At 41.8% G+C, this 72,089-nt stretch overlaps 1 protein-coding gene across 3 annotated transcripts; it reads right to left on the bottom strand.

Annotated features, from left to right (window-relative positions):
• Positions 1–14,102: 14,102 nt before the first annotated feature.
• Positions 14,103–63,450, bottom strand: WARS2 (tryptophanyl tRNA synthetase 2, mitochondrial). 3 transcript variants are annotated; one of them, XM_042810188.1, is made up of 7 exons: positions 46,527–46,725; positions 44,709–44,897; positions 42,474–42,731; positions 24,552–24,632; positions 22,769–22,854; positions 20,247–20,365; positions 14,103–18,321 (listed from the first exon to the last, which is right to left on the bottom strand). In XM_042810188.1, exons 3-7 carry the CDS (start codon positions 42,720–42,722, stop codon positions 17,873–17,875), a joined length of 984 nt encoding a protein of 327 aa, XP_042666122.1. In that variant the 5' UTR covers positions 42,723–42,731; positions 44,709–44,897; positions 46,527–46,725; the 3' UTR covers positions 14,103–17,872. The 3 variants fall into 3 exon arrangements, with proteins under 3 accessions (XP_042666122.1, XP_042666121.1, XP_042666123.1); XM_042810187.1 differs by lacking the exons at positions 44,709–44,897; positions 46,527–46,725 and adding an exon at positions 63,331–63,450; XM_042810189.1 differs by lacking the exon at positions 44,709–44,897.
• Positions 63,451–72,089: the final 8,639 nt, after the last annotated feature.

The raw sequence follows: 72,089 nt of genomic DNA, 5'->3' as shown, positions 1-72,089 counted from the left end.
TGTACATCTCGTTGCCCCCACTCCCTGTTCTCGCTTTGTAAAAACTTCATCTACTCCTGAACGGCCGCAGCATAACTCCCGTGGCGGCTCCGTTCCGCACCGCTCTGCCGCCTCCAGAGGCACCGGGCAGCCTCTACTCTGCGCACTGAGATTTCTTCGCTCGCAGCTCCACACCGAGGCTGCGGGAGGCGACATCCGTGTCACCGTGTCCCCACAGGGCAGCGGCATGGCACCGAGCTCCTCGCGGTCCAGAAGGCGGGTGGAGCTCTGCGGGTCCGTTCCCAACCGCGCAGCTCCAGAGATGCGCCAAGTTCCGAGCATCCCGAACGCAGCTCCCCGGGGAGGAGCTAGGAATATCCCCACAGGGAGATGATGGATTGAGACGGGGGGGAGGGGAGGGGGGAGGAAGAGCTGCAACGACTGACCCGAGGCGATACTGTAGAGATGGATAGGAAAACCAAGAATAAGACCAGAGGGAAAATCCTCCGAGCCGAAACTCGGCGAGGCTAGGGGCGCGCATCATGCTGGACACGACACTTTCGGCTTTCGAACAGCGGAGCGCCGGCACCGCTGTCCCTGGGGGCTTCTCCCTGCTCCTTGGTGTTTCATTTCCCTCCTTAAGAATAGGGCTGCTCCGAGACTACCCTCGAGAGGGAAAGTGGCCGAGGAGTCCCCAGCCCCTCCCAGGGATCCTTCCCTGACCGCGGAGAACCCGGGTAGCGCAGGAGACGGTCACAAGGATGGGGAATGCACTGGAGACATCGAGAGGCCGGGTCCTGAAGCTGCAGTGCCATTCCAGCCCGACATGCGCGCCCCTCACCGCGGCATCGCGCTCCGCGGGTGGGCGCGGGGCAAGGATCGACCCCGCACGCTCTGTGAGCCGTGAGCCCTGGGCAGGGACATTGCCCCGGTGAACAAACGCGGATGTTACGCTGGCCCCGAGCAGATGTTCTCGCATCCACTGCCTGCCCCATCCCGGCTATCTCGGCACTCTCTGCTCGCCATCCCTCCACTCCCCAGAGTGATCTCATCCCCTGCATGGTTGCCATTACTCGCCGAGTTACCCAACCAGTTTAAAAAAAAAAAAAAAAATTAAAAATATAAATTGCTGGTTTGGAAGATCAAAGTGAAGATTTGTGGTGCATCTGGAGACTGGAGAAAAAAAACGGAGCGGCAGCAATTGCACGACTTCAAAGTGCTTTTAACAATGATTTTTTTTCCTTCCTCTCCTCCCCGATCTCTCAAGCATTAGATAAAGACAATGGGCCCCGGGGCGGCTTTCCAAGAGGATAACCTGCCCGAGGGTCGCAAGCACCGCAGGCAGCCGGGAAACACCTTGCGTAGCTCTCTTCTTCCTATCCCATGGAGAACATAAGAAAGCCGAATTCTGCTCGCCCCAGAACGGCGTCTGCGAGCCGTGTTATAGCGTGCAGGGCAAAGACGAAGTCTTTATTCTTTTACGGAGGCTGCTAAAAGCCCACACACGCCCCGTGTAATGCAATGGCCGAGCGTAACCCAAGAACCTCTGGGGAAGGAGGTTTTTCCAGCAGGGAGGTTTTCTCCAGCGGGCGCCCCCGGCAAGAAGGGATAAGGAGGACGGAGTTGAAGACAGCGGGAAATGTTCCCTCCTTCGGTTACGAGGGAACCTCGAGGAGAATGGTCCGAAACAAAGTTGGGAAAATGGGGAAGGGAGGATGAGCAAACAGCGAACTGCTTATGGCTGCTCTGCTCCTCACCCCGTTCTCCCCTTTGGGCGGACAGCCGGGGGCCAAGGAGAGAGAACCCAGGAGGTGCAGCGGCCTCGAACCAGCGCTGCTGACCCAGCTTCTGCCCTGCCCTCGGCCCTTTGCCCCCATGGAGCTACAGAGCCGAGCTTTTGGGATAGGAGCAGGAGGGGAGAAACCCATCCGGAGCGGGCTGCCCGCGAGGAGGAAAAGGCGATGAGTGTCGGGAGGGGAAACCTTCTGAAAAAAAGCTTTTAGGGTTCATGGCAAAGCCGGAGAAGGGATCCACTGCAGGCCGCCTAGCAGCACTGGCGGCACTCCTCTCCCTGCTGTCAGACGCGGAGCTGCCTCGGCCTTACGCGCCGACTCCGCAGAAGGCCCGACCCGCCCCTGGCAGCGGGGCACGGACGGGTCACGGCCCGCTCTGCTCCCTCCCCGACCAGCTTTTATCGCGTCTCCGTCTCCTCGGCTTTCCGCTTGTTGTTTTTTTTTTCCTTTCTCTTTTCAATCGTTAAGCGCGCGGCTCAGTCTAGCCGCTGTTAAGGTTTATTCCCCTTCGCTACAGCACAGGCTGCACGGCCTCCCGTCTCCTCTCCAGGTTTCAGGTTCCAGGGCCGCAGGACCCTCCCGAAGGCCGCTCCCGTTTCACTCCGGCACCGCAGAGCAGCAACGCGCTGCCCGAGCCGGGCGCGGTGACGCTGCGCTCTCGTCCCGCAGCTCCGCAAAAGGGCACAGAAAACAGCCCGGAGCGAACCTTCGGGCGGGAAGCTCTGAGCCATCCTCCCCCGGTTTCGTGGTTCTCCCCACTGCAGAACATCTTTATCTTAGCACAGAGCCGTTTCCCCAAAAGCGTCTGCTTACAGACAAGACCGGGCCGGGTGTGCGAGCTCTCCACCTCTCGCCGTAACACAAGGGAATACTCGTTGTTCCCGTTTACAACAGAGCAGTGAAAGGGGAAACACCGGTGGGAACGCGAACCATTGCCTAGCTCAGCTCATATTTATTCCCGAAGGAAAGCAGCCGCAGCGCGGTGACCCGTTCATTCACGTGCCGTACAAGGACTGGAGGTTATCTCCTCCCGCACCTCTCACTCACGCATCTCCCGGTTACGCTGCGTGGAGACTCGGGGGCTTTATCCGGTCCATGTCCACGTGTACGCATATAAACACAAATGCATTTCCCTTAGAAAAGCCCTTTCCGACTGCTGCGATCAAATTTGATTTGAGGGCCTCAGCAGCTCGGGCGGGAGACGGCTCTTTGGACGTGCCGTTTCTCAAACGAGAACTACTACTGAGGGGAAAAAAGACAACAAAATAAAATGGTAAAGCGGCAAAGGGTGTACCTGAGCAAGCATTCACCGGCTGAATGTAGGTTTCCTCTCCCAGAAAGCCCAACCCGAAGGACAGACAGACGGACACACAGACAAGGAGGCGGGCGGGGAGGGAGTCACAGCGATTTTGCAAGCGAGAAAACGCGTTTGAGCTCAGCCCGGAGAGGGGTGGCACAGTGCAGGGGGTGCAGTTCGCTCGGATTTGTTTATTTGGATGGAAGCACTCCGCACGTTCGCCGGGGTTGCTTCGCACCAGAGCTTGTCCTTCCAGCGGTAATGCTGCTGCTGGGAGGCTGCGTGTAAAGCCCCACCGCCCGGACTGGAGGCTCGGCCGCGGCTCCGGGGCCGCCCGTACTCACCCCTGTGTAGCGCTCGCGGGAACGACGGGGACAGCGCTGCGGGGCCGCTCCGCACAGCGCCAGGCGGGGAGGGCGTCCCGAGCGCACCGCACACGGAGAGCTCTCCCACGCCATACACCCACGGGGAAACACGAGGGTGCGAGGGGGCCGAGCTCTGTTCCTGCCGGGGCAACAGCGGGGACACCGTCGCTCCTTTTGGGGACGCTCCCAGTGCGGGTTTGCGGTGCCTTCCCTTTTTATTCATTTCTACTTATTAATCACTTAGCAGAGTGTTAGTTTTTATCATTTATTTACCCGTCCGCCTATCTACTTATTTGCATATTTGTGTTCACACGGGGTCTTAACTCTAATTCTTGGTCTTTTCACCATAGCCATCCGTCGCTCAGTGCTTCGCCTGCTTTCTCTGAGAGCAACGAATCAATCCCAAAGATGGTACTGTTTCCTCGGGATCCTCTTTAAAACGTATTTCCCCAAGATTTTGTTTAATCCCTCTGCCCAAACAGATCTCCCAAACCGCCCCACAAACACTACAATGTGGAAGGAGTCAAATTCTTATGAATACGCCTTTCCCAACTCGCAAGAATTAGGGGAGAAAAAACTAAACCATATGTGTACAACGCCACATTCCGTATGCACTATGAGATAAAGAGCTTTGCGGCATTGGTTCCATGGAAGTCATTAAAAAGAAAGCCCAGAGAGATTATATCTGCGTATGCGAGGAAAGGGCTTGCTTAGAACAATTATTTCGGGCACAGCAACACTTCAACGCCCGAAAATAAAAGAATAAAAGGCAGAGAGGGCATCCGGATGGCGGTGACGGGCTTTGGGGGTTCCGCTTCCCGAAGCCTGCCATCTCGCTAATTGTTTTTCTGTTTTCTTTTTCTCCCTTATACTGGTTTTTGTCTGCGAGCGCTCGGCAATTCCCGGCTTTATTCCTCACCGCTGTACAACCTGTCCGCCTCAGCCGGAGCGGGACGGAGGCTCCCCGCCGCCGTGGAGGTGCCGATGGAGGCTCAGAGGCCGCTGCCCACCCGCGAGTGGGGCCCGGAGAGCTCCGGAGCAGCTTTCAAGGCCGGGAGCAGAAGGGGCTGTCCGAAACCAGCAGCTTCTCTTTGGTTTTGAAGGAACATACATTGGTTAGCTTTGTTTCAGCACAGCTTTTTGCATAATTTTTAGCTGTTCAGCCATGAACGAATAGAGCCGAGGTGGCCGGTTGTCAGAGCCCGTCCTGCATCAGGAGTAGATGTTGCTTCTACTCACACAGCCACAGTGCTGTCGCGGTCGTTATCAGGGTCAGGTGTATTTGGTTCCATTGGTCCTATTGTATGCCCTCTCTCTAACACGGAATAACACAAACTTCTCCCTTTCCCCCTAAGTCAGGTAGGTGATGACTCGGGCCGCCTATTTGTCTTGTTTGGGAAGCAGGAGGACTTCATGAAAAACTCTCGATGGGCAGAAATGACCGTGTCTGAGCAATCCCCTTCCGGCCACTAAAATCCTCCCCATTCCCCAGCTTGCGTTATGGAAAGTGCTGGGGAATAGTGCTAGGGAGGGGATGGATCCAAAGGGCTGGTCCCGGCAGTGAGGCTGGATTAGGGGTTGCTCCTTTTTCTGCCCGTTAGGATGCCGGCACCTCGGGCTCTTCCACGCATACTCCAGCATCCTTCTGGAGGGATGCAGGGAGAGGACGTGGGCTTGCAAATGCGAAGCGCGACCTGAGTTCCGGGCCGTTCTCTGTTAGTTCTCGGCTCCTGACAGGGCTTCTGAGCGTTTAGGGATGGTTGAGCGCTGGGGATGCGGAGACACCGCCCTTGAACAGCGCCGGGAAGAGGAGCCGAAGGAAGAACTGGAGCTGCCCTCCGCCGCCCCTGTCCGAGCGCGCCCCGAGCCCCGCGGCCGCCCCCTGCCGCCCTGCGGCGCGATGCCGGCCGAGCGCAGCGCTCGCTGTTGGGTTTGGGACTTGCGGCAGCAGCAGCAGCCTGGCGGATATCCACCGATGGAGCAAAAGCTCCATTTAGATCAAATCGAAAATTAAAAAAAAAAAAAAAAAAAAAAAAAGTCCCTAAATCCAACCCCAAGCTGTTTACTATTCAGGAAATTTGGTAATTATTTTTCCCCTCCCTGTAGTGGCATTACCCTTCTTTTGATATTAGATCCTCGCTAGAGGCCCTCACTTTTGGGTTGCAGACAGGAGACAAAGATTAAGGAGTCGCGGCAGAGGTTGTAGTGTAAGTTGCTTTGAGGATATTTTCAGGCTTTTTTTTTTCTTTTTTTTTTTTTTTTTTTTTTTTTTTTTTTTTTTTTTTTGAGACAGAATCAAAAATACCATGCCAGAGTGGGATAGTCTGCAGGTTTCCATGAAGCAGACAACTTTGATGCTTTTGTTGGATGCATTATTTATTGCTTCGGATTGAACTGTCTGCCCTCCAGCACTCTCTCTGTGTTCATCCATGCCCCTAGCAATGCTAACCGTGCATTTCAGGAAGAAGTGCTATCGCTCAAAGCTACGTCCACTTTCAGCTGGAAAGCTCAGAATGCTCAGCAAACAGTAGTTTAGCCTTCCTGCACCTCTGCTAGGAAGGTATGCCTCATATTCCTCATTTTACAGCAAAGAAAACGGAGGCAAAGCAAACTAAACAATTTGCTCCAGGGCATCAAAGAAACAGAAGGTAAAATGCAGTTTTAAATTTTATTTGCTCACACAGAGAGCAAAACTCTTTCTGTAGAAATAATACTAAAGGATCTGAATACCGGAAGGCAGACAACAAGGATCCAGTCATGCTGAAAATGACAGACTGCTATACACATTTAGTTGCTTTCTATGAAACTGCAGAAAAACATTCTACGAAGTTGACAGAAAATTTAATTTTCAGCTGCTGATATTCAGCTGCAGATACATTACACATTTTCCTAAGATGAAGAGAGCTGAGACAACTCCCCCAAACCTTCCAGTATCCATTAAATCTTCTCAGGCCACCCAGTGATCTCTCCTGACAACACACTCATCATCCACTGAAGCATCCTCACAAACCACAAAGATGACATTCACACTTCAGCTCATCCATCTCCTCAAAGCCAAAGTGGAGAGCAGAGTGAAGCCCTATGAGTCAGGGTTTTGCTGGCTGAAAGATGTGAAATAGTGGAGTTTCTACTCCAAGGGAACCTACCAGCATGTGGTATGGGTGAGCAACGTGGATTAAAAGAGCTCAGCACTTCAGTTTTGTTTTTATTCTCTACAGGTATACTGTACATCTGAATGCTGTTTTAACAATATCACGCATCTGCAGTAAGGTCCTTAGAAATGAAAACTCTGCAAAAGCAGATTTCATCTCTAGGGGAGTCAGTATAACGTGCTTCCCCGTGTGATTCAGCAACAAACCCAAATCCAAGATCTCCAGCATATAGAAAAGAGCTATTTCTGCAATTTTGGGGGTTGGCAAGCAGTTATGTCAGCATCAGGAGGCAGTTGAGGGCAGCTGGAGAATGGGTGCCATACTCATGCCATACTCAAACACTCATAGGTTACTCATGTCCCACCACCCTAAACAGAATATTGCTGCTTTTCCTCATGTTGCTGTGGGAACATCTGCCAGACAGGCTGTGAAAGAATGAATGTGGGCAGAGGAAGCCCCAGTCCCTGCTCCAGAAGGTCTTTCTTGGTACAAGAACCACTTATTGAGGTCTTTGTTATTCACTCATCAAACACCATGAAGAGAATCTTGGCATACATTTGAACAACTGTTTCTGGTCACAATATTTCCCATCAGTCCCACAACATTCAACACACAGAATCTTTCTTTGGTCAGTGAAGCGTATGTTTTAGGGAAGAAAATGTGAACATAAACAGGATGAATGCAGTCAGTGACCACCTGAATCAGAAATTCTGGGTACCACCGGACAGTAACATTGTTTTCTAAATTTCATCTGTATTTAGCTTAGCAGTATGTTTCTGCAAATGCTAGGGCATCAAGAAAGGAATTTTCACCAAAACCATGAAAGAGGATGTATATTCCATGCTTTTATCAGGAATTTCATTAGCACTTTTTCATGTGGACAGATGACAATAAAACCACATTAAGACTGGAGACATTTAGGTCTGTGCGCAAGTGACACCATCAATGCAGGAACTCCAGCTGCACTTAGTGCCACCTAAAGTTCCCACCTGGTCTGTACACATCTTGTTCCAGAATTATTTAGGGCAGTAAGAGAGATCTGGTGCCATCTTGCTGTGCAGCAAGCTGCTGCTTCCCACCCACGAGGGTGAATCCGTTGACTCTTCAGATTAGAGTCACAAAGGCTTTACATTACATCAAGAAAGCAGATGGTTTACTTCACCACCAACACACAGCCTTGTGACTTCTCATGTCAGCCATATGAACAAGGCTATGACCATACTCCCATATCCAGGCTTTTACAAGCATGCTGTTACTACCAAACATTTAATAACTTTTAAGGACTCCAGCACTGGAACTCTTGTCCTGACATTTTGTCTTGCAGATTGACCAAATATAGCACATCTGGAACTGATTGAGCCTTCTGGTGTGGCGTAGATTTGCTGTTCCTGCCTCACAGCCATGTTGGGGTGCTGTGAGCACAATAGCACAACAGACATTAAGCTCAGGGCTTAGCTTCACATTCACAGGCACTATGAGACCACTCATGTAGTGGATAATCTCATCTTCATGTCATGGTGTTCTGCAACAGCAGTTTACCACAGTAGCAAAATCTACCCAGATGCTAAACCATTTCTTAGAAACTAGCACATGGGACCATCCCTCAGAGTGGGTTGGAATTTCATCTTATGAAAAATAATTGTTGAAACCGAAGCTGCTTAAAAGCAAATGATCCTTAGATTGTCCATTTGCATAGCAATAGGGAAGTGTCTCAGGTAGAATGACTTTTCACTGTTACTAAACATAATACCTATTTTTCTGTCAAATCTTCTGCAAATAGCCATTAGCACAACAACAACAAGAAGCCAACCAACAAAAAACAGCAACAAAAACAAAAACAAAAAACAAACAAACAAAAAAAACCACAACAGAAACCAAACAGAAAAGATGGTGGCAAGAAGCACCAAATCTTTCCTGTCAAGAAAGGGAATCTTCCATTATTTCGGATGCCATTTGGCCACCATAGGACTGTGGAATAGAGAACTTGTTTGGAAAGTCAGTGTTAAAACAGAAGTCTTGTATCAAAACCTACAGAGTCGACAAAATGAAACTAAACAGAAAAGTTTTAATTAGATGGATGAATGTCACATAAGACTGCAACTTTTCTGCCGCACTTCCACTGAAACTTGCTATAGTAAACCTCTATGATGTATATTCTGAAATAATGAGAGGTGTTGCCTGAGTCCTTCCGAGGCTTTCAACTGCATGAGAAAATGGCATTCGGCTCACAGGTATTGTCAAATCATTTGAAGGAAATTAAAGGTGCAGATCAAAGTTTGGAGAGGGAAACATGAATCTCATTTTCAAGAAAAGGAGAAATGAAGACCTCGGGTTGTGATCCTCACATTGTGCTTGGAAAGATTATGGAGCAAATCCTTCTGCAAGTTATATTAAGGCACATGAGAGACAAAGACATGATCTGTGACAGCCAGCACAGCTTCACCAAGGGCACATAGTGTTTCACCAACCTCGTGGCTTTCCATGACAGCATTGGTGGACAAGGGAAGGGCAACTGAAGTTTTCTAAAGGTTTCTGCAAAACCTTTGATATGGTCCCACACCACATCCTTATCTCAAAATTGAAGAGACGTGGATTTGAAAGCTGGACTGTTTGTGGATAAAGAATTGGATGTTGCAGCCACTGGACTGTGACCAGTGGTTCTGTGTCCAAGTGGAGGCAGGTGAGTGACAGGTAGGTTTCATCTTGCTATCAATACTCTCCAGCATCTTCATCAGTGACACAGTGGGATTGAGTACACCCTCAGTAGGTTTGCTGATGACACCAAGCTGATACAGTAGAAGGAAGAAGGCAGTTGACCCAGTAGAAGGAAGGGATGCCATCCAGAGGGACCTCAACAAGCTTGAAAAGTGGGCCCACGTGAACCTACTGAGATTCAACAAGGCCAAGTACAAGATGTCGCTCTTGGGCCAGGGCAATCCCAGATATGTGTACAGACTGAGAGCAAAACACGTGGAGAGCAGCCCTGTGGAAAGGACTTGTGGGTCCTGGCGGAACAAAAGCTTGTTGTGAGCTAGCAGTGTGTTCTTGCATCCTGGAAGATCAACTATATCCTGGGCTGCTTGAAAAGAGGGACGCCAGCAGGGAGAGGAAGGTGATTGTCTCCCTGTCCTCTGCCCTTGTGAGGCCTTGCCTGCAGTACACTGCATCCAGACCTGGAGCGTCCAGCACGAGAAAGATGTGGAGCTGTTGGAGTGGGTCCAGAGAAGGCCCACGGAGATGATCAGAGGGCTGGAGCACCTGTCCTGTGAGGAAAGGCTGTTGGAGATGGGTTTGTTCAGCTTGCAGAAGAGAAGGCTCTGGGGAGGCCTCATTGCAGCCTTCCAGTACTTGAGGGCTTTTTGTTTGTTTGTTTGCTTGTTTTTTTTCAACTGGGTCTGATAGTAACAGGAGAAATGGAATAGCTTTATACTAAAAGAGAGGAGATTTTGGTTAGGTATTAGGAAGAAACTCTTTACCCAGGTGGCAGTGAGGCACTGGCACAGGCTGCCGCATCCCTGGAGGTGTTCAAGGCCTTGCTGAAAATGGCCCGGGGCAGCCTGATCTGGTGGGTGGCAGCCCTTGCTATGGCAGAGGTTTGAAACAAAATTATCTTTCAGGTCCTTTCCAAGCCAAGTCATTTTATTATTCTGTAATTCTATGATTATATGATTCTGTGTAATTACATAAACCAGTAAAGCAGGTAGAGGGCTATTGCTTTCTCAGGATGAAAATTTCTTAAGAGAAAACCTTTTCCACTTGACTCCTTATGGTACTCTCTCTGTGAAGCAATTGGTTGTAAACTAACAGGTAGCCAGCATCACCAGCATCTAGTTACTCAAACGTGAAGATATAAATGCTGTGGAAGGTCCATCTGTCATTCTTCATGGAAAGCTAGGCAATTTGGAAAGTATTCATTAGAATCAATCTCCTTTGGGAGATCTTGAGAATCCAGAACACAGTGTTTGAAAACAAAGCATATTTCAGGCCAATCTTTAATAGTTAGAAACAAACTGCAGGATACTATACAATTTGCATAAATTCCAGTTATCTGAAGCATGTATGTATGAAGATATCAGAGTTAAAGCCAGAATTAATTGTGAGGCTAATCCTCCTCACGAGTCTCCACTGAGGAAGATTGAATCTGAAATTTGCAGTAAACTCTATGCCTTAATTTGGAAGCACAGAACTGTGACTCATATACAACATCTTCTTGCCAGTCATAAGAGGATTTCCTTGGAAGCACTGATGGCAAAGACTCAAGTGTATAAATATTTCAGCTAGATCTTAATAAACAGCTATTTGTTGTGGAGTTGGTGCTAACCTCTAGGTGTAAGTGAACATCTTCATTTACCTAGAGATGCTATGTCCATCTGTTGTGATACTTCTGATCCCAATCACTATCATATGTACTTCTCATGCAATGAACACTCAAAAATGTGAGAAGAAGAGATTTGGGTACAATGACCACACAATACGACTACATATATTCAAGGAAAATCACTGAAGAATGGGAAGCTAAACTAAGAGCAACACAGATAGCACAGGGTATAAACATACCTCTTCCACTTTCAACTCTTCTTTCTTCCATCAGGAAAGATACAATTTGATTTTTTCCAAACAACCAATTGGGGATAATGCCTTATCTTGACTTCCACAGCCCCACAAGGACTGTCTGCACCAGCAAGGTGACTGGGAACAGAAATGTCCTTTTGTAGGAACTCCCATTATCCCTACTCACTGCACCTCAGCAGACACTATACAGGGGCTTCAAGGAACATGAACTGGATGAACTTGAACATGAAAATGCATTCCAGGAGTGTCCCTACTGATCACTAGTTGTAATTAAGCAGTAAATCCATGGGACAAGACTAGAATTAGTGTGAAGCAAGTCCCTTACAGAATACATAGCATCAGGCCTTCTAGAACAGCCATTTTCTCTGAAGAGCTGTTTTAATTCATCTGCACTGCTTTACTAAACTAAACACTGTCTGTCACAGAACACCATCTAGAATGCGTGCTTACAAGAATGTTCTGAAGAGAAAAGAGGGAAGTAGAGCAAAGAGATCATAGTAGCTTGGTATCAAACAACTTTTACTGATAGTAGCAAGAAGACACTGCTTTATTCTCAGCTTCTTCCTGACAAACTCCTTTAGAGTGCTCAAGGAATGCAAAGAGGTAGCCAGGCTAGGTCCAGCCAAATGCCAAGATGGTTAACTTCCCAGAGAAGGCATGCTCTCAGAAAACTGAAATAAGCATCAAACACCTACATTATAGCTGTCTTCTCTCAGGGGACTGTAATGATCATGACTGTTAGCAGTACAGGGATTACAGCACTGGGCAGATGTAGCTTTTGTTTTGAGAATTCCTGCACAGGAGCTACTAAAATAAAGAGGCTAAGCCAACAATCTGTAGGTGAGCATATTCATTCGTTTTATAGAAGTCTGACTTTTCTGAAGAAAGAACAGGCATATTTCCTTACTCCAAGAAGATAAGACAGACAAGCCATATTTATTTGACGGACATGGGAAGGAGAAGAAAAAAAGCCCACACAATCTATTCTTAAATTAATGAGGAAACTGTGAATTAGATTGAAACATTGCTAAATATCCTAGATAGAAAGACCTTACACCCAACAAAAGGGCCTTTCTGAAACTTTTATTCCTGCTCCATTTCTGTAATGTTCAGAAAAACTTTAACAGTTTTATAGAAGTGCAATAGTTCAGAACAGTTCAGGCGTCAAGCCAGAATTGCTTGTTCGTGTCTCACACGCACACACACCCTTTAAAATTGTACTGAAGACATATGAATACTCCCACTTCCTTTTTACTGCAAATGAGATGTGCTGAATGCCAGTCCTAGGTGATATGTGATTTGAGTAGCATATGCATGAAAAGAAAGTGAAACTACAATTTGTCTTTTGGATACATGTTCTGATCTCTGCTACTGGGGAAAAAAAAGAAAAAAAGAAAAAAAGAAAAAAAAGAAAAAAAAAAGTAGAAATCAGATCCATTATTGTTAAAGATTCTCTGCATCTCAAGCATCTCCATTCACAAGCACAGTACCAGTTTCTCTTAAGAAATCAACTGTGGGTGAGGCCTTTGTCCAAATCCAAGCGTCAAAGCAGGAGGGAGTATCTGTTTTTCATACTACAGGCTTTGACTCGCAACCTAAAGAAGTCAGAGGTTGAGAATTATTGTGAAAGAAAAATCATTATAGAGATTTACTTTAACTGAAGCATTCTTTTAGTCTACCAAATCTAATTTACCAAATGTAGCTAAACTTGTGTGAGCTGGGCTAATGGCTAATTATCTGTACACCATGTACACAACATCTTTAATACTTTTATTAATAAGACTTTTTTTTTTTTTTTTTTTTTTTTTTTAAACAACATAAAAAGAAACAAAGCTACTCTCTGTTACTTATTTTAATTTACTTCTGTCATCTTCTTGTTTTCCTTTGTGTGCCAAGATTGGGTCTCAAAACAGGGATAAAGTGAATGTGAAAGTAAAGTAGCACAAGTCCTCTGGTCAGTCAGGTTAAGGATGTAATACAAATAGCAGTGAGTTAAACAAATCCAGTAAGCTTTAATCTTGACATTAATCAATAATATTAATCATGAGGTGTGTCTTATTTTTTGCCTTGTTTCCTATGCAGACTGATATATTTTTTTAATATGTTATGAAACACTGACTGAAGTCTAATGAAATACCTACATAACCACAGCAATGTGTCTCCTTTGTAGTCTGCTACAGTTACTTTGAAACCAAGGACTGTTTTGAATACATTCGTTATTTCTAGAGGACGTGTCAATATTGCACTTGGTTTCCCCTCATTCTCACCACCCACTTTCCTCCTCTTGCACTGACTGACTCTAGAAACTCCACCATTACCAAATATTTGCCTTGTGGTTCTCTTTCTTCAGATCCTTAATGAGCAAATACAGTGCAGATTCCCAGATGCTCAGACCACTACTTCTTGCTTTGCAAAATGAACTATTTCTGAATTATGTCACTCTGCTAATAAGTAAATTAAAAACCAAACAGCTTTATTTATTAAAATTTGCATTACATAGAAACTCCCAAATTTTTCAACTCAGTCGTATAAGACTGCAGTTCTCCATGACAAGTGTCACAGGCATATAATGGTTATGAGCTCACAAAGTATGAAACTCTGGAAGTTTAAACATGGCATCATTTAATATGCTAGCACAGGATAAGTAAGGCTTTCATTACATTTTATCATAGAATCATAGAGTATCCTGAGTTGGAAGAGATCCTCAAAGATCATCAAGTCCAACTCTTGGCTCCAAGGGACCACTCAAAATTCAATTCCAGTGCCTGAAAGCATTGTCCAAATATTCCTTGAACTCTGTCAGCTTGGTGCTGTGCCCACTGGGCAGGCTGTTCCATGCCCAGTGCCCTGTGGTGCAGACCCTAACCCTGACCCCCAGCTGCCCTCCCCTGACAGCTCCATGCCGTTCCCTCGGGCCCTGTCGCTGTCACACAGCAGAGCTCAGCGCTGCCCCTCCGCTCCCTGTGAGGAGCTGCAGCCGCCATCAGGCCTCCCCTCAGCTCCTCTGCTCTGCGCTGAACAAACCACATTTGTAGCCTTCCTTTGGATGCTTTCTAATAATTTTATGTCCTTCTTACGTTGGGTAACCAAAGCTGCACTCAGTGCTTGAGGTGAGACCACACAGCACAGGCTGGGACAATCACTTCCCCTGCCCGGCTGGCAGTGCTGGGCCTGATGCACCGCAGGGCACAGCTGGCCCTTCAGGCTGCCAGGGCACACTGCTGGCTCAGATTCAACTTGCTATCAACCAGAACCCACAGATCTCTTTCTGTGAGGCTGCTCTTCAGCATGTCATCACCCCATCTGCACATACAGACATATTTGCTCATCTCAGGTGCAGAATCCACCACTTGCTCTAGTTAAGCTTCACATGGTTGGTGATTGCATAGCCCTCCAATTTGTCAGCATCTCTCTGCAAGGCCTCTACCATCAAGGGAGTCAGTAGGTTCTCCTTATTTATCACTGTTTGCAAATTCACTTAGCATAGCTTCAAGTCCTGTATCCAAGTCATTTCTGAAAACACTGAAGAGAACCGGCCCTCAAGTGGAGCCTATGGACCCTCACCAGCCTGATGTAACTCTACTTACTATAACCCCCTGAGTCCCAACTGTCAGCCACTTGTTCAGCCATCCTATTATGCATTTGTCTATAAGTATTCTGGACATTTTCCTCAGAAGGATGCTGTGAGAAACAGTATCAAAAGCTTTGCTGAAATTGAGAAAGATCGACTGGCTTCCCTTGTTCAGCTAAGTAGGTAAACTAGTCCTAAGAAGACTTTTTTCCTTGTGAATGTAACTAATAACTACACTGACTTCCAGGTAATTTTCAGTAACTCCCAGAATAATCTTCCTTACTATTTTGCATTGAAGTGAGAGTGAAAGATCTATAATTACCAGGGTCTTTCTTGTCCTTCTGGAAAACTGTAACAACATTTGTTACCTTCCAGACTGGATCTCATTAGATGCCCAACATCACTGAAAAACAGTTGAGAGAGATGTCAAGATGATATTAACTAGCTCTTTGAATACCCTGGGATGAACCCCATCAGGCCCAGTAGACATATAATACATCCAGCTGGAGCAGCAAACCTGGCATAACATTAGAGCTGGTTGGGAGTTTATCATTACCACAGTCATAGTCCTTCAACTCACGTCTCTAGTCAGGACCCATCATCAGTGTTAAAGACAGATACGAAGAAGGCATTAAATGTCTCTGTATTGACTATCTATGTCCCTATTTATGAAGTGACCATCCTCACCAAGTAACTAATCAGTGTTATCTCTGGTCCACCTTTTGCTGAAAACATATGTAAAAAAAGTCCTTTTTGTTGTCCCCCACAGTACTATTTTTGTTCCCCACAGTACTGGCCAACTTCAACCCTAAATAAGCTTTTGCTGTACAAATTTTCTCTCAACAGTGGTGAATAGCACCTCTGTAGTACCCTGATGTCACCTGACCTTGTTTCCAGTGACAAAGTGTTTCAGGGATTTATGGACCTGTTTGTATCAACTGTGTGGTACTCTCAGGTAACACCTAAAAAATCGACATCACCCATTAGCACAAGGGTGGCTGATCTAGGAATATCCCTTCATTCTTTACATAATAATTAATTTGTGTTGTTGTCCAGACTACCACAATATCTACTTGCCTGCTTGTCCCGTAATACTTAGCCAGAGGGTCTCAATCATATCATTGCCAATTGTGAGCTTGATACAACCAAGCTATTCCATTACATACAGTGCCACACACTGCCTCTCCTGCCCTGCCTGTCCCTCACGAAAAGCCTATAACTGTTCAACATGATACATCAGTCACAGGACTCTTCTCACCAAGTCTTGCTTACACCAACAATGTTCTAAGTCTGGAACAAAGCCAGGGCTTCTAGTTCCTCCTGCTTATTCCTCATGCTGTATGCATTAACACAGAAAAATTTCAAATGTGCTTTAGTGTACCCAGCACCTTGTGCAGAAGACTGAAGGATCTCACTAGCACATGATTCTTCAAACTCTGGTATGTCATCTCACAGCTTATCACTGGCAAGCCTCGTTTAATCTCTTTTCATCTTCAAGTCCAGTTAAAAGTTCTTTCAGTAAGCCCAGAAAAAAAAACAAACAAACATTTTCCCTCTCTGAGAAAGGTGCATCCTGTCATGTGCCAGCAGGCCTGGTGTTGCACTGACCACACTGTGATAAAAAAATCCTAAATTTTGCCAGTGACACCAGCCTAAGAGCCATGTATTGATAAGCTCTGCCTGGATACTTCTTCTGATATCATTCTAAGCATCTGGAAGGATAAAGAAAAACACTATCAGCACTCCCAAACCTTTAACCAATTGTCCCAAGAATCTACAGACCCTTTTGATTGCCCATGATGACTCTCCTGGTCTCATCACAGCTTCATCGTTGCTTATATCAAAAAACAATAATTATCTGGGGGCTGCACTAGGTTAGGACGTTTTCTTTTAACATCTTTAATACAGGCCCCAGAGGGGCAGCAGACTTCCCCATCAAGTAGGTCTAGTCATTGTACTGGGACCTCTTTTCCCAGTCACCAATGACATAACAACTTTTTTTTCTTACGGAGGTGGCTGTAACGCAGGCAGTAGGCTGACTTGCCCATGGCAACTTCTCTGACATGTAAGGACAATCAACCACATGATTTTTTGATTGCCTTTCAAGTTACTATTGCAGACACCCAGGAAGGTGAGGTTTAGCAGTGAGATTTCACAAAGATCTATTTAATTCCATTTTGATAAATTATTTTACTATAGTCCTGGCTATGACCTGAGCATAATTTTTAAATAATTAATTTTGTAAATTATATAGAAAGTTCTCTCACAGATCAGCATAGGATCTCTTTCACACATCTTTTCTCCCTGAACCTTTCCTAAAGCAATCCTAGACTTGATGCTGAACTGAAAATTTCAGGGCTCCCTGCTAAACCAAAAAGAAGGTGGAAAAGGATGAGTTGAAGCCTGTGTGAAGCCTGACAAAGAACTTCAGAATTGATCAGGCAGTGCTTGCAGAAGTGAAATTCACATTTGCTCTGCATTCTTTGGAGAGACTATCAAAGAGGCCATCTAGCTTCAGCAGCCACAGTGAGTTCTACTGTATGGATATCAGTATCTGACTAACTCACCTCACACAAACTAGATGTAGATACAAAATTACACTGAGTTTGAAGACAGGACAAGGGAAAAGCAGTAAGTTCTCTCTTCATCACCGAAGCCCCCGTCATTCTGATTTGTAACTCTGTGCTGTCTGGTTATCCAAGAGCAGACCACTATGGTATCAAGGCTGAATAACCATGACTTATCCAGCTCTAACAAAATCACATAAACAGCTAAGGGTGTTCTTGAGAAGATTACAACTCCTTCAACTGGATTAAAACCATCTTGCCTATACCTCAGCCTCTTGTAGTGGTTGGAGGAAAAACCCAAATCCCCCTCTGAGTAACCTTGTATCCTGCTTTTGTATAATTTCTTTGTAACTGTGATTGCCTGCACCCTCGTCCTCTGATCATCCTGACAAGTTCAGAGCTGGTCCCACTGGAAGGAACTGGTTTCATACATGTTTTTGATGTAAACAGCTTAGCTATTCTACTTGGATTTTTTAGAGGAAAAAAAAAAAAGTTATTCTTTCAAACTGTTTGTTTCAAACAAAATAGCTGTCCCGGGAGCAAATGACTGAAGTCCTTGCAACTGCTTGCCAGTTTCTACTGAAATCCCACCAGTCTTCTTACTTCTTGATAGATGGGGGTAGCCAGTTCTTTGGCTTTCTCTGCTCCAGCCTCTAAAATCTTTATCAGATAGGTTTTGTCTTCCTGGAGTTTCTTGATTTCATTCCTGATAGGTGTAAATTTTTGAATAACTGACTCTGCTACCACCATTTTGTAGTGAGCAGTGTCAAGACCAGCAGCTTGGTGCAGCACTTCTTCTATGCTAAGTCCAGTTACCGCAGAGTGAATGGACACCAGGTTGGAGACACCGGGGCGACTGGATGGGTCATAAGTCACCTCAGAGGTAAAGTCAGTCACGGCCTTTCGGAATTTCAGCACTACCTCCTCAGGGCTGTCTGCTATGTTAATAGTAGCTAACTTCTGTGGGTCTGACTTAGACATCTTCACTGTTGGATCTCTGAGGGATTTTATTTTCTTTGTTGGACCTTAAAAAGAAAAAGAAGTATTAATTATGCACATGTATAGACAATTGTTTATAATGACAATTGCTAAGGTTTGGTAGCAAAATGACAGACCTTTCTGTCACTGCTTAAAAAGGAGTTGTAAGCACAGTTATCAACCCTCCTATTTGCCTTCCCTATCTTTGTAAGTAATTTTTCTCCTCCCCTAATTAAATCAAAACTTACTTCATTTTTTCCTCTGCTCTACATGGAAACTTCTGTGAGGACACAGGAATTAGTTATCTTGAGAGCATGGAATGAACATTAATGAAAGACTCCCTAACAGTAGGGAAACAGGTTAAATTAATTGATAAAAAGAAGTCTAGAGGAGGTAATTACCTTATTTTAGGTAGGAAGCTTTATCACCCAAAATTTCTTGTCAATTCTCCCAAATATCAATAAACACACTAGTTTTCCCAAACCAAACAATAATCAGCTTCATTACAGGGAAGGCACAGTATAGATAAAACAAGTGTAGGGATTGTACAAATTCCTAAGATACACAAAATTAAATAATGACATTAAGGGAACATTAAAAAGTCTTTTATTTAACAGAATCAGCCTAAACTGTTTCAATCTTTCACTAAGAAACATGATTCCTGAGGTACACAGAAGTACCTCTGAAAGTACTTACACTAAATGTTTTTTGACATCTAATAAATTCAACTAAATTCACCACATACTCTTCACTGACTGATCATGTATCTACTTAAAGAATAATTCAGATGACCCTAGAAGAGGATCTGTTCTGATGCACCTTTTGGAGGAGTCTATCACTTCCCTGTAAATTTGAAGTAGCCCAGGCAATGTAGCTGTCTATAGCTAGTGAGTCTGAATAGCTTCCTAACCACTCCATTTATCCAGGACAGTTCTTTGGTTAGTACATACTTGCTCACTTATGCTTCTCATGAGGAAAGTGAAAAGTTCTTCCTACAGTTTGAGCTTTTTATTTTCTGGTAAACAGCCTCACCAGTAGCACAGACTACATTCATCTCCTCTTTACATTATTTACTATTTAGCTGTTCATTAGAAACTGCAGAGCTTGCAAAACTCAGTATTTTATAAGCCCCACTCTGGGTCTAACTGGATCTAACACCATTTTTGTCACAGAGGCTTGAAAACTGAGAAAGGTTTATTACTGTCTGTCTTTTCTAAGGTGAGTGCTCCTTGCCCTTTCGGGGCCGAAGGTCTCTGCTGTGCATTCCTCTACATTACTTACAACAAAGATGCAATGCTTCTTCCTTGCCCAATTTTTCACGTTTCTTAACAAACACACCATTTGTGCTATCTGACTCTCCACCACCCCCTGGCCTATGACCTTGTAGCTCAAAAATCGCTGAGAAGATTTTACTTATAAGTCTCGCTGAGTCTAAGGTAAAAAACTGAAAGCCTGAGGTCTGTAAGAGAGCCCTAGTGAAATACACAAGTATGAATTTAACACAATTAAAAGATTTTCATGCACCGCAGCAATAAATCAACATGCTGTTTAGTATGCTTAATATAAATTACTACTCAGACAGTGCAGAATTCTGCTTGCTGGAGGTCTTTTGACTTGCTCCTTACACCCCTCCTGAACTAGCAACGTAGAAGAGAGTCCCTCCCTAAAAGCTCTAGAACTTGAACAGCAGGGCTGACTGACAGATCAGAGCATAACTGTCCCCCTAGACTAGAATAATAGATGCTGCATACATGTCTCCACCAGGAATTTGTAATGCCTTATGTCCATTTTGGGAGTACAATTTCACAGTCTCTTGTTTCTTGTCACTTTTTCATTTTCTACTCTTTTAGAATCAGTCTTCTCTTTTCCTAGTCCTGGAAATTATTTCCACAATATTTAAATTTATCTTCGGACTTGAAGTGCAATTTAGGGAAAAAAAATAAACTACAAAAAAACACAAAGATTGGCTTACTCAAAATGGCTTTAGGCACAGGAAAGAATTCTCCATATTTCTTGTTAAAATGTTGTGCTATATCTTGGGCTAGTTCCAGGTGCAGGACTTGATCTTCTCCAACAGGAACATGTGTCGACCTTTTAATAAAAGACAGATACAGGAAACTCAGCAAAGCTCTCTGGTCCTGCTGAAATGTTACTCTGCCATTACTAAGGGCCAGAATGAGCCGAATACTCAGCCAGCTAGGTAGAGGTGCTGTGTGAACAAGATCCTTAACTGATTGCTCATACTCATCCCAGTACGAATCTGCTTTTTTGTGGTGAACTGAAGCATATATCCAAGGGTAAAAATAACTTTTCTCAAAAACACGCCTGGTAAAGATATCAATAAGAGGAAATAATTAAACTCAGCTCAAAGAAAGGTTTTGGTCCTATCTCCTGCTGTCTCCTTAGAGATCTAAGAGCTTGTGTTAGATTTTGTGAACAAAGCAAATAAGATCTGCCAGGAATAATGTCCTAACTTGCCTTGTCATGTCCCAGCAAGATGTAACTATTGTTGAGAAGTCAGTATTGTGGATTTACCAAAGGAAGAAGAGAATGGCTCTTTCTCATGGTTCACAATTGCATAAATATAATGTGGGCCAGCGTTTCTACCCACGATTAGGATTGATTAGATTAGGATTGTTAGGATCAAAGGATCATTTGATCTTCTGTACTAAGCTCTACAGTATGAATACAGTTCTGGAGGAAAATACAATCTGCATCTGAGGACATGAGGAGGTGAAGATTCCATTACTTCCCCTGGTGATTCTTTCCCACACTTAATCATACTTGCTAAAAATATATGATTCTTTTAGATTAAGCTGACTCGAAATTTTGCCAGCTTTTGATTACTCTCCCCTCCCTCCAAGCAGATTTTTCCTTCCTAAAGCTTGCAGGGTATTCAGCTCTGAATCTTGGACACATTCCAGGGTAAAGAACTTCACTGTGCATCTTTTATGTTCCCAGAAAATTTTTGGTCAACGTGGTACTTCTTCCTTTGAACTCTAAATTATTGGGGTAGACATCCAGAAATCAATTTGTCCACCTTTATCCCCCATCAAATAGCCAGCAAGGCAACCTAAAAAGTTACAGTAGCCAATAGGAAATCACAGTGGCCTACAGCTAACAGAAAGAAAATAAGGTACCATAATCAATATACTTTAAGCAGGTCAAAAGAAATGTTTCCATATGACAAAATGGTTCCACATTCACAAAGTTTGCCACTAAACAGAAAACATATTGTTTTTATAAATGTCTCTGCTGCTTTTTTAAAAAATATTTCTGTCCTGTTGCTATTTTTGTTCCTTTCTGTCACATATTTACCTTCTGCCTATTTTCCTTTTTCTTTGATCCTTGGTTCATCTGAATTCTTACTGTTTTCCCCTCCTCCTGCTCTTAATTCTTCTTTGTGACTACTCTTCCCTTCCTGTGTTTCCATTTCTCCCTGATTCCTGTTCCCTATATTATGTTTTTACATTAAAACACTTCTTATTAAAGATACTATGTGAAATTTCTTCAAAGAGATATTGTTTCTCTTTCACTTCCTTGTTTTGTGCTCTGTTTGGACAACCTGCTGTTAATACACATAGTAGCAAACAAACCACAGGCTTCACTAAAGAAGGCTGAATCAAATGATCTTATTAGAGACAGAAGAGACATACAGGGTTGAATCCAATCACCCAAAGCAGGGTCATTTCCAATAAAGCTGTCTACTTAAAATACTGCTTTATAATCAAATAAGCCTTGCTATTCAAAAGATCATTTTGATGTTCACACTCTTCCTTTTTCTTGCTTATTTTTTTATCTATTATTTTTAGATAAAATTCACATAAATTAGAAGTATCATGTACTAGTCTTCCCACATTACTGTCCTCTCCTACTAATGAGCACTAATGAGGATTAGATACATCTTTGGGGGGTTAACAACTTGCAAATCTTGATCTGTGTTACTTTGGTGTCCCAACAAGCATTCACAACTTCATTTCAAAAAATTCCACCAAGTACATACACTTGGAATATAAAAATAACTCATACACAGTACACTGCCTCTGATACTTATTGAGGCAGTCTAAAATGTATCATGCAATACAACAGGGTACGCTACAACATCTATCAGCTGGGGTGTATGCAGCCAGCTCAGGAATCTCTACAGTAATACTGCATGAAATACAGTATACTTCATTAAAAAAAAAACAAAACAACTTAGGTACAAATGTTTACCCATATGCAATATATATCATTAAAATCAGTGTGCTGTAATTCTCTGAGAGTTGCTCTGAGGTGACCTCCTTTTTCTGTTTACAGCCATGTGAGTTGCTTTTAACCCAGGCTAGATTTCAACCAGCCACTGGAAAGGTAAAAAGCTGTCATCCATTTCCAATTTTCTTATTTAATCACACCCAGCTCCCCCACTTAGTAAGTTGGCATGTTGACCTGATGAATATTCACTTTAAGGCGGCTGAATAGACATTGCCCACGGGCTCACATTCTGCCTCTTACTTGTACAGCAAAATATCTGCTGCTTGAAGAACAGGGTAAGTCAACAAACCGACATTTCCATCATTATTCTGGCTGGCACATTTCATCTGTTTGGAAAAGAAAAAGAGAGAGAAATCACACTTTTGCTAACAGTGTCAAAGTCCATGACTTTACTTAGGTAGAGCTCTAACTAATTTGAGTGTAGGTTCAGCTACTGTGTTCTTTCATCATGTAATTCTAGAGAAAAGCGTGCTATATAGAATCTGCTTCTTGCTTCTTTGTTTTATATTCTATATTTATGTAATTTCTTACACTGTTCTAATACAGTAGCAGTGAGAAAACATAAGCTTATGTTTTCTTCCTCTTTGTAATCTTACTAATGATTACAAATACAAATAGTCAGGCTGGGTTATTATAATGTTAAAACCTACTTCTAAAATATTATTTTTTAAAACTGGATTATTATAATGATAATCTCTACCTCTAAAATGGTATTTTTGGCAGTAAGTTTCTGAAACACTTTATAATCAAGATATAGAAAGGCATTAGCACTTAGTATTTCATTGACAAGAGATCAAGACATAGTGATCACAGTCACCAAAATGGTCATTGACAACTGGGGGGAGAATCCAGAACTGCAGAGGCAGGGTCCAGCATTCTCTCCATTAGTTCTCACTGTCCTCCCAGTCCACTCACTGCCCTGAAGTCCTTTACCATCACAGGGTATGGATCACTTAAATCAAGATATTCTAGCTACAGATAATTTAGTTTGTTCTAGCAACAATATAACTACTTTTTAACAATAGTTAACTACAATAAAACTCTTAAAATCTATGATAGTTCATTATGATTATACAAATACCTTTCAATTTTTCTCACCCTATCATAGAGATCCTGTCTTCTCTCTGTATCCCAAGTGCCTGGGCCCAGGGAACCTACTGTGCAAAGCCTAGCACCTGTAACACTTACTTACAGATTTGGAAAGTCAATCCAGTCAAAGTAGGATTTAAGAGCTTAACTTTAGAACCTTGGGTTTGAAAAGGTTGGCTTTAATTTATGCCATGCATTAACACTGGTTGCTGTATTTAAGTTTTACTGTTTTTATTTAATTAAGAAGAAAAACAGGAAAAAAGAAAACATCTGGATGTATTTAAGACTGCTCTGAACTCTGCAAGCCCAACTGCTCTTAAGGATTTTTTTCCCCTTTTTTGATACTTCTCTCTCCTGCCTTTTGTTTTTTTCTGCTTACTAAATGCCAAATAAAATCCAAGGAAATGAAATGTATCTACGCAGTTGATGCGGTAATGCTGATACAGTACCAAGATTAAGATGAGCATGAAACTTATAAAAGCAAACAATCAAGGTTCATTAACTTTATAATTGAGAACAATTTTAATTCTATACTCCTCCTCTAACATACATTTCTTGTGCTGTTTCTTTTTCACCCTACTCTGTAAAATTTACAGAATAGCCACTTTCCTTTATGGAACTCCTTAATCAGCATGGCTCGAAGTTTCCACTACAATATCTTGTAGTTTTATGCATTATTGAACAAGAATCAAAATAACTCCAAACATGCTGAGAAAATCAGTTTAATAAAATGAATTAAACACTTCTCATTTTGGTACAGCTACTGCAAGTTTCTGCCCAAGAAGATGTATTTTCTTCTTTTACTATTGGACTAGAGAATTCTTACCCCTGAACCAAGGATAACTAAGATACAGTTTATACTCAACAAGTAACAAGTATTTCAAGGACGACAATTATATTGAATTCCCATATACTTCATTTTAACTGTTCATACCTTCCACTGGGGCAAACGTAGTAACCGTGGCACATTAGTTAAACATCCAAGAATCCAGGCCAGTTCTGTGTGCTCAGGAACCTGAAAGCACAAAGTCAGAACATATTTTAAACTTCTGCATTTTTATGTCTGTTTTCTCCAAATCAATACAGATAATATCTGAGATCAGGAAATCATTTATTTGTGTGGATATATATATATACATATATATATATATATATATATTTGTATAGTAAGGCCAGCAATGACAAACTAACAGAAAGTTTTGGATGCAGCACACACTGAGCAGCAATTCAAGGCTCTAGATCCTGACAATTCACATTGTAATAAAGAAATAAACTGCTTTAACAATAGTAATAGAACTGAACTTGCATAAAAATTAATTGCATGTTACTCTCTATGCCACAGCTTCCTCGCATCTTCAGATAATCAAAGTCTTTTTCCCATTTCCAGTGCGTATTTACTGTAAAAGCCAAAAGTCACCCAAACTAAATTTCTTCTGTACCAGTCCTGCTTGTACTTGTTTCCCTTACTTGTCCTGGCTAGTCTCAGTAGTGCCCTCCAACGATGGGCCCAGAAGCCCCATTTAAAGTCAGACCTCCAAGTCTCTAACTGAACTATGTTATACTTCAGCATGTTTGAAATTATAATATCAGATAAGCAAGTATAACATGTAGATCCAATCCTCCTGCCATGGAAAGGTTGCCACTCACTAGATCAGGCTGCCCAGGGCCACAGTCAACACGGCTTCAAACAGCTCCAGGGATGGGGCATTCATAGCTTCCCTGGGCAGCCTGTGCCAGTGCCTCACTGCCACCTGGGTAAAGAGTTTCTTCCTAATACCTAACCAAAATCTCCTCTCTTTTAGTATAAAGCTATTCCATTTCTCCTGTTACTATCAGACCCAGTTGAAAAAAAACAAGCAAACAAACAAACAAAAAGCCCTCAAGTACTGGAAGGCTGCAATGAGGCCTCCCCAGAGCCTTCTCTTCTGCAAGCTGAACAAACCCGTCTCCAACAGCCTTTCCTCACAGGACAGGTGCTCCAGCCCTCTGATCATCTCCGTGGGCCTTCTCTGGACCCACTCCAACAGCTCCACATCTTTCTCGTGCTGGACGCTCCAGGTCTGGATGCAGTGTACTGCAGGCAAGGCCTCACAAGGGCAGAGGACAGGGAGACAATCACCTTCCTCTCCCTGCTGGCGTCTCTCTTTTCAAGCAGCCCAGGATATAGTTGATCTTCCAGGATGCAAGAACACACTGCTAGCTCACGAAAGCTTTTGTTCCGCCAGGACCCACAAGTCCTTTCCACAGGGCTGCTCTCCACGTGTTTTGCTCTCAGTCTGTACACATATCTGGGATTGCCCTGGCCCAAGAGCGACATCTTGTACTTGGCCTTGTTGAATCTTAGTAGGTTCACGTGGGCCCACTTTTCAAGCTTGTTGAGGTCCCTCTGGATGGCATCCCTTCCTTCTACTGTGTGGCCAGCAGGAGCAGGGAGGTGATCATCCCCCTCTACTCGGCACTGGTGAGGCCGCACCTCGAGTACTGTGTTCAGTTTTGGGCCCTCACTACAAGAAAGACATTGAAGCCCTGGAACGTGTGCAGAGAAGGACAACGAAACTGGTGAGGGGTCTGGAGCACAAGTCTTATGAGGAGCGGCTGAGGGAGCTGGGATTGTTCAGTCTGGAGAAGAGGAGGCTCAGGGGAGACCTCATTGCACTGTACAACTTCCTGAAGGGAGGTTGTGGTGCAAAAGGGTCTGGCCTCTTCTCCCAGGCAAATAGTAGGATCCGAGGAGATGGCCAGAAGTTATACCAGAGGAGGTTTAGGTTGGATATTAGGAGAAACTTTTTCTCTCACAGAGTGGTCAGGCACTGGAATGGCCCGCCCAGGGAGGTGGTGGAGTCGCCATCCCTGACAGTGTTCAAGAGGCGCCTGGATGAGGAGCTACAAGAGATGGTTTAGTAGCTTGTGGCACTGATAGGAATGGGAGGGTGGTTGGACTAGATGATCTTGCAGGTCGTTTCCAACCTTGTGATTCTGTGATACTGGGTCAACTGCCTTCTTCCTTCTACTGTGTCAGCTTGGTGTCATCAGCAAACCTACTGAGAGTGTACTCCATCCCACTGTGTCACTGATGAAGATGTTGGAGAGTATTGATAGCCAGATGGAACCTACCTATCACTCACCTGCCTCCACTTGGACACAGAACCACTGGTCACAATCCAGTGGCTGCAACATCCAATTCTTTATCCACAAACAGTCCAGCTTTCAAATCCAGGGGAACATATCAAAGGTTTTGCAGAAATACAGTTAGACAACTTCAGTTGCCCTTCCCTTTGTCCACCAATGCTGTCATAGAAAGCCCTGAAGTCGGTGAAGCACTATCTGCCCTTGGTGTGCTGGCTGTCACAGATCACCTCCTTGTTTTGTAAGTGCTTTAACTTATCTTCCAAATCATCAAAGACCATCTCCATGGTCTTCCCAGGTATAGACATGTGCCTGTAGTTCCCCAGGTTACTCAAGAGCTTCTAGTTTCCCAGGTAGTTTCCCTCTCTCCTTTTTTTGAGAATGGGAGTGATGTTTCCCTTTTTCCAGTCATGAAGGTCTTCACCTGACAGCCATGACTTTTCAGATATGACAGAGATTGGCTTGGCAGTTCTGCAGTCCTACCAGAATGAATGCTCATCTGAAAGTGAAAGATCAGTCCTCAGGCCTCCACTTTCTGCAAGGGTGGTTTTAAAACCACCCTTGTTGGTGACCCTGCCCACTGCAGGAGTGTTGAAACTAGATAATCTTTGAGGTCCTTTTCAATCCAGGCCATTCTATAATTCTTTGATGAAAAGATGAGAGAAGAAGATTACCTAACGTAATTCTGTATAACAAAAAATCCTGTATAACTCTTCATTTAACATTCATTCTGGAGAAAACATCACAACAAATGATTTAATTGTTTCTGAATCCCATTAGATAGAGAGATATTCCCCTCTTCCTGACATGAGGAAGGCTTCTTACAGGGCAAGACAAGAAATACGCCATGAAACAATCTTGATGTACTATTTAGCTTTTCCACTATTCATTTCAAAGTTAGTGAAACAGGCAACCATTGCTGAGGTATACTCTGTTTTTTAATTTACTTTTCCCCCTTTTGTTCTATTGTTAATTAGCTATACATGACACAATCATCAAAAGAACAAGGTGGTCTATATTCTGCTCCTTTGCTTACATACTCTATTCCCTCCTTTCAATATTGGCAGGTTTGGATGTTTAAGAGCATGCTAACAGCCTAAAAATGTTCAAATCATCATGCTTGCTCCAGATGGAAGGCAGTAAGAAGTGTTTGCTAACAAGTAAAAATTAGCATTATTAATGGCAATTCCTTTGTTGTCACATTTTATATTTAGTCATTTCCTGGCTGAAAGTCATTAGACTATTTTGGTTGCCAATGTTGCATAAAGCTATCTGACATCAAGACAAAAGCTCAGTGATTTTTTTAATATAAATTTCCCCACGCATATAAGACTTGCTATTTTCTGTGTACAAGATAAAGTGCATCAAGATGCACCAAATGTGTATTTCACAAAGAAGTAAACTGTGCCGAATTGGAAATACTAACCTCAGACCTCCATTTCTCTTAGGAGGAATCACCATCTGGTTCAAAGTGGTTTCTGATTCCTTTCTTCTAGTCACGGATAGAGAGGAGATGGTGCTCTGTTGCACTTGTGTTGACAAGGACTCCCTTTAAAAACTATGCCGTCATTGATCCCTCTCTGGCAGTTGTTGCTTCCACAGCCAAAACTGCATGTGTATTTCATTGCTTTAGTGGCTTTGACATTACACCAGTTACCAAAACACCAAGTGATCTAAACAACATTTGTTCAGTCAAATCTGCAGTTCTGTGTTCAAGCAAGTTATACTCACTTCTAATCTTTAAACACAACACAGTCCTTTCCTAAGCAAGGCTAGAAGTGTGCTGATTACTGTGAAGAAAAAGACTAATAAAAAGGGGAGAAAACACAAAAGAGTGCTCAGAAAGGGAAAAGATTTCAGCTGGAAAAAAATTCAGTCCTGAAGCCTAATGGGCTAACATTCATCACCCAAACTGCAGCAACTGAATGTGTGTCAGTCTGTGAATCAAGAGGTATTAGGCTTAAACAACAAATCATTTGTAAGGCTAAATCATGGTTTAAGCTGCTGTGTTTTACTTGGCAAAAGGGACAGGCAATTGGTGTGTTTGGTCAGTTACTGTGCATCAGTTTAAATGTGGTTATTCGAGCAACAGAACCACACCAGTTTGATTTGGATAACTCTGTATACCAAGAAACTGGAAGAAGTGAATATGAATACGATACAAATAAATTAAAGCCCCAGCTAACCCTTCCTTTCTGGCACTAAGTAATAGCACTGCATTACAATTACAACAAACAACTGTTTTGGACAAACTCAGCCTCCTGCTACCCCTAATTCAATTTAAAATTCTGAGCGAAGGACTTGATAAAGCAATGGAAACACAGGAATATAAAAAATACCGTACTGGATCACAGCAGAGCACAGCAACAGTTGTGCTTAAGAGTAACATGAGACCACAATTTCCTGAAGAGCCTTCCCTTCACAGTCCACCAGCATCCATAATAGCTGGAAATATCAGAAGCTATTATACCTGGCTCAGTCCTCTTAGTATCCATACTTCCTATAAATGTATAATCCCATTTTGAACCATGTGATACTGCCTGCTCCACAGCATCACACTTCTTCTCTTCAAACCGAAGCATTCTATACATTTCCACAAACCCTGCCCTGTAGGTTTTGCTAAACGTGCAGAATGCAAAGCAGGCACTGTGTGAAGCAAGTCTGCTCCACGGAATAACGGGAGCACGGAAGCTGCTCTATCTCTCTGCCGCACTAAATTCCTTCTCTGTATCACCTCACATTCACCGCATGCTTCTCGAGGAGTACACACTAAACCTCTACTCAGTATTCAAGATGCAAACACATTGAAGTTCTGCGTAGTGACAAAATGACACCTTTGTCTTGCTCTCAATATCCTTCCTGATATTATGATGATATATTTCTGGCTTTTTTGAACAATACCTATGATGAGTGCATGATTTCAGAGAACTGTAAGCCTTTACTGAGCTGACTCAGCTAAATAATGTGTAAAGGTTTACACTACTTTTAGCTAAATGCTTCACATTGCATTCCACCACTAATGAGCCTAACCAATGTTGTTCTATTAGTTCTTTTGGTATCCCTTTCCCTTGCCACAACACTTGGCTATTCAAAAGAGCTTAGCACCGCCCACAAACTTGGGCTACCCCTTTCCCGAGAGACATGGATTTTCTAGACCACTGTGTCCTTTCTAGTGATGCCACTGTTCAATACGTTCTCCACATCACAAATGAACACAAACAAATACATTGATCCAGAACTGCGCCCAGCATGAAATCCTGAAGGATATAAATACTGCCTGTGCCACTCCAAAAAAGTGATCACTATACATTGCCAGACTCTCCAATCTTCAGCCAGCTGCAGGTCTGAAGAACATTTCCTCCTATGTCATTTTTTTTCCAGAAAAAATGACTAACATTCTCCTTGTGGCCAAACAAACCTCATTCTGCATAGTCAGGTTTTTTCCCCCTTTCTTTATTTTTTAATTTTTAATTGTTATTTTTTCAGAAATGCAAGCAAAGGGTAACTATTACAACTGTTATATGTGTGTATACATATACATGCATACAGCCAACAAAGTCATTATTTAAAATAATGCTCCTCAGGGATAATACAAGTATCTTTTTATCTGTTGGCTTGGGTAGCACAAATATCTTGGCTCATATTTCCTTAATTAACGTGTATCTCACTGCCCCATTTTGCCAGCAAACGTTCTCTGCTCTGTGATGTCACTGTGACGCAGCAAGAAGTCGTTGTGGTGACGTTTGTGGAGGTCCCACTCCCTGCAGTGTAGGTGCCACTGCGCTTCCTCCTGCTGGCGGCAGGACAAGCCTTGTTGGCTGTGGAAACTTTTCTGGACAGGAATTTCTGTCAAGGCGAAAAATTAATAACTCAAATGGAGACACCTTCACAGGAAACATCAGGTGTTTCTGCGCCAAACACCAACTTGGCAGTTGCGGCTTCTGCTTCCCGTCCAGTCCGTCGTAAAAGAACGGCTTGGGATGCTGCCATAGGACCAACCCAAGAAGAAAAGATTTCTCCACTTTCCCGTGGGGAACCGTCTGCCAAAAGGCGACATCATGATCTTTCTGAGAAGTGCTCCGCCAAAGCCCAGGACTTGTCATCCTGCAACTTTCTGGAAAACCTCTGGAAAATTACTGAAAGCAATCACTTCCAGTCCATTTGGTGGGGCGATGATGGTGACTTTATAGTGATAGAGGAACCGTTCTTCAAGACAGAAGTCCTGGCCAGGACAGGACGTCTCAAAATCTTTGATGTTGACAGCATAAAAAGTTTTGTTCGCCACCTTCACCACCATGGCTTCTATATTACTGAAGGGGATTCGCCAAGCTCTGCCTCATGTGCTGGATTCCTAGCAGAGGGAGCAGCAATTTCTAGTCCTTGCGAGGTACGCAGTTCCTCTACCTGTGAAATAGCTCTTGGGACAGTGGAATTGGTGGCTAGTCAGTCCAAAGTGAGGTGGCTGACAGCTGGCGATATTTGGGTACTTACATTTCTGAAAATCCTACATTCCTCTGTGGCTTGCAAATGGCAAAAATGCAAGCAAGGGTGGTTGTTACCAGGGCTGCTCTGAATGTAATGCTTCCCAATTTATGTTGGCCGACAACGTCAGAGGTGGAACTGAATTCTTTCATGTGGAAAGAAATGACACCCATAGATGTTCGTTGATGACTGCTGAACATTTATGGAGACCAAAGAGTGGATGTGAGCACAGTGAGGTAGTGGATGGTTCAGAAGGGTGCTGAGAGTTGACGAGTGTTTTGTAGTTGAGAACTTGCTGTATCAAAAAACACTATTGTGCACTTAGTAGCTGTTGTAGTTTCCCTGGAAATAAATAGGAGGCATTAATTTTGGAGAGACCTATGTTCTTAGTCATACCATAATGTTTCATACCCATGTATTCCTGTTTGATCTGCCCCTGAGAGTCCTCTCTCTCAGTCTCTTGAAATTCTAATTATTAGTTATTATACCTTTGTTTTTCCTGTCTTGAAACTGTGGTAACAAACTCTTCCCCTTTGTGTTTTGCAGTTACCCTGCTACTATAATCCCTACTTCAAGAAGGACTATCTCCTCCGGCAGAAAAGATTCAAGCGGAGTGTTGGTGTTAGAAGACTATCTGCATCCTCAACTGGCCCTGAGTAGACAGAGTAGAGTAGTTTAAAAAATAAATGTTTGGACTGTTTTTCTATTGTCCTGCCTTTCCATCTACCAATCTGAGCCACGCAAAAATGCAGGCAAGGGTAGCTGTTACGTGGGCTGCCTCGAAATCAATGCCTTCCATTTTCTGACGTTGGCCCATGATGTCAGAAGTGGATGTTGGTAGGATGGCAGTAGACAACATAATGTTTCGATGGGACGTAGGCTGGGTTTTTGCATGAGCAGCCTTCTATTTCTAGAGGAAGGCTTTTTCACAGAATCACAGAATCGTAGGGGTTGGAAGGGACCACCAGAGATCATTGAATCCAACCCCCCTGCCAAAGCAGGTTCCATACAGCAGGTCGCACAGGTAGGCATCCAGGCAGGTCTTGAACATCTCCAGGGAAGGAGACTCCACCACCTCCCTGGGCAGCCTGTTCCAGTGCTCTGTCACCTCACTGTAAAGAAGTTCTTGCGCACATTTGTGCGGAACTTCCTATGCTGCAGTTTCTGGCCATTTCCCCTTGTCCTGTCTCCACTCACCACTGAAAACAGTCTGTCCTCACCATTCTGCCCCCGCACACCTTAGATATTTATAGACCTGGATCAGGTCCCCTCTCAGTCTTCTTTTCTCAAGGCTGAACAGACCCAGTTCACTCAGCCTTTCCTCATAGCAGAGATGCTCCAGGCCCTTCACCATCTTTGTGGCCCTCTGCTGGACTCTTTTTTGTACTGGGGAGCCCAGAACTGGACGCAGTACTCCAGATGAGGCCTTAGCAGGGCAGAGAAGAGGGGGAGGATCACCTCCCTCGACCTGCTGGTCAAGCTCTTTTTAATGCATCCCAGGATGCCATTGGCCCTCTTGGCCACAAGGGCACACTGCTGGCTCATGGCCAGCCTGTTGCCCACCAGGACACCCAGGTCCCTCTCTGCAGAGCTCCTCTCCAGCAGGTCATCCCCCAACCCATATCAGTGCTTGCAATTATTCCTCCCCAGATGCAAGACTACACTTGCTTTTGTTAAACCTCATATGGTTTCTTACTGCGCAGCTCTCCAGCCTGTCCAGGTCTTGCTGAATGGCAGCACAGCCTTCAGCCAATCCTGCCAACTTCGTATCATCAGCAAACTTGCTGAGGGTGGCCACTATCCCCTCATCAAGGTCACTGATGAAGTTGTTGAACAAGTTCATGAACATGTTGAACGAGACCGGACCCAGCACCAACTAGAGGAACACCACTGGTTACAGGTCTCCAACCGGACTCTGCACTGCCAACGATGACCCTCTGCCAGTCAGCCAGTTCTCAACCCACCTCAATGTCCACTCATCTATCCCACACTTCCTCAGCTTTGTTATAAGGATGTCATGGGAGACAGTATCAAATGCCTTGCTGAAATCAAGGTAGACTACATCCACTGCTCTCCCCCCATCCACGGTCACAATATCGTAGAAGGCTACCAGAAGGCTACTACGACCTCACCCACCCTGGTGAACCCATGCTGACTACTCCTGATAACCTCCTTTTCTTCCAGTTGTCTGGAGATGGCATTCAGCACAAGACCTTTCCATCACGTTTCCAGGGACAGAGGTGAGGCTGACTGGCCTGTAATTACCTGGATTTTCCTTCTTGCCCTTTTTGAAGACCGGAGTGACACTGGCTAACCTCCAGTCTTCAGGCACCTCCCCCATTCTCCAAGACCTCTCAAAGATGACAGAGAGCAGTTCAGCAACCACCTCTGCCAGCTCCCTCAGCACCTGTGGATGCATCCCATCGGGTCACTGGTGTTGCCTAGGCGCTCTCAGGCCACCTCTTCCCTGACTTCCATTCCCCAGACCCTCTCACTAACCTCTGAGGTCTGCGATTCCTGAGGGAGAGCTTTTTCACTGAAGACAGAAGCAAAGAAGGCATTCAGTATCTCCGCCTTCTCAGCATCCCCTGTTACCAGAACGCCCCCCTCACTTAGTAAGGGAGCCACATTCTCCCTAGTCTTCCTTTTACTGTTAACATACTTTAAAAAGCCTTTTTTATTATCCTTTATCCCCTTCGCCAGATTCAATTCCAGGCAGGCTTTAGCCTTCCTCGTTGCATCCCTGCAGGCCCTGACAACATTTCTATATTCTTCCCAACTGGTCAGACCCTTTTTCCACATTTTATGGACCTTCTTCTTTCCTTTGAGTTTGTGCACGAGCTCCTTGCTCATGCACACAGGTCTCCTGCCACCCTTTCCTGATTTCTTGCTCACAGGGACACACTGACCCTGAGCTTGGAAGAAGAGTTGTTTAAATGCCAACTAGCTCTCACAGGTCCCCTTACCTTCTAACACCCAAGCCTGCGGGATAGCTCCAAGTAGGTCCCAGAAGAGATCAAAGTTGGCTCTCCTAAAGTCCAGGGTAGCAATCCTACTTTTTGCTTGTTTCTTCCACTCAAGATCTTGAACTCCACCACGTCACGGTCACTACAACCCAAGCTGCCCCAGACCTTTACTTTCTTGACAAGCCCTTTCTTATTAGTGAGAATAAGGTCTAGCAACACCCCTCCCCTCGTTGGTTCTTCCACCACCTGCATCAGAAAGTTGTCTTCAAAGGCTCTCTTTCATCAAAGTAGAGTGTGATTGTGTTGTTCAAATGCTAGATATAGTCTAATTACTAGCACTAACAACTCTTACAAATAAATTGCCTTTTCTGGATGCTTTCTGTCTTGTTGCTGAGCTGTCATTAACAGCAGAGTTGCAGTTTTTAGCTGGTTGCAGTAGACATTTCACTATTAATGCCAAAACCATCTCTATTTTATTTTCCAGTTTTGGATCAGTACAGCAAAGCTTAGCTGGCAATTAAGTGACATACTTCAATTCAATAACGTAGTCTTCATTGCGTAAAAGAATAAAATCTACTGTTCATCAATCTGAGCTGATTTATATGTTTGTGTTTTTTTCCATCTTATGCTCTTGTCTGGTAGTTTTGCTTAGGAGTGTGGTGATTTGGGAGTGAAGAAAAGCTCATAAGATAATCCTATTGGGCACTGTACTTGCCTCAGTTTCCTGTTGCTTCTTTATAGTTTCTTGGCTTTATAGACTGATATTTGCTATTTTTCCTCTGTTCCTTGGAAAAACTCTGGTAGTTGGCAAACACTCTGCATTCCATGTGATCATTTAATTTCTATCCAGGCCCAGGTGATATTACCAGCACAGTCTCCTAAATGGTTGGACTGTGACTCTTCATTGGCTACCCACCACTGAGTGTTTGTAAATGAGGTACAAATGAGGATGCTCAGCAGAATAGGTAAGAAGGACTGTTCCATTTTCACCTAATTCTGGAGAAGGTCCAAGTGCATGGCTGCAGCCTGCCAGTTCCTGCTTAGCTTTTATCCATTGCTGAGTGCGGGCATCAGAAAGTGGCGTGTCAGAAGCTTAAGTGCCTTCCTGCAAAGAAAGATTTTTCCTTGTTTCATTTTGAATACCCTAAATTTCAACCTATGCCCTTCTTTGAAAGGCACTTCAAAGTTGCTGCATATCTGTTACATTGCAACTGTGTAACTTCACTAAAAGCTATATTTGAAATTTGCACAGAGCTTCAAAGATCTCTTTCGGACAGTGCAGAAGACAAACAAATAGGTCTGGGGAGGTAATCTGGATATCTGTATACTAAAAGAAGTGTGGACAGAGGACAGAACATGACCTAAACTTCAAAAGAAAGGAAATATTTTTAAGAATTTTTATCACTCCATGACATACCAGTTAGTGCTCCCCAAAAATTAAAGAGGTCTTTTATAAGGAAACGCTCCCCACATTTGTTTTTCAAGAAGAAGAGATAAGATTTTATTAATGCCTAACACTGAGAGCAGTACGTTCAAGATACTTGGTAATGCACATTTATACTGTACAGTTAAGGAGCATAATGGAGCCATGAAAAAGACAAATTAGGCTGCTCTTGAATCAAAGGCACACAGCAACTGAAGCACCCACTAAGAAACTTAGACGATAAAAAATATGGCATCCCAAATTCCTGTTCAAAGAAATAATTGTAGGGTAGAATAAATTCACAGTTACAAAAGCAACATATGTCTTAAAGAACATAAGCTAAGCAATATACTAAACTGTGAGGGAGGGGTGATTAGCTTTATTAGTAAATCAATTAGTTGTCACAGCTGTCATTGTTACTTTCAACCAACTTAATAACATTCGTATTTGGTTAAAATTGATATAAATAAGATCTGGTTCTTCTGTCCCAAATATTTGACAAAGAATATCCCCACCGGAGTCAATTATAAAATCAGAACACAATTACTTGGCCCAGAAAACCTTTTTCCTCACTTTGTTCATTACCAAGTGAATTTGTTTTTAGAAACATCTTAGTTGAACCAACAATACTGTCTGAGTAATCAGTTTGGTGTGTCTATAAAGTTGGTGGAGACAGGAATGTATAAACAGCTACATTATGGATCTGGATAGACTACATCAATGGGCCAAGGTAAACTGCATGAGTTTCAATAGAGCCAAGTGTCAGGTCCTGCATTTTGGTCACAACAACTCCAGGCAACCCTACAGGCTTGGGGAGGAGTGGCTGGAAAGCTGCCAGGTGGAAAGGGACCTTGATGTACTGATGGACAGTCAGCTGAATACGAGCCAGCAGTGTGCCCAGGTGGCCAAGAAGGCCAGTGGCATCCTGGCTGGTATCAGGAATGGAATGGTGAACAGGACTAGGGAAGTAACCCTGCCCCTGTACTCGGCACTGGTGAGGCCTCACACTGAGTACTGTGTTCAGTTTTAGGCACCTCAGTACAGAAAGGACATGGAGGTACTGGAGCAGGTCCAAAGAAGGGCTTGGACAATATGTCCTATGAGAAGCGAAGGAAGTCCTATGAGACTGAAGGAACTAGGAATGTTTAGTCTGGGAAAAAGGAGGCTGAGGCTGCTCTCTTCAATATCTGAAAGGTGCTTACAGCAAGAGCGGGGCTGGTCTCACTGGTGACAGGACAAGGGGAAATGGCCTTAAGTTGCACCAGAGTAAGTTTAGGTTAGATATCAGGAAACACTAGTTTACAGAAAGGCTGGTTAAGCACTGGAATAGGCTCCTGAGCAGCATGGCTAAAAACTATTTGGATGTGGTGTTTAGGGACATAATTTAGCAGAGGATTGTTAGGGTGGTATGGTCAGGTTGTGGGTAGACTTGATGATCTTTAAGGTCTTTTCCAATCTGAGCAATTCTATGATTCCATGAAATAAATAAGGTAAACTAAGACAGAAGAGAGGTGGAAGAAGATTTGGAAAAAAAGAAAAAAAAAAAAAAAAAAAAAAAGAATTTAACTGAACTATGATTTCTTCCCACTGTGCTCTAGTTATGTCTAGCCCAGTCTATAGAGGAGAAAATGGAGGAATGAGAGAAGCAGAATAATTTTCTAGATTAGTTACATACATCCTCTTATGACAGGAAGTTTTCAATGGATTATACTAAACTAAATGGACTTTAATGAATTTATAAGCTGTGATGCAATGGAAGCTTTTAAGCCTCACTGAAAATTGGACAAGAAGTATCCTGAATCCATTCAAACTCTGCCCACAATACAAAGCAGATGGATGTTTCTGGAAAATCATAGCAGTACAACAGTTAGCACACACATTTAAACTGCCACATTTTGACTTTTGGAGTTCAGGATAAGACGAATTGGCAAATTCCCACCTCCCAGAGTTACTATTTCAATTTGGCTTCACATTGCAAGAATACTCAGTTTGCTACACTAGAAAAATAAGTCACCCCATCCAAAAGGCTGATAACTGCAATTTTCCGCCCTGAAATTGAATGTTATGTTGTCCAGAAACTCACAGGACTTCTCAGAGAAGCACTAGGACAGCATATCAACTTCTGCCTGCTCAATCAAGTCGGATGGAATTTTAGCTTCCCTTGGGATATTTAGCATGTGTTGATGAGGATAGGTAGGTGGACAGGAAGAACAGTCCGAGACCACATTAAAGCAACAGCAGTTTCTAAAATTGTTTTGACTGCGAAGCAGATGAGACACAAGATGGTTATGGGTAAGAACTTCAATGTGTATGGTATCCACCAGAAATCAGAGTAAATGGGGTAATACCATACAAGCTTACCATGTGTGCAGATTGCTTACTGTCTTCTTTTTTTCCTCCCCTCACTAGGCTTTTTGTTCTTATTAAAACATTCTATGTTTTATGAAAGAAGACTGTTACAGCTTTTATCAGTTATGGTACAGTTTAAGGAATAAATTTCTTCTTTTTTATAGTATTCTTGGGATTTGTTGCATAAGTCATTATTCTGTTACTCCTCTTTCATGCCTGGTAGGCAAAGGCAGCTACTCAATATGTATCCTGACATTGTTTTCTTCAAGAGGAAAGAGGCTTTCATATATCTGGCAGCTGTGGTCCAAATCAAAATTTATAATTTTGAAATATGCAATTCAATTTTTACAGAAATTGTCTCTCTTTCATGACTTGTTTTCCCACCTAGGAAAATGCAATTAAAAAAAAACACCAAAACAACAACATGAGTAATGAAGATACTTTGCTCATTGGGAGGCCATTCTAATGTTCAACATATGTCATAATCGTGTTTTCTTAGACACTTTAGCTAGATGTGCTTGCTTATAACTTTTCACAGATAGCATAGCTCCAAACACTGTCCTAAATATTCACCATCATCTTCATAGTTTCTAAATACTTTCAAGTTCTCATCATCTGTTCATTCTAGCCACTGCTTCCAAAAGATGGAGATCAAATTAGTATGAAGCGTAGGAGGCATTTAGGGAACAGATACATCCGTACACACAGACAAATATTCAGACAGCCATTTAGTTTCTGTTTATGTTTGTCATGAAAAACAGTAATTTAAAAAATCCTGAAGCATACATAGCTAATTTTCACTTGGAGATAATGAGGTGTATACATGACAAACAAGAACAGGTGCCATACGCCTTCAAAGTCATATAAAAATCAGCTGATCATTCCTCTTACTTACTCGCAAAGCATGGACATTACAGAAATCAGTTCTGGGTCTCAAAAGTAACCTGTAACCTCACCATTGCAGTGCTTTTCAGATCTGCTGTAAAATTGAGAGCTCTCTCTTCTCCTTATGCTTTTTTTCCCCAATAGTCAATTTGTGTTTAACATTGTTCAGCCTTTTTCCTCCTGCTTGGATTGGAAATTATGATAAAATATGGGAAAACCTTAGAGGTATTTCAGATAGCTCCGGATTAGAGATTTGATCTGCATAAACTATGCTGTAAATAAAAGGCTACTGACAGTGCAACCCCTACCAAATGCACAAGCTTTTGGAGAAGTAAGATAATCAATATTTTTTTCCACATATGGCAAACATATTCCTGGGAAGCAACACAAGAAGCAAGAAAAAAACAGAAGGAGTAAGCTAAAACAAAAAACTCTCTTCAGCAGCTCTAGACCATTCCTGTCCAGTTTGATCCAAAGAACATTAAAGGATGCAGGATAATTTGCAATAGTAACTGTATGATCAATTCTCTTAATAGGAGCTTGCTCTTACTGCCATATTTTTGCAGTGAAAGATTTTCATTCTGCTCTTACTGCTAACAAAAAAGGGCGCTTCCAGTCATTACTTGTAGCTTGCTTTAGTGATTAAAACCAAGTATGCATTTCATAATCACATAATTGCATGGGGCTTATTGAAAAATGAACTCAAGTTTTAATCAGAAATAACTGTGGTAGCACTTCGTGATCTACAGAAGTGCAATTTTCTAGACAGAACAGAAAATACAGCAAGAACTGTGGCATGCTAATCTACTGAGAACTCTTTCTGATACTGAATTGAACTGATAAAACAGAAAGCCACACTGCCAATCACCAAACATGTTAAGCAGCTCTCTATTTGCAGAAGGATTTCTTTTTTTTTTTTTTTTTTTTTTTTGCTCTGAGAACACAGCCATGACAATATTCAGCCAGTTTTGGTTATTTTGTTTTTGTACCCAGGCCAAATGCTTGCAAACAAAATCGGGTCTTTTTTAGGCCATCTTAAGGGACTGCTACAGTTGCTGAAAAAGAGATAATCTTTCCTCTTTTCTTTTGTAATAATTACCAGTCAAAAAGTCAAGCAATAAACTCTTAATTAGCAATAGCTACAACCTATCTCACCACTTTATGCAGCAGAATAATCATTTTAGTATTATGTAATTCCATAACTTACTATTTCTTTATCGTGCTAATGCAATTATCACATCAGCAATGTTCCTGTCTCCTTTCCTCGCATCAGCAGCTACATGCAGATATTCCTTTTAATTGCTTCCAGAGCCATGTCTGGTCCCGTTAATGCAATTGTAACAGGCCAAAGTGCATCCCTGTGTATACCTGACCCCCACATACAACTTCAAGAGTTGTTTTTGGGAAGGCAACTTCACTGCAGCCTGAACCTAACAGAACGGTCTGGATTCATTAACAACTGGCATAGTCCCGCTGTTTGCAGTACGACAAAAAGCTTACAGAAATCTGCAAAAATCAGCCACTTCTGAAAGCTGTACTGATACACTTGTACTAGTAACAACGTGGTTCAAAACATCAAACCACAGAAAGCAAATATTTAATCTAAAGCATTACACAACAAGAAAAAACATATCTGGACAAACAGTAGTACATTTAAAAAAGACCAGCCAACACATAAGATAGAATCAACTTTGGTGGCACTTTCTACAGAAGTGACACCTCAGGTATGTAACAGAGCCCAACAGATTTTTCAGGTTAATTCATTCAGTCCTTTCCTGAATACATTTCAGGCTGCACTGTATCCTTTGCCTAGAAGTCCCTCAGCCCAATTATGGGCTTCAAGAAATGCAATACTTTTATGCTTGTGCTGAATTGATTAAGTGTTCGCTTATTTTGACACCTGTTCATTATTGTATTTATAACTTCAGTTTGATATGTTTATATGCTTCAGTGGATAAAAATGTTTTTCCTTATCTATTTTCTCCGTACCACCTTCAATTTTATAAACCTTTTTCCATTCCTCTCTAACCACAATCATCTCTCTTCTCACTTTCACATTGAAGAGTACTCGGCTGTGTGTTTAGTTACTGATCAGTTAATTCAAAAACTAAAGGAATCGTTCAGCTGCTTTTTTAAAAAAAAGAGCAAGAAAAAACAATCCAAACTGGTTTTTACTGTACTATTTACTGGCTTGTAACTCATACTGAAATTCCAGTTAATGTCAGCATCAAAGCGGATGGGATTAAGACAGATTAGTCAAGCCCAGTTCAAACTCAAATTTTTAAATTAAAGTGACAAACAGATTTGAACAAAGGTTGAATTAATCATATCTCTATTGGAATTCTGTGTTAATGTACTGGGATTTATTTTCCAGTACAAAGGAAAAGGCAAAGCAGGGAGTAAATCTGTCTTCATCAATTCAAAATGCATCAAGGAGATGGAGACATGATCATCATTTGCAGTTTAACAACAGAAAACTGTTGGTAAAGAACCATGTTCAAAGGAGAAATGGAATGGCTGGGTTTCATCTCTCATTGATAAAATTCAGACCCTGCATACATCACCTTTGCAGTGCTGTTGCAAATTGAATGTCTGTTTAAAGATGCCTTCAGAACAGCAGAAGCTATGACTCATCTGCCTCTGTGGGAAACTGCAGAAGTTTGCCAGTTTACGGAAAGTTAACAGGGCAAGAAATTAAGTTATGTTTCAGGAAAATGCAGCACGTGATAGATCAGGCTGACATGTATCAAGTAAGAAGGTAAGTTCAGTACTCCATGCGGTGATTAGATGAAGAAGCAAGTATTTCACCAGGAATTACCTAGATCAAGTTGAAAAAAAGATGTGTATGAAAAGGAGGTTACATCAAAAGAGGGGGAAAAAAATCCCAGAGAAGACTCAACTTCCTACAGTTTATGACGTGGAACTGACACAAAGCATCCCATGCCAATCACTCATAGTAGACATTGTGCTGCTAGCAGATTAAATGGTAAATGCCAGTACAAAAACAAAAATGTGTTTTACTTGCCCTTATGGTTGTACAGACTACATTTATGCATTTAAGCATTAACCTTTTGTGACCAAAGTGAAACCTATGGAGCTAAATTAATGCTTAACAGGTCTTTTCAGTGTGTTATTCATAACATGTCGTATCGGTTTTACACGACAAGGTTTTGGTGTCAGTGGGGCTGCAGAGATGGCCTCTGTGAGCAGAGCCCTGTAGCTGCCCCACATCAGATCAGAGACAGCTCCAGTTGCTCCAAAAGGAACTTGAGCAAAACATCCAAAGCTAAGCCATAAGTGAAACTGTGTGTGCGAGCAGATTTAAGGAAGGAGAAAACTCAGTGCTGTGTAGCAGCAGCTGGGAGTCCTGTTAAAGAAGAGGAATGAGAGAACACTGTGGTGGGCACCTGGTATCCATCACAAATGCGCAAGCATCCTACTTTGTCTGAGAAATTTAAAACATACTTCTCTCCAAATAGACTTCCTGATCGTAGTTTCAGCTAACATTTTCTAGGACCACAAACACAGACAAGAAAAATGAATTTGGTAATAATGCTATGTTCATTCATTAACATATCTGGAAAGCCACTTAATCAGGAACAATTTTAACATAACAAGCACTAACCAGTGATTGTCGGAACAGGAAGCACTTCCTTGGGTCAATCCCACAGGCAAGGATGGCAGCAGTGGTGTCCAGCACGTTTTGTCGAAGGACAGCTGGCTCCTTGGGCATGGTGAGGGAGTGCAGGTCCATAATGCTGTATAACACTGAGCTGTACTTTTCCTGCAGATTCACCCAGTTCTGAATAGCTCCAAGGTAGTTACCAAGATGAGGCGTCCCAGTCGGCTGGATACCAGAGAAAATCCGATCCATTACCACATTCTGTTAGAAAGTAGTGGTAACATTAACAGAAGCACAAATATAAATACATATTTAAAGGCTCTTTTATATTTTAACTCATTAACAAAGCCTTACTTACACTTGTCCCTCCTTTCTGCTTCCCAATGTACTAGAAAGCCCTATCTAGGGATGCCTAAAAGTAAGTGCAAAAAGTCAGTCGAAATACTCTATCTTACCCCAGAGATGGACAACAAGCATGGTTTTAAGAAATCTGACTATATATGCAAACAAACACAGCTATAAACAAGATAAGTGAATACCAGGTTTCAACCAAGTGGTATATTCATCTTTTTTTCAATTTTTTTGCTTTGTGTTTCCTTTTAACACATTATCCACTCTGATACTGATACTTAAGACCATAACAAAGAAAACATTTTTATTATAAACATATATAATATCCAAGTTGATTGCCATCTTAACTCCCATGAACACTGCAGCCTTATGCTAGCTACAAAGAACATTCGGAGTGGTTCTTGAAAGAAAACTACTTCTTGACTCAGAAGTCAAGACCATCAAAGTCTTGAAACCAACCATCTTGGCAGCAGGTGAGTTTCGAAAGGGTTCTGTAGAGGAACATTACCACAGCTCAAGATCACATGAATACACCAGTACACTGATAAGTAGTACCAGTAACAAAATGAGCATCTGAAGGGAGTTCATAGGAGGAAAAAAGATTAAGAAGCTGAGGTTGTGAACAGAGATTAAAAAGCTTTTTTTTTTAAAAAAAAAAAAAAAAAAAAAAAAAAAAAGTATTGCTTGGCTAAGTGACAGTTACCATCTTGGAAAGTTTGTTTTCCTGCATCTTTGCACTCCATCTGACCATTTCTCAGAGCCCTAAGCTGTCACTGTATGATCAATTACCTCCTGACCTTTCCAAAGAATTGCACCATATTCAGAAAGTAATTCAGCAATGTTTTATAAGAAAATGCTTGCAACGTGCCAAGTTATGAGAGTATGCAAGACCACTCAACTTATACATGAGGGTCTCAGCAAACTCCACAGGCAGTCCCAGTTACAAAGCTGTACAATACAAACTGTCAGACTCAGGTGTGCAATGGGAACATCAATTTCATTGTATTTCTGGCTGCATCATTTCTTTCCCGATTAATTTTATAAGAAACATCTATTAAAAAAATAGATCATTTATTTATCGATATAATCTGTTCCCAATCCTGTGAATCTGTTATAAATGTATGGGCTGGGGGGGCTTAGGGGGGAGTGAAAAGAGAAAAAAAAAAAAAAAGTAGTAATTCAACTATGAAACCACATAAAATGGCAGTAAGAGTCAAGGACAAGTATCAGTATTTTTAACTATTAAAAACAGAACTCCAAATTGACTGCATTCCCTTAATTCTTTTTGACTCAGACAGACAGAAAAATGACTGAGAAAGTGTTTCAAAGTAGAACTTAAAACATGATTTATAGTTCAGAAAAGCCTGGTCGATTTCCTTCAGAATTTGCTGAAAATTTCTCCCTGCTTTAAAAGTAAGACAATTTTTCAAATGCAGACAGTTTTCTTATCCAGTGTATTAGTGTTTGTGCTGACAGGTAAGAGGAAGTTTGGGCTGGCAGTCATGCTAATTTCTCTCATAAGTGCCCACACGTTTAAATCCAGGCAATAACCTTCCCACACCATCCCAAATAACAGCTTGACGTCTAGGTGCATTTCTGAGTTAGTTTCTAGGTACTCTTGGAGGACCTCTAGTCTTGTAGCTGTCCGGCAGTCAGTGCAGTGAAAAATCACACCACTTCCTCCAACAGCAATTCTAACTCCTGGTTCTTGTGATGTGGTCTTTGACCACCATACTCCTTTTCTCCACATTACAAGATATGCAATCCTTAACACTTCTTGTTTACCTAGAAACCATAGCAGCACATTTATCACCACTGGCTGAAGATACAACCTGGCCCAAGGACTGCAGGTAACTTGCTGTTGGCCAAGCGAGGCCAGATGCTCACCTAGAGCAAGAGAGAAGTCCAACATGCATAAATGAAATGAAACTTAGTAGAAACTCAAGATTCACTAGGGTTCAGAGCTGTGATGTTAAGGACAAAGAGCAGTTGTGAAGCAATGCAACAGGTATTTAACAGGCATAACATTTGTCTTTTGCTTCCCATATTCCAATTCTTCATCAAGAGGATAGAGCTCTGAAAAGAAAACAAGATATGAATAGATGATTACTGAGATAGTGTTCTGGACCCACAGGGATCCCAGAACAACTAGCTGTTTCTCAGAGCACGTTTCCTATTCTCATGTTCCTATCTCTCTTCATTCAGCTCAAACTCTGATGCTCCCTCCCTCCTTCCTTTCTATCCACTGTACTGCTTGCTTTCCAGATTTATATGCCTGTTTAACCACAATATTCTACACAAGCTACAGCTGCCTACAGCCCCTCTCATTCTCTTCTCCACATAGTTTTGCACCTCCCAAGTTCTCAGAGTATTTTCTCCTCCTGCTCATTCTTTCCCATGCCCTGCTGCCCAGACAGCACAGCACATCAAGACAGTAGGGAGGCAGTGAGTTAGGAGGCCACTACTGCTTTGAACGCAGTGACTTTACAGAGAATGATTCCAAGCTGCACTGTTAGAATACTGAAGAAACTTCATGACATTGTAGAAATCTACTGTGGACATGCACCAAATAAAGTACATTTAGATGACTGTGTTAAAAGATGGTGCAGAAATGTGTACATCTTTTGACTGTAGCATAGACAAAGACAGTATCATGTGAGATGTCCTCTTGTTATTGCTTCATTCCCCTTGGTGCTCTGAAGCTCATGCTGCTCCAGAGCACAAACAACTCTACCCCTCGGGGTAAGTGTCTGCTGTACCAGAAAGCTGGGATCACGGTGCACTTCACACAGGTTTGCTTATCAGGGCCTTGACTCAAACACAGCTGGCACTTTAAAACCGTGGAGGACAGCTCTACCCATGAGCCTCCTCAAGCCCAAAGCCTTTTAGCCTCTGAACTCTTGCAGTCTCAGTGCCCAAAACACGGTCAGGATCTTCTCAGACCACTGCCCACTTTGTAGATCAAGTCACTATGAACGTATCAGTTGTATTGGCAAAACTGTCCCCTGAGGGGAGTATAATATTCTCAAATAGATGGTACAAATGCAATAGAGACATTTTAACAGACAGTCCAAAATCATTTTTCGCTAACAAAATCTAAACACTGGTGTCTCAGTATACCTTGCAAGTTCAAGCTCTGCCTTAACTCAAAATACTTGAAGGGTGACAATGAGCTAATTAAAGATGGGTAAAACTATAAGTTAATATTTGCTGACACATTACAAGTTGGAAAGAAAACGCCCATGCACAATGTAAAATGGATGCAATTTAAAATAAACAGAGAACAAAGTTTTCTGTCTACCCAGGAAACAGTCTACCTGTGAATGCAAGCACAGCATCTTTAATGGTGCCTCTGTGTTCAAATGGTAAACAACTACTTATAAAAGGTTTGTTCAGTGTACGGGCAATAAATAATCAGTCAAGCATGAGAATCAAACAGTAGCAGCATTATAGCAAGTCAAAGCTCAGCAATTTCTTACAGTATGGAACTTACAGAAACAAGTAAATCCAATAATAAAAACTGAGCGAGGCTATACTAGCAAATCAGTACAAAGAACAAATCCACACTGGCTCCCAGCTGAGAAACCAGTTGACTAGAAGTCTTTCATCTTTAACTCCTTTGATTCTCTTCAACAACATAAAACATGAGATGTTCAGCAAATTGCGTTAGCAGAAGTCTATATTAAAAAATACAAAAATACCCACCCTTAAATGAATCTTGAATTTCCAACTCTAAAAATATACAGAGAACATTGCTCCTTTGGAGAGAGTTTACATTCGCTGTTTGTTCACCCCATGAGAAGCAGCGGGCAGCAGAGCAGCGTGGCAGGGGAGGGCTGCCTGGTACCATGAAATCATAGCACTGGAATGTGCTTCAGCAGAGCTGCTATGTCAGGAGATGGGAGCTGCATGCACTGAAGCTGGAAAGGGATGAAAACAAAAGGAGTGAAGACTTCCCAAAGGGGCAGAGCGAAAGTCACAAGACATGAAGTTTCTGCCCATAGGCACTCACTCATTCAGATATCTGCAGTGAGCACAGCGTGAGCCTGCTGGTCCTGTGTTTAACTCTGCATGGTGTGTGCACCTACACCATTAATGCTTTATGTAAACCCACACTCCTGTCAAAAGCATGGTATCCAACAAGTGTTTTAACATATATTACTTGTTTTCTCTTCGTAAGACTTCTGCACGGCAACTCCAAAACACCACGGTGATTTTCCTAGCAGCATTTCTAAATTAAGTTTGGTCTAGAACGTGTTGAAGTGCACATGTTCTCTTACCTCTTCACTAGGGAATCAACACTGCTGCTCCTCTTATTGGAAAACTGACAACATGGAAATGCTTCTGAACTACCAGGACTAAGTGTTGTGTTCCTGTCCTGACCCAAATCCTCACACCTACTTTGAAAGCAAAAGGCCATACTGGAAAAGACAGTTGCTTCAAACTCCAGTTCTGCTGTCTTGGGCCAAAGCTTAGCTTTTCTCAGTAGGCCACGCTGCAGTCAGGAGTCAAGGCCTCACTTTGGCCGTCAAATACACCCTCATTCCCTGCATGTATCAGACAAAGAACTAGAGAGCTCAGCAAAATCCCTTCTACAATTCTAGTAAATCCCCCTTTCCTTCTCCAGGCTGAGCTGCACACCTCAGAAAGCAGAGACAGGCCTCTCTTGATGAGCCCACAGAGACACTTCCAAACTCTTCAAGCAGCCCAGCAGCACAACCTCCCAGCACAGCCATGCGGTGCTTTGGATGCTACTAGCTGCACACGTTGCTTTTCCAATTGTGTTTAAAAGCTTTTTGCAACCTCCAGAGCAGGATGTCATATGCTCCTTAAACTATTTGCAGCTGTAGAAGAAATTTGACAAAAAGTTTCTCTATTTCATTCCACGACTTTCAGCTGACTCAAATTTACTTTGTTAATAGCCTCTAATTTAGACATCTGTACAATCCAAATACGTGTTTTTCAGATATATGTGTATTTGATATCTAGACAATATGACAGTTACAGAATATCTTTTAAAAAGTTGTACTGTCCACATGAAACATTTACAAACATAAAATTTTGCACTTAAATACTCTGTAGTCTTTTTAAAAGAATCTGTGGAAATGTCTTTCTTTTGAATTAAACATTACAGACTCTGAAAAGAGCTTAGAAGTTATGGAAATATACAAGTAATCACAATCTAAAACTGTTTTTACCAAACTAAAAATTCAGTGGAAAGCAATAGAAGAGCTCATCACTGCAAACATTTCATTCTGTCACTGATCATAACGATAAAGGGCTCTTTCCATGAGGTCAGCACCACATCTGCAATGCTTAAAAGGGCAATTCTTCTTTTGTTTATTAGTATAAGAAGCCACCTCTGTCTCTTTTAAAATTACAGGAAGTTGCTAATTTTATTAATTTTTTTTTTGTAGATTCTGTAGCAGGAAGAATTTATTATTATTTTAATTACTCAGGATAAGACCCAGGCAAATACGAACTGTCATCATACCAGAAGGCAAAGCACAGACACAAAATCCGGCAATTTAGTGAGGGAACTAGTGATTGGGAAGCTTCAAACTGCACCCACTCAAAAGAAGAAAACAATTCAAGCCTCTGGAAGTGCTGAGAATGACACTGAAAAGATTCAAGCAGATCAACAAAATTTTGGCGAGCCAGTTCTTAGTATCCTTGTTATGCCTGTCACATTTAGCTTGAGGAATTCAAAGAGAGCTGGATTGAAGTTAGGGACACCTATCAGGCATGGTCAACAGATAATTGCTTCTCACATACGTTGTAAAAGCAGTCATAACACAGTTCATCTGTTTCTCAAAGGAGTTATGCAATAAAATAAAGTAAAAGCATTCATAGAGATTAAAACCCGTTTCTTTATAACTCCGCATAAATATTGCCATCACACACTTGAAATGACATCAGATGAGTATACAGCTAAATGATAAGGAAAGCTCATGCTACTTTCATCTTTTGCTTATTTTTAAAAACTGAAAAAGCTAGCATCCATTCAAGGAGATAGGAGAAAGCTGCTGATAGGACTGCTTTTTCCTTTTCATTCAGGATAGGGGAATGCAACAGACCATAAGATTATGACATTGATTCCAACCTAGAACAATGGAGGCAATACATCTCAGCTTTTCAGTCTACTGGTACTCAGTGAGGGGGGAGATGGACATTTTCAAGACCTCCCACTGGCCAGATATAGAGGGATACAAATCAACTCTTCAAGAATCTTCTGCTAATTGTATCCCCTAGGTAACTGAAGGTAAGGACAAAGCTTCTAAGTAATTGATTTCTTTAGTCTATATTCATAATTCTAACCCAAGAAGCCAACTGTTGGGAGATACACCTCTGCAGCTATGTAACGTATTTAACAAATATTTTCCATTTAGTTTAATTTAAAAAAAAAAAGTTTTGCTCACATGCTCACCTTTGGACTGAAGAAGCAGCAAGAGATTTCAAACCTATAAACTTCACTACCACAGAAGACAATGGCAGCATTACAATAGCTGTAATACAACAACAGCTGCAGCAGAAATCCCTCTGCAACCCACCCTGCTGTGAATGGTGTCCATTCACATGCTATAGCATTTAGCCCCCTGCTTTATTTTGATAGCCATGCCGTCGGGGCGGAACAGGTGAAGAGCCAAGCGCAGCCCACAGCATCGGAGCTAATTCTAAACACAGGTGGTGGGCAGGACGGCAAGAACAGGAAGTTGAGAGGAGAATCACTGCTGACACGAACGACAGGCAAGATTGATGGCTTCCCTCTCTAGTTTTCCCCACTGTGTTGGCACGCAGGGGGTGGGGGAAAGGGACGGAGAAGCTGCTGTGCCGGCGACATAACACACCGCACAGCCGCCTCAGTGCGAGCACTGATTAATGAGGCTGGAACGACTCAGGAAACAGCAAAGGATCATTCGCAGACGTTGCTCTTCTCGTTACAGTTTTATCTGCGGCGGTTCATTTAGCTCTCATTCTCCTGAGCTGCAGCAAGTTCAAAGTTGGCAGAGGAAAAGCAAACGTGAAAGTCAGAAGGAAGAAAGAGCAGTATTAAGTAAACACAGACTTGAGTTAAACACACAAATTAGGTATTTGGAAATTTCAAACATGAAGATCCTCCCAACAGGAATTAAAAAGGGAGGAAGAAAAAACAAAAATGAAAAGCTTGCCTCAGCCTTGGAGACAAAAGAAATTCTTAGGCTGACACAAGTTCCCAACTACTGCAACTCTTGCATCTGTCTAGGATTTTTTATTTCTCTCATTAATACTTTACAACTTCAAAGCTCTTGTTTCTGAAGTGATATGCTGGCCTGCTAACCTTGGAGTAGCAACAACCTGTCTACAGCCAGTTATTAGGCAGCAAAAAGCAGGGGACCCAGAAGAGCCAGATTTTACTAGCTAAAACATATATTTTAAAACCTAATTGGGTCGATTTAAGTGTTAATGTTATTAAGATAGGAAAAAAAATTAAAAACGGAACCTTACAACCTCTACATACTACAACCTTTTCTTTGTTTATTGCCTCTTAAGCAATTACTTCTCCACAAGCGTGGTGCAGAAGCCGTTAAAACGTATTTATCTCGATCTCTTAATGCAATACATCAAATTCATCTGGTACAAATGCCATTTCATCATGCTTAATTCTTAAAATTAGTGATTAAAGAGCTAACACTAAATCAGAAAGAAAACATATTTATGCCAGGGCAAGTTTTCAGATAAGTATCTTCTAAGAAGGGATTAACTCACCCTCAGAAACCAAACAAATTTAAGATTTAAAGAGCACTGCCTGGTACCCTTTTCATGAATGTCAAACGTATTTATATTTAAACACAAGTAAGATTTTAATATTTATATTTAAAATGAGAAACACATTTAATGGAGAAACATTTACAGCATATACTAACCCCACTCCATAAATTTAACTCTGCCCTCTAGGGCTAGCAAAAGACTGCAGCACAACTGTGCTGGGCTTAGGCTGCCCTCTCATGCTGCCTCGTTAAAGATGACTAAGCAAAGAGATCCTTTCATGTGGTACGCTGCGTCCCACAGCCGTATTCTCCCATTCGCCTTTATGAGCCCCACGTGCCGCTCAACGTGCTCGCAGCAGCTGTACCGGCAGACACAAGGACTGACTGCCCGCAGCACAGCGCCGCTCCACAGCAGGTACCCCTGGGCACAGGGCACTCAGAGAGCCTTTCCTCCAGCACCGAGTTGAGCAGGTGACACAAACTCTGGCTGGGGGATGCTGAGCCTACAGAACAGAAGAGCTGGCCACAGAGGTCTGAGGATGAGAAATGGAGTTTGTCACTGGCAGAACTGCAAAGGTCTATGAACACTTGGCTCAGTGTACGTTGGTTACATCACCAACTGCTGTAACCAATCTCACCCTCAAAGTCTCCCGTGGCAAAGACAATGCTTGATTAGAGTCCTATTTCTTTGGGTGCTGTGCCCTACGACTCTCCTACTGGAAGGATAGCATTCCACTGCACCAGTTTAAAGTAGAGGCAGACTCTGGAGGGGCACAGTTAGAGTGCACTGTCTGGTTTGAACAGATAGGCACAGAGCTGCACACTGGCTTAAATGGTTTACGACAGGCAGTGGCCTATCAGCCTTAAAACCATTTATTCAATATAGACTCATAGCACACCCCAAATTAGAAGGGACCCACAAGGATCACCGAGTCCAACTCCTGGCTCCACAGAGCACCAGCAAAACACAGACCCTATGTCTGAGTGCAGTATCCAAATGCTCCTTGAACTCCAACAGCTCGGGGCCGGGCCCACTGCCCCAGGCAGCTTGTTCCATGCCTACCACCCTCTGGTGCAGAACCTGTCTCTAACTCTCAGCTGCTGGACAAGTGGAACAAGATTTGAGTCTACATTTTGAAAGAGTGATAAAAAAAGGCCACAGTGTGACCAAGTCTAATGAGAGACCTCAGAAATAAGACTAAGGAGCAAAGCTTATAAGAACTGAGGTTTAGTCCAATGGAAGGAAGAGCAAAGATAGACAAGATCTTCAACAAGCCTTAAATACGTAGTCTTAAACATATTGCTTTCGGGATCATGGTTAATAGGATCACAAAAAATGAGCTTAAGTTGCAGTAAGAATGATTCAGACCAGATGTAAAAAAGTCTTTATCAACAGTAAGAAAACATATCAACGGTAAGAAAACATTTCACAAGAGTGTTTACAGAGGTTCTGACTGCCTGCACTAGTGAAATCTTTGTAAGACAATATTACATGAGATACGTTGATAAAGATGTAGGGGCAGCTCATTTTTATTTTGATATAGGAGAATGCGCAGATCATTTCTACGTGGGTCTCTTCCAGTCTTCCGAGTCTGTTATTTTATATAGGGATGGTGAATGTTAAAGTTAGATGACCAAGGAGGCAAGGAGTTCCACTTAGATAGGCTAAATATCCTGGTAATTAAGTTTTAAGTCTTTCTACTCATATTTAACAAAATTTGAGAATTAAGGCCCTGTCACAAGTAGCAGCTAAACACTGAAATGCTTTGAAAAAACACTGTGTATTGCTGAAAGCTGCCAAATACCAGTTAACATTTACAGCTTGTAGTCTAATAGATACCTGTATATGCATTGCTCTAATAGAATCAAACTGATAACCAGTGAAGAGCTAGCACTTGATTTGCCACAAGAGACAGGCATCATGATCAAAATGTAAGGTCATACTGTATTTATAAATACAGGCTATTAGATGTACGAAATGTTGACCTGCCATTTTAAGTATAAAAAACCACTGCAGTCTTAAAAAGAAAAAAGCTAAAGAAGATCCCCATAACTAAATGCTTCCCTCTCAGAGAAAACTGAGAAGTTTTATGTTTTTGATCACAGTAGTATCTAAATGGCTTAAAAACATCTGATCACTGTTCTTCTTCCTCTGACCTCCAGCTGAAATTGAGTTTATTATATCTCTTACATACTTTGCTTGAATGAGGGGTCTGCATGCTACCAAGATTGCCCTATGAAATATAAACAAAAAGTTACAACTAGAGGGATGCTTTTTTAAAAATATTTTTTGTTTGGAATTTCTATGTTTCTTCAAAATATTGCCCTAGAAGCTCAAAGAGCTGCTGATTTCCTCTCCATTATTTTATTAGGTGATAACCTATAGCACAAAAAGTTGCCTTCATTCCACATGGGGGCCAAAATTGACACAGCTGTTTAAAAGCTTTCACATTATGGTCACTGGCTGAAAAATAAAGTTTTAAAATCGCTTGATAACTACTGAGCAGCCTTATAAAGTGGGAGTCTCAGTCAGTTCCATAATGGTGCACAAATGCACAAAGAAAATGCCATAAATGGCCCTCCTTGCCTATGCTTAAGAGAACTTTATCAATTTAAATACTTTAGACTTAACGTTCACTTTTACCAAGGACTTTGACAGCTTTTAAATAAAGAACTTTTCTTAAGTGAGAAAGGTAGTATTCCGAGACTTCATTTAAACTGATTTTAATCGCTGGAGCTTGGTCCAAAAATCACCAAGTTTGGCTGTTTCCACAGAAAAGACAAACAAGAAATGAAGAATGGACAAGGAGAACAAAACCAGGGAGGTTCGTTCATTCTCAGGTTTTGCCCTCGAAGAGCATGCAGCCAAAGCACATTCCCGTGCCAGGAACACAGAAGCTCATCCGGATGCTTCAGCTAAGATCCTAACACTGATCCCTGAGATTAAATGCTCAGTTGAAGCTGTATTCTCTTCCTAAGGAATTTAAGTTTGGATTGAAGATAGGATGCACACAGTGTCTGGATTTCTACTGCCTATGCTTGAACAAGCAGGCAAGCATCTATCAAATTTAGAACTGCTGAAAATTTCGGTATATAGAGCATATTCTTTGCTTACAAGAGAAGAAGTTCTTGAAGGACTGATATCCAACATGCACTAGCATTTTTTGTCACTAGTACAACCAAATGCTGTTTAAAAAACAGTCTGCCCTTGGTCATGAACCATTTAAAGAATGTGAAACAAAAGCAATGCAAATAAAGACTTGTAACAGTACAATAGCACACAGAAGTTTGCATAACATAGCCTTTGAGATTAGAATAGCTGCAGCACACGCCATCCATGCTGTGGCATACAATAGTCACAATCCAGCTTGTGATGCACCATGAGCCCAGAAACATCAAGTGAAAAGATCCCTAGCTCTGTGTGACACTCCTTTGTTTTAAAGATGTGATCTCCACCACTGACTTAAACTTTACTGCTCAAGCTTGCCGATAGCAAACCAGACAAATTGCCAACTCTCCAATTCAAATGTACTCTTCGTATGAAGTAGACTGCTTGTACTGAAGCTGTCCATTCTTCTTTGAGTTCTTGTATGCGTCTACTACAGACTTACAACCAACATTTCATGGCCAATCACAAAAAAGATGCTCTGAAGAGAGATGCCACCTTTGGTTGTTCTGACCTGGCTTAATGCTCGATGAATACGCAAAGCGCTGACATTGCTTTAACTCCACAAAGACGTCAAATGTAGGTATATTCTTAAAACAGAGCAAAGAAAACAACGGTATACATGTATAGAGAGCAGAAAGCATATGCATTCTTGGTGGTAGCAATTACATGGGCTAATTTGTTGCCAGCAGAGATGCAAAATGAGATTCGGTTAGGAATTCAGAGGGCTGGACCCTTCATTCCCCTTGCATAAGCAACAAAGAGGCTTTGAAATGTCTGAAACTGTTTTGTTCTTCTATGCAAAAGGAAAGCACCCTATGGATGCCTATTAACTAAAAGTCTTTCCACATCTTGGCAAGTATGTGATTTCAAGAAAAATATTTGTAAATGGATAACCCAATTCAAGCAGAAGTCAAAGACCACCTTTGAAAGGAACTTTGATGTGGCTATAAAAAGATTATATTTAGGAAGGATAGAATAATGTGGTTCTGTCATCAGAAGTTTGTAACTCCATGTAATTCTTTGCTGATGGTAATGTAAAAAGCAATGCTGGTAAGCAGAAAAGAGAATGCCCATGAGACCTTCTAGGATTAAGGAAGAATCTCTGAAAGAACTGTTTCTGCTGTTGTATAAGCTCAAACCAGGCCATGTTAGCAATCTTGCTGCCAAAGGTCAGAAATATTAGAGTATCTACAAGCATGAAAAAAGCATCAGAAATACTTGTGTGAATCACTTGGAAATCTGAGTCTAACACGAAAATGTTGAAATATTGCTTCCAAGGCACAGCTACATGGCAAATGTCAAACTACACACCCGGCAAAAGGAGAAGTTGTGAAGATACTAGAAACTCAAATTCCAAGTGACATCAACAGTCAAGCATCTGGACTGTGAGGATAACATTGCGAAAACCAAGGTATAACAATGTTTGATTGCCACAGGCAGTATGTGACCAGAAGCAATAGTGAGAACACTGCACTGATTGGGTTCAGAATCAGATATTAATACTCCAACTGACACAGTGGGAGTACAGATGCAATCTTATCTCACTCTTTTTTCTGAATCTTCTGAGAATTAGAAGAGTTATACAGGAGTTCTGAGCCTCAGAAATGGAAACTCATCGCTACCTAACTTTGGGAACTTTTTATATGCAGGAATTGAATAACTGACACACAGCTAGGTGCGATTACTCCTTCTTGAAAGCTCAGTGAGAAGCACTAAAGTCACCTTCTAAAGTCACCTTCTAACCTGTACTGCATGGCTCCAAACTCCTTATCTGTAAAGAAGGCAATTAAACATTTCTAACTTGTTCAATTACGAAAGTGCCATCTAAATACAAATGGAGAATAACTGAGTTTTCTTCTGGTTGGTTACAAAGAAATCATCATCATACTTGTAGTTCATTATAACATAACCTGTGTGCAATCTACAAAATATGAGGAAACCTCTCTCAACAGTCCTTGCATGTAACGCTAACTCTTTATTCAGGCATCATGCAGGCATCACTGAAGCTATGAGGTCAGCTTTAACTCTGCACTGCTTGTGACATCTCCAGGCTGTGCTAGGGCTTGCTTCCACAATTCAAAAAGCTCTTGAAGTTAGAAGTTAAAAACAGACATTTTATTTCTAGTAGAACCATGTATAAGGCTCACATTCCTCCTTCCCATTGCAGATAGAACTGCAGCATAAGCTCAAGGTGGATAACTTCAGAGGCAAAACTGCATTGAAGCGTGTCCACCAGATGCACGGATTTGCTTGATACAACAGAAAATGATAAAATGTGCCTACACAATTTGTCTGAGCTAGGGACTCCAGGAATGGCATTGTTAAAATTAGTGACAGTCAATGGCTCAAATGATGAGAAAGAAAACAATTTCAATTCACTGCTTACAACCTTAGCAGAACTCAAAAAATAAAATAAAATAAAATAAAATAAAATAAAATAAAAAAATCAATGATCTAAAGTGACTTAACTGACTTCATGTTTTGGAGTTTTCTTCAGCTTCTGATTCTGCCGTAATTTGAGTTCACTCCACAAAATATTTGTTCATTTAACCCTAGAGTCCTAGGATAAACCACAATTTGTGTCATGGAAAAAGCAATTGTTGAATGTCTAGAACAGCATTTGCCCTATTAATAAATGGAAATCCAATACACCAAAGAAATAGCAATAAAATAAGATCCCCTTTTTGTGATCTAGAGACAGAAGCGATCCACCACAGACTGTGTAATTCACAAAACATTTATCCAATATACACCAGAAAAATTTATGCACAACTTCAACATCCAGGACTGCCAGTGTAGCATCTTTCATTAAAGCCACTCTGCAAAACCAAGTTAATAAAAACAGAAGTCTCTCAAGAGAAAAAAAACAACAAGAGACTCAAAGCAAGAGCCAGAGGGGAAAAGAATGGTGGGACTCAACCCAAGCTCTGCCAAGACACAAGAATAAAGGGCTGTTTCCTGCTAAAACATTCTACATTTGCCAGACTTTGTTGTTAGAACTCTACTCTGGAAATGAATAGGGCCACTTCACTCCTCAAAGATCCTTCATTTTTGTCTACATTGGGGGGGCTCTCTCCTGTGCAGCTGTAACAGTAGCCAAAAATCTACTACAGACAAAGCATTAAGCAAGGCAAATTAGGAGAAGTCTCTCTACAATAGGAATTCCTAATAGCTTTGTGTGGAAACCTCAGTTTTCTCAAATCCAGTGAAGACCCAGTAAATGCTCACTGCATACTAACTTCCTTTCGCCTCTGAAAACAGCATGCAACCTCAATGTTTTGCTCTAGCATACAGAACACCTCCAATACTATCTGAAAGATAAGTCAGCTTTCCTAGAAGATTCAGTACAACTTACCTAGTGACTAAAATTAAAACTAGCGATTAGGAAAAACTTCCTTTCCAAACGGGATAGGAGATGCTAAAGGTTTCAACCTCTGGATTAAACATGTTGCTAAATGCAGGTGGCTTCAGGACGACCTGAACTTCAAATATCTATGCCCATCTGTGCATGAATCCACATAGAAGCTACTCCTATTTGGAAGGCATTTCTCAGGTCTCTTAGATCTTTCAAAAAATCCCACAGATCAGAATATACTGAACATCCTCATACTGGACTCCAGCATACAGCATAGGTGTTTACTACTCTTTTTCTGAGCCAAAAGCACTTTGCTGCCTCCAGGCTTCCAGAAGAAACAGATGCTATGCCAGGGACTGTCACAACCACAAATCCAAAGTGGGCACTTCAACCCTCTGCTCATCCATCAACCTGAGTACGACTTCTTCAAAGGCTGTTCTGAAGCTGATCTGCTGCAGCAACCTGTGTGCAAGTACAGCTTGTTCCATGCATCTGGGGATTAATTTCCCCAATGGATGAGTGACCCCTCTGTGACAGCAACAAATTCAAGATGGGAGCGCCTTGAAATAGTTTATAGAATCACAGAATCATAGAATCACCAAGGTTGGAAAAGACCTAAAAGCTCATCCAGTCCAACTGTTCACCTATTCCCAATAGCTCCCACTAAACCATGTCCCTCAACACAACATCCAGCCTCTCCTTTCCTTACAATTAGCTCAGAAAAAATCTGAATGATAATAAAAATTATGCTCTACCCCACTACAGTTTTAAATTCAACTTTTTAGGTCCTTAAGGAGCGTGTGGTGATTTCAGTTACTGCCTTTCTCCATAACCCATATTGTACTATAGATAAAAATGTTAAAGATTAAATTTGCAATCTGAAAAAAGGCATTTTAGTGGTTGTCTCCATTTTTTTTTTTTTTTTTTTAAATCTTCAACGCCTTTTTCACCATCATATTCATTAAAAAAAAATACGAAAAATGACCAATCATCAACACAACCAGTATAGTAATAATGACGTGATCAGGCAGCCTGAATAAAGAAGGAACAACACTTCATCAAAAAATGAATCATATTTCATCACAGCAACTAGTCTGAAGTTCTCTTCTTAAATTACTAAGAATAATGGCCAGAACTGCTGAGGTTCACAAAGGGCTAGTAAAGTATCAGTAGACCAAAAAAGGACAAACATCTCTGTCTCTAAGATAACAAAAGAAGAAAAGAAGCCTGGGAGGTATTCTACTTAACATCAATTTGTAATTCTCCAGAATATAACTACAGGAAAAAAGAGAACAACATGCAGGCTCAAAAACAGTCAAAAAACAACAGCAAACATAGATTTGTTAACAGCAAAGCATGCCAGACTAAGAGTCCAACTTTAGCCTCAAGACACATTAGGCATAAAACTCAGCAGTAATGATATTGCCATAGTAAGAGGAATGTGTGAGGGCCAGGGAAAGCTTACCTATAAAAGAAGGAAGACCAGGATAGGAAAAAAAGCAGCAGAATAAAATGTTTCTATTTACTTTAAATGATGCTCTCAATATGAAAGGTCACAAAGGTATTGCAATATTCTTACAGTAACATTAGCAGTGATGACTGCCTTGCTACTAGAAAAGAAAAACGGTGCCAAAAGCTCCTGACACCTTCAGGAAGGCAAATAACATCTAAAAGTAGGTTTCACTAGAGGGTGGAGAGGCACTGGAATAGGCTGCCTAGAGAATCGTGTGATGTCCCACTCCCAAGGCATTCAAGGTCAGGTTGGATGAGTGCCTTGAGTGGCAGGGGAGTGGAACTGTATGGGCTCTTAAGGTAATTTCCAATCCAAACCATTCTGTGATTCCAGCTGTGAGCCTGGAATGCAAGCTAGTGATGTATGAGAACCTATAATCAGAAGCAAGACCATATAAATCTTCAACTTTGCTGAGTTAACATCAGAAGTAAACTAGATGTATCAAAGACGTTCTGTAGCAAGATTAATGTAGATCAAAATGTCAAATGGCTCCAGTATATGAAGGGGTCATGTACAATGTTTACTGGACTTATCTCTGACTAATTTAGAAGGCCACTGTGGGGTATAGGGAAGAGACAGCTGTTCAATAGCTTAAGTTCACACCTGTACAAAAATGCTTGGCACTTAGCCACAGGCATTGGTAGTAATGCTGACAAGCGAGATTTTCTTCCCATTTACTGTAAACACACAAACAGTTCATATGTTTACCACATTCACAGATATTTTCATTGGTACCCATATACACTTACACTGATAGCAACAACTAGAGCAATGCTGACAGCACTGGATCTCTGCTAATTCACGTGCTATCTGGTCATACACCAACACCTGACTGACATACCTTACATTAAATTTTCCTACTGACAGTTTATTTGGATTTCTAAGAATTTTATCTGTAATTCCTTGATGTACCTATTAGTCACTGTTTTTAAGAGCACCTCATCAAAGAAACAAATTTGATGAAAAGATCTCCTATTGATGAAGAATAAATCAAGGAATTTGAAAAGAAGGTCTCAGAACTCAAGATACTCAAAATATAATTAATCTTTTCAACAAATGGTATTTTCTTCTTAGGTACATATATTAGTTGCATATTCTAGCTGTGTAGCAGAAATACATAGAACACTAGGTAGAGAAATTTTTCCACAGCCAGAAAAACCTAGCCTGCTGGACTGCACACTCCAGTGAAACACAGCTGAAATCACAGAAATTGTATTTTCTAATAACCATGACAGGACTGCCAAATGCTTAAAACATCAAATCTTTAAGGGCGACAATAAGTACATACTGCTGAAATTTGAGGACAAATGCATTTCCAGCTTCAAATTTGAATATTCTTCATTAGCACACAGCAGATATATGACGCATTCCAAGCTGTCAATAGTTGAACTACACGAAGTCTGGCAATAGGAAGAGCATAAATTAAGAGGACAGTTTTTCTTTCTTCATAATAGAGTGCAATTCATTCCAGATAGCCATAAGAGGGCACTTATAGTGAGAGGAAAATGACAAAAGCCCAGAGCATATTGGACTTGCAAATTTGAAAACAGAATAACAATTTAAAGTTCCACTGCTGTTTGAGGGAGAGTCTGGGGACAAACAGCAATACAACACTAACTTCGAGCTTCTTGGCTTTTAAATTAAAAGATTTAATTGATAATACGAAGGAAGTACATTCTCACATACTGACCACATGTAAATTAGATAACAGTAAACAGGTGATAAAAATCCTGATGAGCTCCTTAGAGCAACAGAAGAAATTCAAGTCAGAGAGAATAGCTACCACAAAGCCAAGTCTGCTCTGAGCACACCTGTCTATTATGTAGAAGCCTTTGCTAAAGGAATGACAGCAGGAGAGGTTATCTGCTAGGATACCGAGTGAATCCCAAAGAGCTACCAGCAGTAGTTGGAAAGACATACAAGCCTTTTTACTATTTTGGAGTTTCCTATTCTAAAAATGAGGAGACATTTGAAGCACCTTTGCAAGATCTGCATGTGCTTGCTTCGGCAAATTACAGGGACACTGTATTCAAAACTTGAAGTGTTACAAAGCTAGGAAGATTTACATAAAATCAAAACACCTAAAGGAATGGAAACAGCTAACAAGCTTATTGAGTATCCCACATCAAGACTTCAGAGTAGTCTTATACATAAACTATTTTTGAAACAACAAAAATCTAAAATATACGTGAAAACCTTATTTCTCACCCATACTAACCTCCAGTAAATCATAAGAAGCCTCCAGTTACTAAGTGAAATACTACTTATGAAAGTTTTCTATGGGATAACAGGTTCTCCTTTCCATCCCATTCTGCCTCCTCAGACTACTCTATAAAATAGGAGTAAAAATAAAATAAAATACTCCTATAAGACAGAGCAGTCAAAGGCATTTACATGCCATTAACTGTGCTGATAAGCAACTGAAATGTGCTCTCATTTTTAAAATATCACCTTTAAATTCCTAGTTCTGAAATCATTCATACATCCCTGCAACTTGTAGTTTACTCAGACTTACCAAAATATACACAACTTTTTTGTGTATTACTATGTTTTTCACTTGAAGTTTTCAGAATTACAATTTTATGACTGAGAGAAATAGACAGAGTTTCTGCAAGGTCACAGAGACATCAACAATGAGAAAATGAAAGTCATATTTCATCTTCCACTTTTCCTACTTCTCCTCACAAGCAACCTGAAATGCATCTGCCCTGACACCTATTCTAGATGAAGTGTTCCATTTCAGAAACATAGAATATCAGTCAGGATGTGGATGGTGATTTTCATGAAAAAGGCAAGTGTCCAGATAGAGAAAACAAATATTCCCTGAGATGAGGCAACATTAGTATTATCCGCATGAGATTATTTTAATCACAGAATCACAGGGTTGAAAGGGACCTCGAGGATCATGAAGCTCCAACCGCCCTGCCACAGGCAGGGCCACCAACCTCCCCATTTAATACTAGACCAGGCTGTCCAGGGTCCCATCCAACCTGGCCTTGAACACCTCCAGGGACAGGGCATCCACAACATCTCTGGGCAGCCTGTTTCAGCACCTCACCACTCTGTAAAGAATTTCCCCCTGACATTCAACCTAAATCTCCCCTCCCTCAATTTAAAACGAGACCTGGACAGGCTGGAGAGCTGGGTAGTAAGAAACCATATGAGGTTTAACAAAAGCAAATGTAGAGTCTTGCATCTGGGGAGGAAGAATTGCATGCACCGGTACGGGTTGGGGGACGACCTGCTGGAGAGGAGGACTGCAGAGAGGGACCTGGGTGTCCTGGTGGGCAACAGGCTGGCCATGAGCCAGCAGTGTGCCCTTGTGGCCAAGAGGGCCAATGGCATCCTGGGATGCATTAAAGAGCTTGACCAGCAGGTTGAGGGAGGTGATCCTCCCCCTCTACTCTGCCCTGGTAAGGCCTCATCTGGAGTACTGCGTCCAGTTCTGGGCTCCCCAGTACAAAAAAGACAAGGATCTCTTGGAAAGAGTCCAGGCCACAGAGATGGTGAAGGGCCTGGAGCATCTCCCCTATGAAGAAAGGGCTAAGTGAACTGGGTCTGTTTAGCCTTGAGAAAAGAAGACTGAGAGGGGACCTGATCCAGGTCTATAAATATCTAAGGTGTGGGGGGCAGAATGGCGAGGCCGGACTCTTTTCAGTGGTGAGTGGAAACAGGACAAGGGGAAACGGCTGGAAACTGCAGCATCGGAAGTTCTGCACAAATGTGCACAAGAACTTCTTTACAGTGAGGTGACAGAGCACTGGAACAGGCTGCCCAGGGAGGTGGTGGAGTCTCCTTCCCTGGAGATGTTCAAGACCTGCCTGGATACCTACCTGTGTGACCTGGTGTAGGGAACCTGCTTTGGCAGGGGGGTTGGACTCGATGATCTCTGGAGGTCCCTTCCAACCCCTACAATTCTATGATTCTGTGAAAACCATTTCCCCTTGTCCTGCAATATTAATTAATACATTAATTCTTCCACTCACTGGCATGTCAGATGTCAAGCTGTATAAAGAATCAGACTGCTAAAGCAAATAATTCACAGAAAGCAAACTTTGTGAAGGAGGATGACTCCAAATTACATGCTGATTGGGTGCTTTCCTGTATACCTGGATGATTGCTTTGGGAATCTCTCCAAATGCAATCAGTGCAATTGATTGCTCCTTTCCCAGATAAATCAGTAACTCTTATATACCAAGTCAGTACAGGAGGATGAAGAAAATTCCTTATGGTTACACTCAAAACACATGAAACAATTTAAGCACAGTCATAGAATCACATGAACTGGAAGGGGCCTTTAAGGATCACCTCGTCTAAGTCCCCTGCAATAAACGGGGACACCTATGGCTACATCACATTGCTCAGAGTACAGCCCAACCCTGAATAACTCCAACGACGGGACATCCATCACCTCTCTGACCAACCCATCCCTGTGCCTCACCACACCTATTGTGAAAAGCTTTTTCCTTACATCTAAATCTAAATCCCGCATCCCTGGGCTCCTGGCCCCGTAGCGACCCAAACGCTCCAGAGCAACCGGCTGGAGGCGGGCTGCCGGAAGGCGCCGCACCGCCCATCCGCCCCCGCGCATGCGCACAGGCGGCAACAGGGAGGGCCGGCCGCAGCCTGGGCAGGCGGCAGATGGTCTGCGCTGCGAGCTCACAGCCTGAGAGGCCGCGAATGTCCCGCGCGGCGCAGGATGCGGCAGAACGGCAGGTCGTTACCTGTGCGAGGGTCCCGCGGTGCAGGGCCCGGATCACGCCGCCCGGTGTCGCCATGGCGAAGGCGGGAAGGGGCGGGGGTGGATAGGGCCTGAAGTGCGGAAACGTCGGCGCATGCGTCCTAGTGTGGTGCTCGTGCGGAGTACGCATGCGCAGCCCGGAGAGGCAGTTTGTGGGCGGAGCCGCAGGACGGGCGGTGATGGAGCGCTGCGGATTATTAATAGGTTTTTTACGTTTTAAAGCGGTGTTTTTGCCGGGCGTTGGGTCGTAACTTAGGTTTATTTCCCAATGCTACAACATAAAATGTCAAAAATCTGCTTTTGCAAGTGTGTAATTACCAAGGAGAAAGCTTTGCAGCACCGCCTAAATAGAAATGCTGTAATGTTGCTATCAACCGGATGTTGGTTTCGGGCAGAGCGATGAAGAATGAAGCTCTGTGGGTTCCAGTGGTAACAGGTTAAAGAATGAAGGTACAGATCATAGGTATGAATTTAATATGTGTAGCTGTACAAAGGCAATACTTCTCAGGCGTTTTCAGTATCTTTGAATTAGTACCACAGAGCATTCTAATTAAGCTTACCAGGAGAGCACACATTTAACATACTAAGGGCTGATTAGCTGACAGCTTTCCAAAAATACTGGTCGAATTTGAATTGGGAGACTTTTTAGTGCACTTCTGTGGTGAACTTCTACAGTAGCCCTTGCTTTACCCTACTCAGCAGGGTCAATGGTGATCTAGAATATACTGAATAATTCATAGTTGAAATCTGCCCTTGACACAAGTAAATAACAGCAGAAAATTGGCCATCGCTCAATTCATTCTGATAATCAGAGTTTGCCAAAACAAAATATATTTAAAAAAAACTGAAACTGGAATAAAAACATGAATTCAGGTACTTGTTTATTTTTCCTCTTCAACCAGAACCAAGTCTGAAATATTACTTTGAAGTCTTTGCTGAAAGACCTAGAATTTGTGTTGGACAAATAATTATATCTACTGCAATCCTGTTTCTGAAATGATGAATTAAGTTATTTTTCTTACTACTGGAGTATTGAACACTAGATACGAAGTTCACTTTGTGTGTCCTTGATTAGGAAAAAATACTGAAAAATTGAGGAAAAACCTGAAGAAAATAGCCATCAAAAGATTCAAGAGATGACTTAGGCATATGCCTAAGTGATGAGTGAAAGGCATGACAGTGCTATCAGCAGAACAGAGTCTACATTTTTTGGAGGGAGGAGGGAGCGGGGTTAAAGTGGTGGGTGGGTAGAAAGACCTCCGTGATAGGGCTGTAGGTAATAAAATACGTATTTTCATAAAGCTTTGAAGAGGCAGTGCCTTACACAGGATTCAGCCTTGGTAAACTTAGGGATGTGTGTAGTACTCTAAGGTTTTTGTCCACAGCCTCTTTCTCTTGTTTGATGTGAAAATTAGAAGTTGTTTGGTGGCAGTGGCAGCTGACTATAAAAGGGAGAAATGATTAAAGAAAGTGAATACGTTTCAAAAATCTAAATTTATTCCCTGCCACTTGTCCTAAAGTTCTTGTGTGATGCTAGGCGAATTGTACTTTGCTATCGTATTTCTCTGGTACTGTCTAAAATGGGCACGTTCATGACATACCTTGTTCAAGCATATGATGTACAGGGTGATAAATGAGATGGCAGAAATTGCTGTATGCAAAATTGTGCATTGCATAATGTGATTTGCATTCTTTTTTTTTTTTTTTTTTTAAACAAAGGATGCTAGAAAGATATGAACAAAAAAAGCAAGAAAAGGACATTTTGGCAAACCTGAAATGACAGAGATGGGAGACTAGGTAGGGTGGAATCCAAAGAATACAGAATCAGAGGTGAAGTTGGAACAGGCAAACAAAAAGCACAAGGAATCCAGTCCCTCTCTTCACATTTCTATACAAAGAAAAAACCCCTTCAGACATGTAGGTTGGTGTGGTTTAAAAGCACATCTTTGAAGTTTTGGAAAGCCTCAATGAATCCACTACTCTTACCTTTTTCATTTTACATATGCTATGGAGGAGTTTGTCCATTTTTATAAATCTGCCTGCTCAACAAAGCTTTAGCTGAAGAGCCATTTGAATGCGCTGAAGATCTGGCAGAGAGAATGAAAAATATCCTTTGTGTGCTGAATCTGCTGATAGTATCATAACATCACAGAAAACTATCTTCTGTGAAGTTCATGGAAAAACATTGTACTGGTAGCCACTTGGAAACAAAAGCACCTAGAAACTTCTGAAATCTGTAAACCTTTTCTCCCTATGATATACTGGGAAAAAGAAATCTTTCCTACACGTTCTTTTGTATTATTGTCAGTTGTGGTGGCTGTGTTCTTTACATTCATTTTGAATCTGTGTTTCCTGTCATGAGCAGATTAAAAACAGAAGAGAGCAGAGTGAAAGTTTTCTATTGCAAACATCTGTGTCTGAAAAAGGATTGTGTTTCCATGCCCTGGAACATCAAGGGGAAAAGCTTGCCCTCCCCAGACACACACCTTTAGTTTGCAGCAATAAGGAGTTTATAGACAAGGTTGGTTTAGTACAGTAAATAGAAAACCCAAATCTGCTATTGTTTCTGATGGTTAATCCAGCCTGGATGTCTGATGAGACCTTCAGTCAACATTCCCAGCAGAGATCTATCTTATTTTACATCTGAGAGAATAACTGAATGCTTAGCATATTTTGATGTAGGCAGTGCTTTTAATAACTCATATCGTCTGAGTGTGATACTCAGTTTTGTATGCAAATATTGCTTGTCTAGATAGTGTTCTTAGGAACTGTTATTAGAAATGGAAAATGAATGCTCTTGTCCTCCATAAATTAAATTAAATCCACAGGAAGAAAAAAAGTCTGTGTCAATGAACTTCACAAAGGAAAAACTAGTGCTAATGTATCATCCATATCAGTCTGCTTTGAAAGAACACAAGACTAGAAAAGATGTTGCAAGATCCACAGGGGGCCAGATGTACAGTATGTTCTCATATTACCTGCTATTCCTGTAGGAATTTAGCCCTGTAATAAAGGAAATTTATTAGTTTAGATAGTGCCACAAGACCTTCTTATCTCATACATAAATGCTCTCATGTCAAAACCTTTGAATACCAATATTCATTCAATGCAAATACTACCCAGATTATATTTTTCTAGATTCCTGAATTTCCTTACCCCATTGTACTTAGAGAATTGGTAAATTGTATGCAAAACTGTAACAAACCTGGGAAACTGTTTAATAAAATCATTCTTTGAAATGGTTATTTAGTCATAATTTTGTTGGGCTCTGTGGAGATTTTGCTGGTAAGGAATAGGATTTCTGAAGTAGAAATGTCTTCATGGTCTGGTGTTTTACTTCGGGTAATGTTATTAGTCTTATCTCTCTTGGTCACTTCCTGAATCTGCCAAACATCCTTCAGACATACCCAACTGATGGTGATTGATATTTTCATACTTGTGAATATATTAAAAGATTCTTAAGACTGCAACTATTATTACTAGAATTAATAGAGAAATTAAGCATACTTAAAAGCTTTACACCAATATGGCAAAGTTAGTTCATTATCTGTTAAAAAAGAATCTTCTGATTAGTCAGCCTTGGAAATTGTAGAAAGGGGATGGAATTCACACAGTCTGAAGCTCTCCTTTGTAACTCCTCTTCTTCAGATAAGAGAATCTCCAAGCTGTTATTTTAATAATGGCAATTAGCATAACATATCTCTTGCTTACTCTGAAACATATAATAGCGTAATTTTCCTGTGTTTTAGTATGTCTATCCAAAAGTTTCATAAAATGCTACAAAGAAAATGAAATTAGTCCCTTAAACTGATTCTGGAATAAGGATGTTGGGAGAGTAGGATATGAAGAGATCTGATCACCGAATTCACATTTAAATCAGGGGTCATTAAGTGCCAGTACTTCTAAAAAGTCACTGATGTGAAACTTACCATACATTTTTATAAATTGTTTCCATTTCTAAAAATTATGCCCTATTTCCAACAATCTGAATTGGTGTAATTTCACTGTTCAGTTTTAGATTGCAGAACTTCGTTGCTTTTTCAAGATAAAATGCTTTTTACTTTCAGAAATCCTCACCCATTATAATTAAAAAATATCTTTTTTCTTAAGCAAGTAGCATAGACTATTTTTTTCATAACTGTCATCATAAAATAGGCATTATTTATTTTAAGTTACTTGTAACTCCCTAATCTTTGCAGTTTGTCAACCTCTTCTGTTTGTATTAAGTACCAAAATGTTTCACAATACTATTGCAATATTCAATATAATACAGTACAATATAATACAATATGATTATACTAATTTGCCTGCTTCCAATGATCTGCATTAGGAGAAAAAAGAAGAGGTGCTGCTGAGAAAGTTTGCAGGAAGATTGCTGGAATAATAATAGCATGTATATATCTAGAGAACAGTGTTGCCTGCTGCACTGCACTGAGAGTTCAAGTTCTTCCTGCATGTCTACCACTTCCTGTATGAGTGCTTTCCACAGTATTCCAACCTGTAAGTGACTTACAATTTTTTGTTTTCAGGTGTGTGATCTGCACATGATGTTCACACACTTCTTGATACTTCCCTTTCTTACAAAAGAATCCATCTGTGTATAGCTGGCTGTTTCTCAGTACTGTTTATCATTCCACAGAGCTGTGCATCATCTGTAGACTTTACTAGCTGTGCTCTCATCTTTTCTTCCATGTTAATAAAAATACTAATTACTTAACTAAGAGGCTTAACACCTGTTAAACTGGTAGTGATTTAACATCCGTTTAATGTACTGCTCAATATACACTTTACTGATTATTTTATGTCAATCTTAAAAATTAGACTGTGGTGAGATACAAAAATATCAAAATGTAGATGTGGCATGGCCAAGTGTATTTTGAGATACTAAAAAGACTGAAGTACATAAAAGACAAAGTTGTTACTGTATCTCTGAAAAAGAAATAAATTCAACTGGGTAATATCAAATAATATCCCCAGATAAAGATTTTCAAGATTACTTTAAAAAAAAATATTGTATTTTACTGTTTATACAGACATCTATGGTTCTGCACTGACTATTTTGCTTCTGTCTAGGGAATACAGAACACCCATGGCTTTTGAGATACTTCCATGGGAAGCTGCTTTGTTTCACCAGAGCAGCAAAAAAAATACTGAGATTGACATACAGTCAGACAGATAGATAGATGATAGATGGATAGATATAGACAGACCCTAGCATTCCTTTCTTTCTGCACACTGAATCCCGGATGTTCTGTCACCTCCACTGCTGAGGGAGGAAGGTAGCACAACCAAGCAACCTTATTCCATGTCCCTTGCTTTTCTGTACTCTTCGTGATAGTGGCAGTGGCTGTTCAGTTCCCCACACATTTTCTCTGAGCCCTCTGCTGTAGCTGGTCACCATTTCTCCGTTGCAGAGTTGAAGGGACATTGTCCCTCCTCCTTTGAACAGAAGAACAGTATTTTGCCCACAGTGCTGTGAGCCTGGAACCATCCTTCTGCACGTGCCCTCTCCATCCTCTCCATCTCTCCTCCAAGGTTGGTTCTCCTGGCCTCCCATTCACTGTGGCAAACAAGCACGCTGCCTCCCACCTCCCTTTCAGCTTCTCCATAGTCTGGCACAATAGGCTATTTCCTCACAGATGCTTATTATGAATGGCCACACTCACTGTTATTTTTGTTGTTGTTTTTTCCACATGCAGAATTGTTTTTAGGCTGCCCATCATCATTCATTGTTCTCCCTGAAACAAAAACTGCCATTGGCCTTGGGGGAGATGGTGACTGGCTATTCTGTGAGGCTTCATAAAACACAGACCCTGTTAGGAACAATGGGAAAAAGCCTTCTCAGCGTGGCCACCAGCTGAGGCTTACTGCCGCTTGCCGCCTGTCCACAGCACTGGGGAGTGGCAGCCATGTTGAGGGAGGGCCTTGGCCTCTGAGCAGCCTCCAGGCCTTGCTGGGAGGGAAAATGCAATTACACACAGAGGAAGAAAAAAAAGCATTAGCATTGTGATTCACAGAAATAGGCAAGATGCTATCTCATAGAAGTTCAAACTCTTAAAGTCATTAAAATCGTAGTAACATACTCAACCAAGTCAAAGTGCAATCTGTTAAAATCCCACCTACACAAGCATGCATTTCTCCCTAGTTTCATAATTTTATAGTATGAGTAGTCATTTTCTTTCATTATTCTTCATAGCAGGAAATTTCCTCTTGAGATTTAACCCTGCCATAGCTACACTGAAGATCTTTATGGATTTAAGAAGTATGGCTATTTCAGTTGTTTTGTATTTAAATTGATAACATTTATATTTAAAGATTCAATGTATATTCTCTCCTTTTCAGAGTGGAGACTTATTATTTAGAGCAAGTTATTCATCTAGAATGATGAAGCTGCATTCTCAGCTGAAACACTGATACTGATGAGGTATACTAGATCAGTGCACCAAAAAGTGAATTGCTGGGAGCTGAGCTTTCTGAATGAGGGCCAGCCATCATTCCCAGAAAGGTTGCTAGGTGTGCTTACTGCCTTACATGCGAGCTAGATGAGGGAACAAGCAGGTGTCCATGTGCTTAGTAATAAATTAAACTGTGGATGCTGTGCCCAAACTAAACACTGAATGGATTAATTAGAGTGACTAAAACAGTGAAAAGCAGGAGAAAACTGGGAGCAAAACAAAAATCATGATACAAGAAATGAAGTGAATACACAATGGCCTTGAAAGAAAGCCAGAGGAGGGAGCATTCAGTGCAAAATGCAGACCGCAAGCAGAACTGGATCATGAGCAAAGCATTGGATTCTTTTTCCAACTTAGTATATTTGAAGAAGTGGGACTTTGTCTGCAGTAAAACAGGATTACTTCAAAGAAATACCTGGCTCTTGTAATCAATTTTTCATTCTAATGGAAACAGCCTGCTATGTTTTGAGTACTGGCTTACTGCTCAGGCCATGATAAAGTTGGACAATGAAAACACAGAAAACTGAACAATGAGGAAAAACAGAGAGGGAGGATGGAGAGAGATTTTGGAAAAAGACATGGCAGATAAAGCACAGAGAGATAAAAAGTATGGATCAAGTACGTATTCTTCAGCTGGGAGATACTTGTGGCTCTGGAAGAGAGTAATCTCTAAGGTATACCCTTGTTTGAATTTCTGATGAAATGGAAGACCCTGTCTCTCCTGTATCCTTGCCATTTCAAAAGATTAGCCCTCTCAGGCAGACCACAAGGCATCATGATGGAGGGTTAAAACACATGAAGCTGCTGCCCATTTGGAACACACTCCGTCTTCTTTCACATCTGCAGAGCATTTAGCTACTTGCATCTGGTTGTGTTTGTGCAAATATAATTCCATATTCGCTAATAATTCCCGAGGCTAAAGGCCCCTCTCCTGTAACCTTGTTAATATTCTCACAAGGCCTGGTGTGAACGCCTCACAGCATTTGGATTAGAATTCAGTCTGGTGGTTTTTTTTCCTCCCCCTGTCTCTTACCCTTCTCTCTCTCATACTTTTCTGGCCTCCAGTTTCCTGGCCACCCACATGACGAGACACTCTCCCTCCCTCTCTCTCCCCATTCTCAGTTTCAAGGAATTTCCTTTTGTCAAAGGCAAAGTGTGATTGACATATTTTCCCCCTCTTAAGTGCAGTCTTCTTAATACTTGATTTAACTATGTCCTTATGGGGCTCGTATAATCATTACCTAGGTGAGAAAGAGACCCCCTGCTCCCTCTCTGCCATCCGTTCTTGGTCTTCAAGCTCCAGATTGCTGGCTATTTAGCACTCCTTACATATTTTTTATTCACTTTTTAAATACATTTTTAATAATTTGGTGCTGATGTTTGATGACTTCCAGCATTGGAAACTAAGGTCATTTGTTTCTCCACAGAACAGGTACCACCAAAGCAGCAAATCTACCAGCTCCTCTATCAAAGTGCTTTGGACTCCCCTTTCAAAGTATCTTACTCAGGTAAAAAAAATGACCTTCTTCTCTTCCCTTTTTGAGGAGAAAGAAATTCAGTTTCCTAATCCGGCCTCAACCCTGATGCTAGGATTGTTCCAAAAATGAGTCAGAGCTCACCCTGACTACAGTGTCACAGGAGTCGGGGACATACATATACAAGGTAAGAGCCACTTTTATTAGCTGTCTGGACTTCAGTAAGACCTTGGACGCAGTCCCCCTGATATCATTTTTCCCAAGTTGAAAAGAAATGAATTTGACAGATAGACTGTTAGATGGACAAGGAACTGGTTGTGAGTTTATACCCAGAGAGAGGTGGTCAGTGGCTCATTGTCCACATGGAGTCAGTGACAAGTGGTGTCCCTCAGGGGTCTGTGCTAGAACTGATGCTCTTCAATATCTTCATCAGTAACATCCACAGTGAGATTGAGTGCACCCTCAGCAACTTTGCAGTTGATGCCAAGCTGTGTGGTGTTGACACACTTGGGGGATAGGATGCCATTCAGAGAGACCTAGACAGGCTGAAGCACTTGGCCGAGGTGAACCTTGTAAGATTACATAAATCCAAGTGCAAAGTCTTGCATGTGGGTCATGACAACCCCTGCTATCAGTACAATCTGGGGTATGTAAGGATAGAGCACAGCCCTGCCATAAAGGACTTAGTGGTGCAGATGGATGGCAAGTAGGACGTCAGCCAGCCATGTGGCATCATAACCCAGAAAGCCAGCCATATCCTGGTCTGTATCAAAAGAAGCATGGTCAGCAGGTTGAGGCAGGTGTTCCTGCTC

The sequence above is a fragment of the Centrocercus urophasianus genome, unplaced genomic scaffold (assembly GCF_019232065.1).
Source record: "Centrocercus urophasianus isolate 14NV4802_14NV808 unplaced genomic scaffold, USGS_Curo_1.0 seq_12, whole genome shotgun sequence".
NCBI classification, from domain to species: Eukaryota; Metazoa; Chordata; class Aves; order Galliformes; family Phasianidae; genus Centrocercus; species Centrocercus urophasianus.
This window is presented reverse-complemented; position numbering and strand designations above follow the sequence as displayed.

What these genes read in the sequence shown, in the direction of transcription:
- WARS2 (XM_042810187.1), bottom strand. Translation starts at nt 63,384, where the DNA reads ATGGCGACACCGGGCGGCGTGATCCGGGCCCTGCACCGCGGGACCCTC. An exon ending in TCCTGTTCCGACAATCACTG is followed by an intron (nt 24,633 to 42,473) that starts GTTAGTGCTTGT and finishes TTGTGCTTTCAG; the next exon opens with GTTCCTGAGCACACAGAACT. An exon ending in TGTGCCTAAAGCCATTTTGA is followed by an intron (nt 18,322 to 20,246) that starts GTAAGCCAATCT and finishes TTTCTTTTTAAG; the next exon opens with GTCCAACAAAGAAAATAAAA.